This window comes from Lichenostomus cassidix, chromosome 6, assembly GCF_008360975.1.
Source record: "Lichenostomus cassidix isolate B80296 chromosome 6, HeHo_3.0, whole genome shotgun sequence".
Classification (NCBI taxonomy): Eukaryota; Metazoa; Chordata; class Aves; order Passeriformes; family Meliphagidae; genus Lichenostomus; species Lichenostomus cassidix.
Genome location: NC_139487.1, coordinates 16144337 through 16216425, shown reverse-complemented (window position 1 = coordinate 16216425; position 72089 = coordinate 16144337). Strand labels below are relative to the sequence as shown.

General features: G+C 37.3%; 1 protein-coding gene across 3 annotated transcripts; it reads right to left on the bottom strand.

Moving 5' to 3' along the window:
- Nucleotides 1-38254: 38254 nt before the first annotated feature.
- On the bottom strand, nt 38255-71644 carry HTR7 (5-hydroxytryptamine receptor 7). Of its 3 annotated transcripts, none has more exons than XM_085065262.1 (3): nt 70641-71641; nt 48354-49100; nt 38255-42147 (listed from the first exon to the last, which is right to left on the bottom strand). In XM_085065262.1, the coding sequence occupies exons 1-3, from the start codon at nt 71165-71167 to the stop codon at nt 42111-42113; spliced, it is 1311 nt and encodes a 436-aa protein (XP_084921388.1). In that variant the 5' UTR covers nt 71168-71641; the 3' UTR covers nt 38255-42110. The 3 variants fall into 3 exon arrangements, with proteins under 3 accessions (XP_084921388.1, XP_084921387.1, XP_084921389.1); XM_085065261.1 differs by lacking the exon at nt 38255-42147 and adding an exon at nt 42967-47782 and having other exon boundaries at nt 70641-71644; XM_085065263.1 differs by lacking the exon at nt 38255-42147 and adding an exon at nt 42967-45913.
- Between the last annotated feature and the right edge of the window lie 445 nt (nt 71645-72089).

The following is a 72089-nucleotide window of genomic DNA, read 5'->3' as shown; positions in this document are numbered from 1 at the left end:
CTCTTCTTGAAAAAGCAAATGATTTCTTGACTTTCAATGGCTAAATTCTTCCTAAAAAGATCAACTGCTTTGGCAAAAATGGGCCTTAAAATTGGCTCTGATTTTAGTATTCTCCCCATTGATTAAATCCTGAATATGCTGCTGAAAAGGGACTTCCATAGCATAGCTCTTTAGCCACATATATTGGCTGCATCTTGAGGCAAATACAGAATCTTTTTATCTATATAATAATACCGGATGAATATCAAAAAGGATCTTTCTCTGAATCCTCTGCTCACAAATGCTGAACAGGTTTAAACACTCTAACAAGGATTTCATGCTGTCTGTAACAAATTCATGAAATTTAGGTTTAGGATAAGGACAGCCTTTCATAAGTGAACCTGCTTGGCACTACAGCTGTATCCGGAACTGATGGGAAAGAACCGAGCAGCCCAGTCTGCAGAATTTCAGACAGTAAAAGGACAAAATACTGATTAGACTGGAAAGCTGTTAATAATTTTACTTTGTTCCAGGTGAGACTTGATCTGTGAAAATTTGCAACACAGCTGTTTCCTTGGGATTATTGTACTTTTATGAAAGTGTTATTGACCAGCTAAACATACAACATTCACAAGAAAGAATTAACAATGTCCCAAAGAATCTTTCTGTCCTTGCTTAAAACAGGCAGTGAAAGATGGTATGGTCTCTATAGTTTCTATTATCAGTAGTTAATTTTTTTCACTTTCACTACTCATTTCCTGTGATAAATCAGGAGGAAATGCACGTAAGTAACCCCCGATGTCAATAATTGCAATACAAGTGATAAATTTTTATATTGGGAAAAAATTTATGCAAGAAGAAAATGGTAATTACTGCAGACAATCCAGAAATGCCTGTACTTGATGGGCAGTCTGATTTGTGAGATAACTAATTTGCTAACCACATACAATACATCTACAGCAACTTTCTAAAATTGTTTTGTCATTGTAATTATACCTTGTGCCAGCAGTTCTAAGCAAAACTTGCTATTAGCTTAATTGAGGAAAGAAATGAAGTGAAAAATATCTAATCTTGTGGTCCAAAAGCTACAGCAGGTGCACAGCACACCCAGGAAATAGGTCCCTGGAGAACACAGAGGTGAAGTCTTGATCCTGGAGCACTAAAGATAAATACCGGAGAATAATACCTCCAAAGGTGCTTCAGGAATGGATGTACTCAATGTGTTTCCCTACCTTTGAACCAAGTCCTGCAGTGAATTCAGCTATACATTACTGAGGTTTTACCAAGTAGGTGTCCTTGTACTAGCTCAGTTGGGAGCTGAGAAGTGCATTTGTTTTCTTCTCTAGCAGCAGAGAATAACTGAAGCCCTGAGGGGCTGAATGAGAAGCCCATGGAACACAGCAGGACAGGACTGTGAGCTGATCATGTCCCCATAGAGAACACACTGGATAATTTCCCTGATAACCCTTCAAGTTAGAGCTGGAGTTTGCTGGCAGAGAACAGCAGTGCTGATGATAACCAACTCCTTTGCATCCCAAATCCATTCTGGAGAAAAGGCCAATACCTGAATTTGGTGATGTTATACCTGATAGGGTGTAGCTGCTGTCATGCAGAATGTGACTGGATCATGCTAGATTTATTGGGCAAAAGAAAGGGGAAAGTGTGTTTTTTTTTTTTCCAGGTGTAAAAACTGGGCAGTGTGGAGCACCACGTGATTTTACAGCAGTGCCTTCTGCATTAAATACTTCTGTCAGAGACTTTAGCAGCAGCATCTTCTGAAGTACCACTTGTTACCTTGCTGAAGTTACTCTTGTGAACAGCACTGCCTTCTCAACAAGGCTCATTTGTCTTGCTTTATGCAAAACAAATTCCCGTCCTTTATCTAGCAATATTTATAAATTGGGGTGGGGGGGAAAAGATATTTTGCTTTATTTTAACACAACAATCTCTGGGGTTTTTATTTATTTTGCTGCTTATTCTTCAGTGCCTAGGGTAAAGCTGATTTCTCTTGGCTTCCAATCTGCCTGCTTATCTACTCTTACCTCCCATTAATTTTTTTAAAGTATCTTTGAAGTCATCTGAGAGTCAGCAACTCAAATTCAAAATATTTGCTTCATATTGAAAGTCATTAATTTCTCCTAGAATGCTAGAATGATTTTTAGGCTAATGAAAGGTATTCTACCCATTGTCATGGTAAATACTGTTTTGTGTATTGAGGGAAGACAGTAGTGATTTTTCTTCAATTTGCTTTTGCTATTAATTTACATTGTTATTCAACTTTATTAGAAAACTACAGAATAAAAGGTGAATATTCACACAGGATGAGACTCTCACCTCACTGGGCAATGTTCAGATCCATCTGCAGTTCTTGCTTCAGGAATTTATCGTCAATTATCAAAACATGAAGTATGCAAAACTTTATATATTCCTGAGGGAAAGTAATTTAATCATGAACACATGGATTTAAGCTTAACCCTGCTGATATCAGCAAACAGGTTAAAATTAATGATGTAATCTGGCCTCAGGTAATCTACATTTTAAATAGCTTGCTGAAACAAATTTTCAAAGGTCAAAAATGTAATGCCAGCTTCACTCACACAATTTGTCATTACAGTACTACTTGAGTGAGGCTTAAAATGCCTATTTACAGTCATTATTCAGTGTGTTTCATAAGCTAGCCACAGGCATGTTTACCATTTATAGCTGTGTAGGGCAATGCTATTTACAGTTCTGGGGAAGCCATCATTCCCAACAGCTCTCAGAAATTATGTCTCCTATTTTAGTCGGAGGTAATAGCAAGGACCCTTTCTAATATCGTACTTTTCCTTTCCAAAGTTTTATCCATTGTGACTTTAAGGAACTTGAATCCTTAAAGAATTTATTTTTAACTGGGAAAATACCTTCTTACGTTTTATTTTGAAAGCTGATGCTATAAGTAGGATTTTGAGTTAAACCAAAGCCCATTCTTTTTATGAAATTGCAGTGTTTTTATCAAGAGCAACCCTTGGAAAATCAAAGGGAATAATTAACTTAGAAGAGTGTTTCTACCTGATTCTTAAGGATTATAGGATGTAGTTCTTTCTGGGCCAAATTGATAGCCTTGCCTCATACTAATATGTGTCTTTGCTCAAGCAAAAGCAGATGTATGAATAACTGTGAACATGCTGAAGTACTTAGAGTCTTATCCTTTAGTCATTAAAGGTATAAAATAGAAACCTTAATTTGTCTTGCTTTTTTTTTTAAAGAAAAAAAATCTGTGAGTAAATATGCTATTTTAATAAATCTCAGAATACTCTAATGCATATAAATATCTTCAACTACAGCTTAGCAATGAGGGGTTCTGTGTACTCAGAGATGGGGCTGACCAATGTTAAAGGCATATTATTGAATCAATGGATTTTACTTTTTCTTATACTCTTATTAAAACAGACTACATCTACTACATAGTGTACTATATATATTATATATCTATACTGCTGAATGCATGTTTCAGATATTTTATTGACCTGTTTTTATTGTTGACATGCTAGGATGGGAATTCTCTGGTGCCTTGTGACTCAGCAAAATAATTTTGTTTCTTCTGGAGATCAAAACTTAAAATAGCTTAGATTTACAATGATGCAGATTTCCTTCCATCATGAAATTTTTTGGGGTTATAGTGTTGTTTGATTTGGGTTCTTTTATTTTTACTAATTGCTGAAAAGAGTATATGCTTGGGTTTCTTGCCTTCTTTCTAAAAGGTTTCAAACTATTTTTAAGATTAAGTTGAATTAAGTAGCATCTAGTAAAAAGAATATCTATAGCTTTTCAAAGCATCTCTTATCTTTTTAAAGCAGCTGTAGCTGTAAAAGCATCTATAGCTCTTGAAGGTCCTGGGAATCTGTTTTGAAGCAAAACTGTTCTCTGCACAGCCATGAAAGCTCTGAAATTTGAAAAATATTTATAAAAGTCTTATTCAATTTCTGAATGATAAATCTATTTCTAATTGTACTTCTGCTGCTATAAAGACACTGAATTATTTGTTTTATTATGCATATTTATAAGCCCTGTTTAAAAAAGAAATCATAAATCAGGGATAAAGCTCCCTTTAGAACAACAGGATGAGTGGATTAAATCTTCCACAGATGTTCAGGATATTAATATCTTTTCAACATCAGTGTCTCTATAAAATAAAAATATGACCACTAGTGATATTCTTTTCAATTTCACTGTGTATCTGGGTCCTGTGTTATCCAGATTGTATGTTCACATACTGTGAATGTACAGAGCAGTGGCATAAAAGCCAAAGATCAAGAAGTACAAAGTGTACCAGTACAAGTAAACTCATAATGATATATAATCCTATTAAATTGGATTAAATGAGTATTGGTCTAGCATACAGCATCCCAACTGGTAGTGAACTTTTTTTTTATGTTCATTTTAGAAAGCAGTAGTTTCAAAAAGCTCTTTAATGTTCTGCTTAAGAAGAATGACACAATTGCCTCTTGAAAGTGAGGTGGTTAAATAGATGTTAACAAATTGATTAAACTCAACAGATGGGACATGGTATGTTTAATGGGCAGTATTTGGACTTGCAGATATGCAAGTCTTGCCTTAGTTATCTGACAAGGAATGTAGGGTATTCCGTGCATCAGTGTTTTTGGGGTTTTTTTTGGATCACCAATAAGAGATATATATACACGCAATTAATAATTGCATAGGGTACATAAAAGTATGTTTGATTTAACTTTGAATTTTGATGTTTGCTTTAATGAGAGCCACAAAACTAAGATGTAAATCTCAGGCAGATATTAATTAGCATGAATATCTTTTACTCTCTGTAGAGATAAAAGAAGTACTGCCAATGCTAAAGAGGAAAATTTTCTCTGCCATGCCCATGACATTTCTACTGAATGCCTTGACTTAATGAATTAACATCTACTTTATATCTCTTCCTTAGACTTAGTAAATAAAGGTGAAAACTGAATATTCTGTATGTGCAGTTTAATTTAGTTAAACATTTGAAGCTGTGGTATAAGAGAATCAGGGAAACATTTACTAAAATTTTCCCCACTTTTACAATTGTTTTTAGTAGCTGTGTATTCGAGTGTGTTACATTTTTCCTGATATTTTCCCAGTAGCCTTCCATCTGGGTATAATACATTATGCAAAGCCTAGCATTTTGTGTGAATACTTCTGTAATAATAGTTTTCAGCATATTGGTCTAGGTCTTCCTGTTTTGATGCCAGTGGTAAGGGTTCCATTAATTTAAGAAAAGAATATGCCCATTTAGAAAATAATGAGTTGGCTTTTGGAAGGTTTGATGCACAATTAAATTTTTTTTAAAAGTTTAAAATTAATTCCATAACCAATAATACATTGACACAATTCTTGTATTGTTATGGGCATTAGGAATTGAATGGCCAGAATAGCTGGGCCAATTCTTTTCATTTTAGCTAATATCCCATTTTCCCTTTTATCCTGAGGGATGAGTTGGCAGTGGTGGTGTGGGTGTTTGGAAACTGTTTATTAGATCATTATCTGCTATGTTTATGTTGGTCCTGGGTTATACATTTTCATCTGGGCATATTAATGAGTCTTTTTATAAGGATTTTAAAATGGGGACCAAAGTTGCTAGCAGCACTGGCCAGCCGTGTTTACAAACTGAAAAGCAGCTGTGCAATCAGCAGCTCAAATGTTTGCCACTTGGACAAAGCTCTCCAGGTGTGCACCTGCCTGTTGTGGAGCAGAAACTCCCAGTAAAGTGAGGGCCTTGCTGCCCTTGTAAAATCTTTGCTCACTTCTGTTACTTTGGCTAACTAGACAAGCATTCTGGGAATGACTCAACTAAACTAGAGGTGAGAAACAAGTTACATAATTGAGAAACAATTATCAGAACCAATAAGTGCTCACACCTTGGGGCTTGTGGTTGATTACACCTGATGCTGTTCCTATTGTGGTCCATAGTGGTTGGTTAAGCACATTTGATGTGCCTCACAAGTATGTAAACTCAGAACAAACTAGCAGTTTAAGAAATGTGGATTTTTGCAATAGTGTCTTCGCCACACCATCCTAGAGGTTGTGCATTTAGTGCTGCACCTTTTGGCTCAGGAGAAGTGGAATACAACATGCCTTTGCCCCACATCACAGGAGCTGGGTGAAAAAGGAGCTGAACCTTTGAAACTCCACACTGTCTACTAACCCTGAGCAAAGAAATCTCTTTGTTACTGCTCAAAACAGTGCTCAAAACTTGGCCATGTTGGTCATGGGCCATCCCCTCCCAGCCTGGGGACCTGCCAAGAAAAGTTCTGTTTTGCTCCAAGCCTGTGGACAACTGCTAGTGAAAAAGATAGAATATTTACATTTTCCTTTTAAAAATTTAATTTCTGTTTGAGAAAAATATAGGTCTTTATCTGCTAGTGGTAATTGCTGATGTTGTCAGCTTTCAGGAAGAGTATTCTAGAATTAGAACAGATTTGGTAAAACCTTTAAATGGAATATAAATTACATTACATTGGAATATAATTGCTCAGAAGAGGAAAAAAATGGTAAAATCCTTTCCTTCTGATCTGGCTGATTGTCTGTGTAAAAATAGACATAATACTCTGTTGAAGATGCACACACATGCAAATGTATATACGCTATTTATATAAAACCTATACATGCATACATAGTCTTTATGTGTTTGTCTCTTTTTTTTGCCAGTATCCTTACCCCCTCAATGTGCCAATATAATTTTATTTGTATTGATGAACACAGACATGATGATAAGCTTGTATGCAAATTAGCTTTGGCTTTTAAAAATATATTGAATTTATTAAATTTATTCAAGTAGTACTGTGTAAAAAATATTTCCAGTGCTTGATAAGTAATCATTAGTCTTATCTCCCACAACACAGGCATTAGTGGACTTTTGATTGACGAGAACTTAATCTTTATTAAAGTCCCTATCAGAAGCCATACTGAGTGCATGGTAAAATTGTGTATGGGATTAATGTGTGGTTGTGTAATGTATATTATTACATAGCTAAAATTCAAGTGAATCCCCTAGTTGTGAGTTTGATTCAATGAGTCAATGTATGTCTCTGTTATGCATGGCAAATATTTAAAGAGTACTGGCAGGGGAGGAAGCACAAACATCAAATTACACAACTTCATCTTAATGTCACTCCATAAAATCAGATTTCATGTTATGCTGTGGTTGCTGTGAATGTCTCCCAGTGGCCTCCTTCTCTTCCCCTCATTTACTTATCCCCTTTGGCCTCTGCATGTTGTAAAGCTGTCCAAGTACAGGCTTCAGAATTTTCTGGAAGTTGTAAAGTTGATCTATGCAGTGTGCAGATGGAGCTGCAGCAGCTCCCTGCCAGGTCCTGCAGAGAATGGCAGTTCCTGCTGCTCTGGGCAGGGACAGGACCTGGACCACCCTGACCTCACCCCCAACCTGGGAAACTGCCTCAGCTTCATCTGTAGCCTGTCCACTGCAAAATAACAACAGAAATGACAGCTCTGTGTGCTCTGCAGAAACACTTGGCTTTTCAGTGGGGTCATAACTAAGCTTCCTCTAAAAAGGAGGGTTCAGAGCACAGTGAGTCACAAGCACTGTCACTAAGACTAAAGGTTAATTCATTACTCTGGAGAAATTACTTCATAAACGGGAAAAAAGAGACAGAAAAAAACACTAGATTAAGCCTTTGCACACTATTCCTGTTCAACATTAAGGTCACCACTGTCACTTTCCAATGCTTTATTAAAAACCCTGCACCTTTAGAGACTCTAAAGCTTTGTAAGAAATATGGAAACAATATCTGAAAATTCTTGTGCAGTACCAATTGTCTTACAAGGTCATTGTGTTGGACTCTGAAGAGTTACAAATTTGTGAATTCCTCATATATATTTCTGGAGTTACTTTTTATTTTCTGTATTCACTCAATAACCATTTATCATATGTCAGAACTTGAATGTTTCCCTGCTTGGCTTTGTGACTGCATTCAGCATTGCAAATAAGCCACTCTAATTCCATCTGTTTGTATTGCTCCTGCTTTCTGTTTAGATTTCGTCCTTTACAACTCAAGTGACATTACTGCAGTTATCACCTGATCCTAAAACTCCTGTTAATCCATTCAACCTGTGCAGAGCAGGCTTTAACTCTGCTCAGGGCAAGACTTGTCAGAAGAAGAATTTTGCCAAAATACTCCAAGGTGCCCTTCAGAAGCAATCTTTCCAAGGCCTGCCCTTTGGCCACAGAGGTTTGTTCACTATGTCACACCTGTGACTGCTGATTCTGGCTCTGCCATTCTCCCTGCCTGGGATGCAAAATGCCAAATGTGAAGTGCTTCTGGACACATCTTTGCCCTGGTGCCTGCATCCTGCTTGCTGCTCACAAAGCCTCACCTCAGGGCTCTCTTCCCTTTTGATTTTTCTTCCACTGATAAAGCATCTCACTAAAAGTTTTTTCCTGACCTTCAAGAAGGGCACAGAAATCAGAGAGTTTCTGTTAAAGTAGTTCTTTCAATCACTTCTCTTTCCTTATAATTACTATCTTCCTTGTTGTGTCTTATTTTCCATTTTATTAATGTGCATTACTGTTCCTGTTTTGTAAGCAAAATAGATCAAAAGAACTGTGTTAAACAGACACTCAAACTTTTAGAAGTAGTTACAAATAGTTCTGCCTCTACCACAAATTGTAACTTTTTGTTACTTCAGCAGAAAACAATGTTTTTCACTAGAAAAATAACTGAACACCTCAGCACAGATAAGTTATTTTACTCTTGATGATGGACAGTCAGGGTATTACTACCTTAGGTTAAAGATCTACCAATCTTGCTGAAGAACTGAGGCTATAGAGTGTAAGACCCTTTATTTTCTCTTCACAAAGCTGTTTGTCCCTCACTTCAAGCTAAATGAAAACAGCTGCATATCTCAAATTATGCATTCAGGGACAATTTTGACATGATACTCTTCAAAACATAATTAATTTTAATCTTTCTCGTGACGTTTTCTGTCAAAAAAGATTGATGGTGCTTTGTTTCTCTTCTTTTCACTATAATTTTGACAGTGAAATATCAGAGTATATTAAGGAGTCCATTAGACATCTGATTTGAAGGTCTGTAATTCTTATTCAGATTATGACCAGGGAAGATATAGCCCATCTATTTCACATTCAATATTTCATGAAGCAAATCCAAAATACAATGTGGCAGATATATCTAAAAGATAAAAAAGGAACTCCAATATACTGCCGTGATTTTTTTTTTTTCAAGAAGGGTCCTCAGGTATCTGTCCATTATTGCAATGCAGTTCATAAGGCAGTGACAGCTTACTTTAGGCTTTTCTTATTTGGAGCTGTGCTGATGCTCTCTGGAGCAGAGGGAACACTCACCCCCAGAGTGCTGAGTGCCTGCAATGTGTGGTGCAAAGTGTGTGTCTGAGAGCCATTGCTGCAGCAGATCCTGCAGATTTTTTGATAGCATTTGTTGCTATCAAAAAATATATAAATAAATCAAGTGGAAAAATACTTGAACAGCAGTTCCTGTGAATGCATTATTTCCACTTCTCATCTTTCCTAATGCAGTGTTTGGAATTCACCAAGGCCATTTGTTCAAGCTCCTCTGCAGATGGCGTGTGCTCTTCACACTTTACCTGAATATGTGTGTATCAGCAGCAAAATTTTCTGTCTACTGTTGCAACTGTAACAGAGATCTGCAAAGGCTTGTTTCCTAGTCCCTGCTCTGTCACTACTGCAAAACCCCAAGGGTGTTTTTTGCTATGGAGATGACAACAAAATCCTTGACATGGCAAAAGATGTGGGATGCCTATGCTATTGAGCAGTGTAGACCTGTCTCTTAAACTTTGTATCTGCTAATCCAAGTGAACAATGCATGTTTTTGTCAAGATCTGTAAAAACTGTCTAGATTTCAAGAGTCTTCTTGTGCAAACCTGCCAAAAAAGTATGTTGTGAAGAGTTTCCTCAAAATTGCAATTTCATGTCAATACGGGAAAGAGTTTCATCCTGTTAGTATTTCCTTTCAAAAAAAGGCAAATCTTGTTTGCAGTGCTTTTCAGATTAAGGAATATTAATAAGAATTCACTAATTCAGAAACACACAGCAGGTCCTTGTCACAGTAGGGACTGAGAGTGCCCTAAAACCCTTTTATTGCTTTTATATTGGCTGGCACTGGAGCCCCAAGAAAACTCATACCTGGGTGACTCGTGGTGGCTGCAGTCTGTGCCTTCCTGCTGCGAAAATGAGCTGGCAAGGGTGCTTTGAGCAGCTGTTATCAAGTTATCAAGTTACTCAGTTATCAAGTGCAGAAATGAGATAGGAGATGCTTTTCACTCTTTGAAAGATGCACAAAATCCTGCAAGTGTTTCTTAGGCAGAAGAGTTGCAAAGCAGTAGAAAGAGTTGCTCTTAATTCAGTACACATCTTTAAAGCCAGATGTATGCTCCTAAACTATAATCTTATTTCCACTGTTATTAAGTGCAACAAAATTCTAATGATAAAGCAAAAATTCTGCTAAAATCCTACATGAATTTGCAAAATTAAAACCTTGTGGTTACGTTTGCTCTGATTGTGAGATTCAGACATTTTTTCCATGAGTCTTGTAAATTCTATAAAATTAATTTTAATCATTGGAGTTTGCAGCTTTTTTCCAGTAGATTTGCAATCTTAATTTTTTTTCAATATGCTAAGGGAGGGGCTTGCGTTAAAGAGAAGTTTAAATTCTTTAATGTCATCAAGAAAAAATCAATGAAATTGTTATAGCTTAACAGTTGTTAAAAATTTTAGGTTTTTTTGAAACTGTTCAGCATTTCTGAACTAGATATTCTTAATTTAAAAATTATACAGACTTATAAAATATATATTTCCTACATATTATTTGAATTATATTAAATGTTCTCATGGAAAAATTAAATGGAAAAAAAAGAGTAATTTTTGAGGGAAAAGATTATCCAGAGGCACAACTGGTATTTCAAATATTGGGTGTCTGATGTGGTACAGTGAAAAAATGTTGGACAATGTATATTTTGAATAGGATTTATGAAAGACTTGACAAAGAGTTTTGCAAGAGATATATGAAACTCAATAAATGATTCTTCCCTCCAGGCCCAATATATTCTGTGCTGGCATTCTATTATTATTCAAAATTGCTTGCAGTAATACCTCTGGCAAATGGATTTCCTGATGCAGCTGCAGCCTGCCTTATGTGGATAAATGGCATTTTGTTTTGTTTGCAAACCCCCAGGTCATTTAAGACAGTCCCTGAAATTTTAACAGGCAGTTGAGCAGCGGTAATAGAATAATATTTACCATTTCAGCAAGTAAACGTTGTCTCTCATTACATTTGATCTGCTTCTCTGTCCCAGCTCAATATTCACTGACATTGTGACTGGAAAGCAAAGAGCCTGTTGTCCTGGCAGATGGAATGCTGCATGCTCCCCATCCTTGCTTCAAAAGCTGTTTGTTCTACACTCGTAGCATCTGTTGGACAGTAGTGATTATTGTATTTGTTGTTTCTCACCTAACAGGCACAATTCTGTCTTATTCTTTTCAGGAATATAATATTTGTTTTGTTTTGTCTAGCTTGCCAAAAATGGCTGAAATGTTCACCTTACAGAAACTATGTGGAAGAGATTAATTTCAAGAGACTGTAACTGGACATAATTCAAAACTTTTGTTATACCAGATAACATGATATTAGCAATACTGGGGCTCACAGGAAGATTTGTCTGAGCACAAAGAGAAAAGTTTTTTGAAACACCTTCTGCCCATTTCATTGCTTGTTCTGGCTTATGTTTTTCCTTATAGTTCTGCCTCTACTGTCAGGAAAATAATATTTTTGTCTCTTCCAGATACATAATTTTTTTTTCTCTCAGTTTTTACCAAAATTTCCAGTGTGTCTATTTAAAGTAATTCTTAGGAAACTGAGCAACTGTACATTCTGTCTTTGCAGAAAGAGAAACCAGTAGAAAAGAAGTTAGAAGGATTTGTCTCTCTGTGTTTTAAAAGCAAGAACTCTATTTTTTAATATATTCCATAATTTCAACAGAGTTTTCTGTTTACTCCTATTGAATTTAGCACATTTGTAATTTATCTCATTTTGCTGATTACATGCTAATTTTGCCTCAAACATTGGCTGACATTGAAAATCTCTCTGCAGTCTTTAGCACTGAAACAGAGGTTTGTGTTTGGCATGTGTGAGACAACAGCACCCTGTCGGCTCCTTCTGTGTTCCTACCAAATTCTGAATGATGTCATTTTACTCTGTAAAGGTTGATAGCAAGACATAACCACAGATTTATCTGAGATTTCTTATATTCTAGGCAGGATTAAAAACAGGTTGTTAAATGGAAGACTATGGGGTTTTGAGAAAATTTGCAATAGATAAATTTTTATTTCAGCTAGATTGTGCTGCTGTTCTAATGTTCCTCTGTTGTTAAAATGCAGAAAAAATTACCAGAAATTACTTAATGAAAGAACTTTTCCTTCTTGCACTAAGAGCATTTTTAAAGCAATATGTTCAGAATAAAACAGCTTTGTGCATTCTTATGCATGACTTATCTCAAAATGCATATTAGACAGACTGGCATTTGTATCAGTACCTTTATGTAGTACAGGAGTGCAGAAAGAAGCTGTTGAAGGAGAGGTAGTCATAAACCAGGCTGCTGTTCTTGTCACTGAGTCATGAAAATGCAATATAGTAAACAGAAAGTTATATTTAATACATATAGTATTTAAAAAAATACTAACAACTCGTTTTGATAGAAACATTTAGCCTTCCATCCACTTGGGCTGCAATGAAATTCTCTGACACTGCCCTACAGGCTATAGAGTAACATGGAAATACCTAAAGCAAGCTAAATTTCCAGGAGCAGTCTAACTGCAGCAGGGTAGCAATTCAGCACAGGCTGCTTGTCCACCAGAAGAGTTCTTTCAACAGAAATCCAAGCTGTGAGCTATGGGGATTGCCTGCAGAGTAGACTAAATCTCTGTCACACATCTTAGAGTGTTTCCACTCTTTTCTATTTTTACTCTAGAAATAGGAATACTGTACAAGGTGGGTCTCCCTGCAAAGCTAAAAGGAGATGGAGGAATTTTCTGAATAATCCTGTTTGTTCCCTAGGATGTATAACCTTGATATGCCATGTCCCTGAAATGCTCAGTTGCCCTTTTTTGCTGGCAGTTGCTGAGCTGGCCCATGAGTTCTGTGTCAAGTTCCATGTGTAAGAGCAATAGAGAACTCTCCATCATGTACCCACTGTGCAGTTTTCTGTACCACTGCCATTAAACTTATTCAGAAGCTTTCCAAAGGCAACCGGAGACAGATTTTAGTACAAGTTATTAGATCTCTTTCAAATATAAGGCCAGAAAAAGAAGCTGCTGAAGCTGCAGCAGAGAAATTATAGCTTGCTTAGGAAAAAACAGGTTTCAGGGGGAAAAAATTAACATAATTGAACCCTATGAAGAGAAGCCTGGCATAAATGCATGGATTGTTAGTGCAGAAACAATGCAAAGAACAGCTCCTTTCTGGAGTTGAAAAGGAAGGTTTTGTGGATGCTTTGGCCCTGACACCAACCTTTTCTCACCTGAAATCAGCTAGAAAATTCTACAAAGGATGCTGATTCTCCTGTGTTGCAGAGTGTGTGAATCCTATCCCCAGGCTTCTTAGAGCACTCTGCTGTCAAAGGCTGAAATCAGAGGGAAGGTTCTCTAAGGCATTGCCTCATGAGAATAGGATGCTAACAGCTGGGCATCTTCTCTAAACTATGAGGTGCTATATTTTTTGCCCCAAAGTTCAGTTTCTATATGCAAAATAATAAAAAATCCAAAGCATCTAAAGCTGAGAGTTTCTATGTTTTTGGTGGTTTCAGTGGTTATAAATAATGTTTTGGAAAATATTGTTGGGAATATGAGTGAGTAATCCTGAAATTAGTTATTCTACCAACGTGGCATTTCTTTTGGTCTTTTCTGGAGAAATCTGTGTATAAAACTAGAGGGGAAAAAATATGGAAAGGAAAAAGAAGATGAAAATTAATTTGAGATGTGGACGAAGCCAGATGACCCAGTGGAATAAAAAAGTAAGCAGTAAGTAAAATGCTTATGCAAGCTTTTCAGAGCTCATTACTTGCCTGAAGACGCTCAAGCAGCTGAAATTCCCCCTAGTTAGCTGTCGTCATCTTCAGGCAGATAATGATCCTGCAAAGGCAATGCTTTCCCTGTGCATACTTCTAAGAGTAACACCATAGCAGTCAGCACGAGTATAGTGCTTGTGGAAAATTAGAAGTGGGATGTTCTAATTTTTTTCAGAATAAGTTGTGATTGAGAGTGATTGAGTGCAATTCCTAGCAAGTAGCCCTACCATAATAAATTCTACATGAGATCTTATTTAAGGCAACGTTTTAATGATATAGATTTGCTTTAGTGTGGTCAAGGAAGAGTATCAATTCATTCCACTGTGCAGGACTTGAGAATTAAATGCTTATTAAAACCACATTTAGTAAGTATTTAAATAATGTTTGACTATTCTGTAAACCTTTTTGAGAAGTGGTGAGTAAATAAACTGCTACTTGCTGCCCATAAATTCCTGCTGTCATAACTTCATGGTAGCTGCTTTTTAGCATTCTTTCTTTCATTTCAGCAAAACCAAACCATATAAATACCTACAGAGGAACTTCTATTGTTATATAATCCAGGAATATTAATCTACAAATATGCCACAACTGTTTCCAGAAAGAGAATAAACTATGCCAGTTATAGGTGTTATTAATCCCAGTTTGCATTTTTCTGATTTCCAGACAGTTATGGAACAGCAAAAACATTTTTGCTACCTTTGTTTCTGCATATACAAAACATTACTGAACTGAATGTGCTACCACAGAGCAAGTGGGAAGAAGGAATAATTGAAATAAGAAATGCAGCAACAAGCCTAGGTTACTATGAAGAGTTTATGTTTGCAGGAAAACAGCAGTAAATGCCCAGAGCAAAGCTGTCAAATGTTATTAAGCATCTTTTATTTGCTCAGTTTTTCTGTGCTTAGTCTTTTCCGGAGATGCTGGCAAATGATCGATGTCTATGCATTGCTCATTCAGTTCCTAAGATCCAGATACACCAAAACTCCTTGAATTCTCATTCAAAGTTTAAGAAGAAAGCAGAACTCTCCAGAATGAGCTTTTTAAATACCATTTTTTTATTATTATTTCATTAGTTTTTAAAGTTTTTGTATTCCACACTCTGTTATTTATTCCAAAATCTCAACTTGGGACCAGTGGTTAGCTCAGCAAATACCAGTCAGTCATGGCACTTGACATCTCTCAAAATATCTTCTGTTGCAGTGTAGACTCTGAATGTTCCCATTCAGCAAAGCTGCCTTTCTGCTGCCCAAACAATTCTCCTGTTTAGTCTCAATCAGTGATGGAATCCTCAGTGCAGATCTACATATCCACAGTTCAACACAGGATTTCTACAGACACAAACCGTGGCTATGGCAAGAAGGTGTGGCACTCTGAACTCCTGGGGGAAGTGTAGACAGAAATGGAGCACAGAACTATCTGCAATGAGCCAAAGAAATAATTAAGGTTTGCTAGGCAGGATGTTTTAGCCAGAGTAGCAACATTTCTGGTTTGTCTTTACTGGTGTTTTCAAGTTCACTGAGACTACTTTTTGCCCTGATTTTCTGTAGTAAAAATGTAGTGAAATTTGAGCTGGAAGAGATTTTTCAATTGTGCTGATGCAGGCCTTTGTTCATTCAGTTGGATAATGAAATATAACACATCTCATGGATTTTTCATCTTATTTAATATTTTTACTTGTAATTTTAGTTCTTTCTTTTTTCTTCTTTTGGCTTATATTTTTTCCTTCCTATGTGCATAATTATTTTATTCTCCTACCTGTATTTGCTGTTATTTGCTGTTCAACTATGAAAACATAGCTGAAGACTTCAAATAAATTAAATTTTCAGAAATAATTCTTTAATTTGGATTTTTTTTTTAGACTGATGGAGAAATCATAAATTTAAAAGAGTGCATTAATGTGTGCTACCATTAGAGCTATTTACAGAAGATTTCATGGTGTTGATGTCTTACTGAAACTTGCATGAACACCATTCTAGTTTTTTTCCTTCCATGTTACATTTTAAACTGTGAGTTTAATAAGACTTGATCTATCATGTTCTCTCTTCTTTGGTGTGGCTGCTGTCCAGATAACACTCTCTACTCACCATGTTCTAAATCATTTTTTTTTCTGCTTTTATTTCTAGTCTTTATAGGTCGAATTACTTTTTTCAGTGATAACCTCAGTATCAGATTTTATTTACTTGGGTTTTCCTCACTTACCTGTTAAACTAAAACCTCACTAGACCTCTTTCCTGGATATTACAAACACCAGGGTATAAATCATATGTTTTTAACAATGAATTGTTAATTTTTATTTTTGATCTAGTAGTATGAATTTCAAAGCAAAGAAACTTTATTTAAGGTATAAGATTTTATTATATACTAAGAAAAAATATGTATAGCAGCTGGAAGCTCTAAGTATACAATTAGAAAAAGAGAAGCAAATTAGCATGTTAAACCACACTTGTGCTGCCCACACTTTCAGCAGTACTAGGGAATTGCCCTGCCTCTAACTTGAGAAAAATAATAATCAGAAGAGCACTCTCATTCTTCAGGCAAGGGCAACAAACAATATTTTATTAATTCTGTATCTCTATGCCTGGTGGATGCTCTGTGCCATTTCTGCCTCTTTTGCAGTTTTTCATATCATCAGAGTAGTATAAAGGGGAATGGATGCAGTAGGGACTTCTTCCTTCCATATCAAGTGCTTGATTGGAATTTACATGGATTTAATTTATTCACCTCCTGTTTCCCCTACCTTCCCTCATTCTCAAAAAATTAAGAAACTGGGCTGTTGAAGGGATGCACTTTAAAAAAAAACTGAGTTGATGATCATAAAAATATTTCAGTTTATCTGGATATTTCACTTTGTATTTCACTAGAATTTTATTTACTGATACTTTATTCCTGATCCTTTCTGATTTTCTGTGATTTACAAAAAAAAATAAGTGTGAAGTTATGTCTGTTTTTGAAGTCACATATTTTGCTGTATATTTGTTGGTTCCTTAGGTTTTGGAAGAACATTGGTAAGATTTGAACTACTTTATGGTTTCCTAAGTTTTCCTTCATTCATCTAAAACATATTCCTTCTGTGCCATATCCCACAGTTAATTTTGTCCCTTTTAAAAGAAGACACCAAGACAACCAAACACCCCTCTTTCCTTAATACTTATTTCATCAAATCCACACTTCCATTCACATTCTGGCACAAGAGCATGCTTTGCACTCCTGTGAAATAAAACTTCATTCATAGAACCACTGAAAAGGAGCTGGTTCTGACCAAGCCCAGCTGCCCAGCCCTGACAAGGCTGAAGTATTTCTGGACATGCTCAGGAATAAAGTTTTATTTAAGTGCAAATTAAAATGCTGAAAGTTTAAAAGCCTTTCCTTACTTTGATGAAAATAAAATTGGCATTTTCAGGTTTGGCATGTTGAAGTGGCATAATTTGAATACATCTTCTGGACAGTAAAATTTTTTGTGGCTTTATATCGTAGCTTCTACTTGAAAATGTGGAAATTAAGATTTAATCAGCATACACATTCTTCTGCCTGTCATTTTAGGTGACTTTCAATGTACAGCATAGCTCTAGTGTTTAAATTACCTTATTTTCAGAATTTCTCTTCATTTTGTAAAACCATGGCTATTTCCCTTTCTACACACAACAGGATCTTAGGTTTTTGACTGCAGTTTACACACCCCTATGCTGGCTTTTTAATTTCTCATTGAAGCCAGAGAGGGAACTCTTCATCAGGAACTGTAGAGTTAGGACAAGGAGTAAGGGGTACTAATTGAAAGAGGAGAAATTTAGATGCTAGGAAGAAATTCTTCACTGTGAGGGTGGTGAGGCACTGGCACAGGTTGCCCAGGGAGGCTGTGGATGCTCCAGCCCTGCGGTGGATAAAGCCTTGAACAACCTGCTCTAGGGGGAGATGTCCCTGCCTGGGGTGGGGAGTGGGGTAGGGATGGGACTGGGAGATCTTTAAGGTCCATTCCAAATCCTTAACATTGATTCTATGAACTTGGTAGAAATAATCCCGTTAATAGAAATAAACCCATTAAAGTTTAGGGTTTCTCAGCTATTCTCAATAGTTATGCATTACAAAAATGAAAGTTTTCTTAGGTTGTTCTTTTGCTCTTAGCTGAATTCTGACTTTATGAGAAAGCTTTGCTGGTCCCTCTGAGACCACTGTATTTTCTAAGCAGGCTTCTACAGAAACTGCACAGCTCTGCTTCAGGCATGTCTCTGTTTTAAAGGATATAGCTTCAAGCTCCTTAGAGAAAAGAATCAATTGAGCAATGGATTTTGAACAGGGAAAACTATATTACGTGGGAGATTGAACAAGATCAGTGTGAGAGTTCATCTGGCATAACATGGCATAACATGGTTCATACTCTCTGAGCTTTTTAGCACCAATGCTTTGTTGTACTGATGTACAGCAAAAAGGAGCCATTCTCTGCCAGGCAATACCAGGTGAAAATGGCACCTCTGGTCAAGTTTAAACTGTATTTTGGGATATGTAGCATGTGACCTACATCTTCATTTCACTGAGACAATTTACAGTGATAAAATAGGGAAGTAGTTAGTGTAATGACTTTGTCTTAGGGCTTGGGACAGTCATATGAATCTAAATCTCTGTAATATTTAATTTAAGTAGATAATTAAGGGGTAAATGTTATAGAAGCCATTAAAAACCCCCAAATACTAGATCTGAATGTGAACAGGCTTAGTTTTGCCAAGATAGAAATTATTAAGTATTTTAGAAAATTCTTGTAATGGTGCAAGAATTAGTTTCTCGCTGACAAGTTTCAGGCATATAACCAAGTAATTAAGTTCTGATTTTTGTTGCCTTGTTCCCAGCTCTGTTGAGCTCTCACAGTTTTGCTTAAAGTATTGGTGTATTTACTTCATAATCAGGAGAGAGAAAATTATCATAATTGTGTTTTCTGCACCTGGAAATAGTCATTCTTCAGATGAAGAAGGAGCAGTCCTGTAGCAAGTACATTCTTGATACTTTCGATGTCAGATGCTGTCATAAGATGACTTGGGAAAAATGTATGCTAAAATACTTTATGCCAGCTCATGAAGTGTCGTTAGGAGAACAATATGCTCATGTTGCTGCTAGGTTTTCTGGGAATTATATTCTGATTAAGAATACTTTAAAATATATTAAGAGTCACTGAACAGAAGTGTTTGACAATTCAATTAAGTGGAATAGTGATTTCTAATTAGTATTTAATTAGAAACTGGATGCAGATTGGGAAAAGGATGCCTCTGTTTTAATAATTACCAAACAATGTTTGCTGCTTCCAGTTAGCCTGGTAGTTTGTCAGCTCCTTGCACATGAAAAGCATGAAATAAAATTGTGTGTATCCCATGCAACATATGGTTTATCTCATGAGTTATCTACTGTGATGTTTACTTTTGTTCATACAAGTGGTGTCTTGTCTGGCTGAAAATGTATGCCTGTAGTCCTTGAGAGAAAACAGGTAGCATTTGATGTGTAAGCTCTGTTTGCACTTCACTGAGGTGAGCTGAGCTCTTGTCTTTCCTATCTGCAGGATTCCTCCCTGTGCAGATCTGGAGCTGTCTAAGGCTGTAGCATGGCCCTTGCAGCAAGAGTTTTCCTTCAGAAGCTAGTCTGTTCTGGGAGCAAAATCACTGAGTTTGGTACATATATGGATCTGGGGAGTTGGATGTGCTCAGCATGTTAACCTGTAGCTGCTGTACCCAGAAGGAATTCTGGGTGCTTCTGCTCACCCTGCACAGTGCTCAGAGTATGCAGAAGAGAAAGGTGTCTGAGAACTCAAAAATTCACATGCCAGAAACTTTACCATGTGAGATATTAATGTTTCTCAGTATATCATGCAAAAAACAAGGTTTTTAACTTTGTTTATTTAATGTCAGACATGTAACAACCATTTCTAGGGACAGTGGATTACTTGCTGCTGTGGAAATGTGTTAGTGATATAAGTATTGAACACAATTTCTTAAAAGGTTTTCACTAAAACAAAACCAAAAATCACTGAATAATTACTTTTACCGTTTACCTGCTAAATAAAAAACTTCAGGTATAATTTGTAACTATAGAGAGGGAACATAAAACTAAATTTATTCCTCAACTAAATTTGAAGCCCCCCTTTACATTTTTTTCAAAGAAGTCATAGTTTTGACTTATTCAGTATCAAAGGAACACTTGTATTTAATTTGTCCCATGACTTATAGTAGCTAATACCTCTAATCTAAAGGTTATTTTGTTGCCCAGAGTACAGTTAAAATTCAATTTTCAAACTTCTTGTTCCTTTAGAGATATAAACCTGCCCTTCCCTGCTTCCCATTAAAGAAATATCTATGCCTCAAAATGATTTGTGATCAATTCATGTCAGGAAATTGTCATGAGGTATTTGAAGAGACTATTAATCTGTAGTACATTTTAAAATTTTATACTATTCCAAGATTGCTTCTACAGGCAATATGATAAATTCAGAAATTTGATCTCACCTGTAAAACCAGTACTGCTGGAGAGTATACCATTGCTACCAAAACTGAACTGGAGGAGAGGAAATACTTGTTTATTTAAATACTTGTATCATTTTCCAACTAAATGAATACTGGCACTGTTCAATATCTGCTTCATCTAGGGCAGTGTTTCAGTCATCTTTCTAATTGGTAGGGAGAGAAATTTTACCTTCATTTTGGAATCTAGGCACCTTTTCTTAATTTTTTTTATCAACACTTAAATATAATTTTTCAACTAACCAATATTTTAGCCAACTATATTCAGTGGAAATGGGGAACTCGATATAAAGAGGATGATTAGAAAAGGGTGGTGCATTAGCAGATACAACAATATCTGCAACAAGTGGGCAAATGCAATCTCCAATTCAATCCCTATAAAAGATTTGCAGTTTTAATATCACTGCTGAAGGAATCATCTGAGTGAGCTGTTGAGGTATTTTAAATCAATGTGTGCTTCTGAGCTTGAGTGAATTCACTTACCTTGGAGTTCTGCTTAATTATACATTTCTTTAATTTGTGCTCTTGACTTCTGTAAATACCTGCTAGATGCTAGCTACGCTGCTATTTAGCAACTTGCACATGTTTATAAAACCAAGCTTGTTTGCAGTTAGTTTGTTTTTGTAAATTATGATGTGCACTGTTAAAACTTATCACTTTGGAGATAGGAGGGGGTTTGTTTCTTAGGAGAGAAACAAACTGATTAACTGAAATTTTGAGATCAGGTTCTTTGTGGTAATCTTCACCTTGATAAGAGGAAACAGAAAAAAGTGACAATGTATACATAACTTGGTTTTTTTATCATTCTGGGTGCAATTAGGCATAGGGATACCTTGCTTAAGAAAGAGAAACCTCATAATTAGAGGCTTTACAGAACAAGATCAATAAAAATCTCTCAGCAACAAGGAAAGTAGAATTCATGCAACAGTTTCTTACTGTTGCCTGCAATTCTATAATTCTGTGATGAAATTACTGACAGGTCAATAGGAGTAGGCAAAAACCTAGCTCTTCAATAAAAGTAAAGCAGTTTTTGCTTTGCATAAAGACATATATTTTTCTATAAATTACAGTAAAATAAACTATAATTTTCTAGCAACATAACTAAGTTTATTTTTTTCTTCTTACAGCAGACAGTACTGTAGTTCTTTGTTTCTTCAAATGCTGAGCCCTAGGTTTTATGCTCTAACCAGAAGTAATACAGGCATTTGCAATTTCCAGTGAAGAAAAAAATCTCTTCTGTAATAGTTTCTTCTGATGACATTTTGGTGGAAAATGTTCTGGCTTCATCAGATTTGTAATGCATGAAAGACTGGAATTGATGCAGCTCAGACAGCAGAGAAAACTGCAGGAAAGAGCAGTGTATGACACAGTTAATTACAGCCTTGTGTGGAGAGTGTCCCCAAGTGATTGTTTTCCCCTCCCTTTTGGCATCATACAGAACTGTCCTGGTGCTTTGGCTTGCACTTAAGCAGGCCAGCTCACCCAGGTGGATTGGTGGCTGCTCCACTGTGCCCCACTGCCTGGGGATGCTGATTAAAGCAGGGGAATTTCATGAGTGGGTGCAGAAGGTCTGAGGTAATGTGTTTGTTTAGCAGTTAAACTCTGCCCTTCCATGTCCCTGTGCTGTGCAATGCTAAATGGTGTGACTCCTGCTATGCAAAAACAAGAAGAAATGGTCAGTCAGAAATAGTCTCCTTCAGTGTACTTATGTGAGGAAATTAGCAGCTCTACTTGTGAGTGCACTGAACCATTCATTCAGAACAGCTTTTTCTGAAAATCTATTTAAGTCATACCTTAATACCCTTTAATTAATGTATGTAACTAAAGGTGTTGTTAGAAACCATAAAAAAATACACAGCTCAGTTGTTATGTAGAAATTGAGAAATGAACCAGTGTAGGAACCTTATTATGATCCAGAGGTGAGAGGGAGATATATATCTATTATATTTAATATGAACGCTATGGAGGAAGGAAGGAAATGGCTTCTTCTGCCTTTTAAAATACAATAGGCAGTAAAACTGGATGCTGGGAATGATTCAGTGCATGTGTTAGAGTGTGTGGGAAGTCTGAAATTATGAGCAGATTGACAGCTGTATGCACAGTAATTCCCTTCTGACAGATAGCCAGAATGCTAATAGTGGCAGGCATACACAAAGAAATACATGAAGAATGGGCCAAGAAAATGTGTTTTTCCTGGATCTGATCCCTGTAACCAGGCAAGCTCCGTGAGTTACTTCCTATAATTGAAGCATTCACTGAATTCAAAGTTTTTTCCAATGGCTCTGGAATATTTTCATTTCTTTTAAAATTAGTCTTTTTCAACATCAATTTTATGATTATTTTTAAATATATACCCTATAAAATATGTCTGGGTATGAACTTTTAAGGCTCGTGAGTTGCTGGGCCAGAATTGGCAATACTGAAATACTGTTCTTTCAGTTGGCCACAAAATCTTTATATCTTAGTTGTCACCAGTTTAAAGAGATGGTTTAAAAGCAGTCAATTGGCCTTTAAATGCCTTCAGAGATCCCACATAATTACACAGATGCCAAGCTCTACCCACAGGCAATCTGCAAAATTTCCTAGCACCCATAAATTGCCTTCATCTAGACTAAAAAAGGAACTATTATCCTTGTTAATGGATCTGATTTCATAATGACCTGGATCTCTTGATAAATCAGTATTAACTTCCCTTCTTTGTTAATATTTAAAAGAGAAAATTTTTGAAATATTTAAGATCTTATTAGAATTTATCTGTTAAGGTAATTTGTTAGAAATGGACGCCAACATTACGTTATAAATGGCTCTTTATCATTGGAGAAGGAATTCTTGGGCAATGAGGAGGGCAGTAAAGACACATTATGCCAAGTGATTTCATTAGCTTTGTACAGAGCAGATGGCATTTTCTATTACTGGAATATCTGTGGAGAATGTTTTGAAACCTCCTGGAAGAACACTTGCTCTATATTTCCTATTTCTTGTTTTATGTTGATCCCATTCTTCTTGCTTGCTTTTTCGGGTCCATGGGTGAGATGTTGCCAGATTTACTGTTATTTTAGAAATCTCCTTTATCTGCAGGCTGAATGAGTGATGGTTATCACTAATAGTTAGAAGGATGCAAGACTATTGCTGATTGGTGAAGAGTGAAGCTCAGTCCTCACTCCCAAAGCATGGAGTGCTGAAAAATGGAACAGAGAAGGTATTTGGCACAGTGCCTAAATGTGCAGAAAAGTCTTCTGCATTGGTTTATTAATATAGAGACACTTAAACATATGTGCATTTGCAAAACCTAAATATTTTAAATCATGGCTATGGAAGAAAAGACTTCATCTAAGACCCCTGGAGTTAAATTTTCCACATATTAACATATCTGGCTTGCTAAGAAACTCTGTGTTGTACAGAATAAGCACAAGTCATACCACACCTCTTTGATATGTCATTGCTAAACAAAAGCATTAGAGGACTGCATATTGTTAACTGTGCTTTGGGGTTTGAGTTTTCGTTCCCAAATGATGTGTGGATTCTGTGTGGCTGGTTGGGGTTTTTTAACTAAAAAACCAAAACAAAAACCCCACAAAAAGAATCTGAGGGAAGTCAAAAGCAGGGGTAAATATGGTTATGCAGGTGAGCAGGGATGAGAGAAAGCAGAATATTTAGCAACAGAAGAACCTGACTATGAGTCATCATCAGGTAGTATGCACACCAGGTCCCTGAGTAGTCCAATTTATAATTTGGAGAACCAAATTAAAGTTGTGAATATTCACATCCCACATTAAAATAATCGTGTGTAGCAGCTGTTCATCTTAAACCAGGAGCCAGCAGAATCTCAGTTTTCTGGGTTTATAGTGTTACTCTTACCCTGATACAAGCCAGTGTTGACTTAGCTGTGAAATCTGAGGTGTCTTCTCAGCCACACCCAATGTTTCATGTAGTCACCAGTCTGTGAATAAGCAGAAGCTCAATGCTGCTCTGTGCCACTGCTGGAGAGTGCAAATCTCTGGCTATCAGTGTTTCATCAGGACTAGCCAGAGAGCCAAACAGTAACTTTGATAACACATCCTGTTCCATAAGGCTATAAAAGAAAAAAATAGCTAATTTTCAGGTGATCCATTTAGAAGAAACTAAACATACCCATGTTTTTAAAAGCTTTAACAATGCTGTCATCTTAAACTGATAGAAACATGAAGGAAAAATCATAAAGAACAGTAGAAACTTGATGTGGAAATAAGAGGTCTCACAAAGAGGAGCTGGAAAGACAATACCTTTTTTATAATGACTCAGGTCTAGGAACAGGTATAAATATGTTTGATAAGTAAGAGAACAGAAATGGAAAACAGTTGCTATGTTTGTGTAGTTGAGAGTTTGACATTGTTGAAAGGAATGATGACTAGTATATTCTTTCTTCAAGCTAAACCAGGATAAGGTTTTTTCAGCCCTTCAGTAATTTTAAGAAATCCTTTGCTGATAATTTTTGAACATTCCCTGGTATGTATTTCCACACTGTAGGATTTGTTTAGTCATCTAGTTATATGTAAAGTTAAAAGACCTGTAAATTATGCACCCAAGATAGTCAGTAACTCCCAGACTGTGACTTTTTGTAACCTTTCTTCCAAGAGCTGGCTTCCCTGTGGATGTGGGGCTGTCAAACAGGCAGTTCACACTGGTCTACAAGCTCTGGTTGGTTCTCAAGAGCTGTGTTAGGGCTCTGCTGATTCACTGATCTTTAAAGGATTCATGTCTTGAAAAAAGCCAGAGCTGCTCCTAGGGTCTGAGGGGTTTGCATTTGTTTGGCAGGTGTTTTGTGTTAATGAATATGTTCTTGTTCCTTCCTCATAAGCAGATAATGATATCCAACTCAACCACGTGGCACATCCCACTGCAAGACTTTACTCTGCTTGCTCATCTCAAGTTGCTCTATCCTGACCTTGGCATTAAGCTCAAGGAGTTTTCTCTGGTCCAGTCTTTCACATAAGAGCAAGGTTTGAGCTTGATGATTCACTGTGATTTCAGCCATGAATCTCAATGCCCTGTGTTACCAGGCCAAAAAAAGACTTTTCCTTATAGGCTGTCTGCATAATCTTTTGTCTTGGGATTGACATAATTTACAGTTTTGGAAGCCATACAAATAGTTTAATTGCAGCATTTCTGTAATTCATAAGATGTAAAGCTTGGGTATGTAACTTACTTGCCACAGCCACATATCACCAACCTCAGAATAAATAAAGACAGTAAAACATATTGTGTTTTCTGAAACTGAAGGCTACTAATCTCCATTCCCCCAAAAGCATAGGCAGTCAAGGCTTGCAAATAAACTCCAAGTCATTTTCTGAGTTCACGTGGTCTCATGAGTTACTGCTATTAAACAGTGCATATGGAATTCAAGCAGGTTAAATTGTCTGCTTCTGAAGTAGCTCTGTTCATTTCCCTGGGTTGCTCTGGCACAAAGGCATTCCTGTTTTCTGATCTTACGGAGGCTGAAGTGTCCAGGCTACCAGCTCCAGGCACCTTAGGGACACTCACCCATTAACCTGCACTGCCTGGAGGCTCCCTGGCAGCCAAAGCAGCAAACTGCTAAGAGTTGGGGTGAATTAACATGGGAAACAGAGGAAATTGTGTGATTTAGAATTGTTTTGAAGGACTTGGATGCTGATGATGTGTAGTATTGTTACAGATTAGCCTTTCTGCAGTTTTCTCCCACATGGATTGATTGCTTGAGCTTATTCTTGTAAATAGTCCTCTAAGTTCGGCTTAAAATAACCCTTTTGTCATTTCTTACATAAATTTATAGTTTTCTTTGGCTGCTGCCCCCAAGAACATCTGATTACCAGTGTTCACTGCAATCTCTGTGGGAATAAAATCACAACCAGTATTGTGCTGTGACTGAGCTCATTCTCTTGATTACTGTCTTTGACTCCTGATTGCAAATGAGCTTTTAACAATAAAACCATACAAAAGAAATTAGAAAAATATCAGGGCCAGATACACTTGTCCCTCCTGAGGACTGGAGGATTGACAGAAATACTCAGTACAGCTGACGAAATGAGAAAAATAATAGTTCATCTTTGAGCTCAGAGCTATAAACTTTCCACTTACCAGAGTTCACATTTACTGGAGTTGTTTGTTAAAGTATCCCTTATCTGTGATCTGTGTCTCAAATGCAGTTTAATCACATTTATCTACTTAATATTTTAGTAAGGGAAGTTCTGAACCTCAGGGAAAAGAGATATGTTCACTTTTATTTGACAGTTTAGTATATTGCAAAGGACATTACATTTCAAGGAAAGCTGACCTGGGGATGTCAACAAGTGCCTCTGAGTGCTAATTTAATGCTTCAGAGCTTCTCTGTAAGGGAAACCTTTCTAGCACTGTGTTTTTATTCATCAACAGCAATTCCAGGCATGTCTCATCGAACTCCCTCTTCTCAAATCAAATTGCCTTGCAAGTCATTAACATTTTTACTTGATTTTTTAAAATGTGTAGTGTGGTTTTCAGGCTGCAAATCTCTCTATCCATCGTTCTCAGAAAATGCCTTAAAGTCCACTGAGAGAAGTGGGCTTCTCTCAAAACAGTATGGAATATCTTCCCCCTTCTTTCTTCCCTGTCACCAAATCCACTAATATGGCATTAGAGAACCTACATGTAGGAATGAGAAGTTCAACTTTTAAATAAATCCAACAGAACTAAAATCCCCTCTTTCAGCCTCTGAGAATACTGTTCTAACAGACCAGGTCATACAGCAAGTGGGGAAAACCTCCCTTCTGCACTTGCAGTTCTCTTGTGCAGAACATCATTCAATGGACTGGAAGTGCAGTCAAGTCACATCTAAACATTACAGACAAGCAGTGAGGGATTAACCTTGGAGACAAGAGTCAGTGGTTCTTGTTCCTTCTTTGAGTCCTTCAGAAATGAAATGAACCATTCCCAGAACATAAGCCATAAACTAGCACTGTGCTTCTAGAAGAGTGCTCACTCATCATTGAGCTTCAGAGCCATGCTCATGCTTGCCATCACTTTCTATTTCCTCACAGACACATAAAGCATATCTGTGTTTCCATAACTGGAAAACAATTAAATGGTGTTAGATGAACAGGTTAAATTTCTATTTACATAATGCATGTGGTTTTGCATTAAGGCAGTCTAAATTCTTTTCAAGAGTACTTACAATGTTTGAATTCCATGGAGACAGGCTTAAGCTGGAAATACCTTTACAATATTAGAACATTTTTTTTTTAATGACTTCATTTTGCAGACAAATAAGTTGTTTTATTGTGGATCATTGATTTTTTTCTGAAAGAACATATTTTGAAAGTAATTTGTTTTTAATGCCAACTTCTCAGATTCAACAGATCAGGATTTAGATAATAACATCTCTTAATTGTCTTGCAAGGATCTGTGTGTTTTGAGGGCTGGTACTCATTCATAAACACAGCCTTTAATGGCATTGGGAGATGCTGCAATTTTTTGTTAAAGTTTTAGACTTGATAGACTATTTCAACTAGAGAAATATAAGTTTTTTATGTCAATCTGAAGAAATGGTCATACATTTTGAACAGAATACCTGCTATGTGTTTATTATTATTATTATTTTCTTAAATGAAGACATTTTTATCCAAAGAATGTTGCTTGATAAACATTTTTTGCAACCATTTGAAACCAGAACCATTTGGTAGGATGTGTTCCACAGTCTCTTTTTGGAGGCAAAAATATGATGAGCAGATCTGCAAAAGAAGGAGGAAGGTCCCTTAAATAAGGTTTTATATTTTGTCCAGACATTCCTGAAGCTTCTAACTCTCATTTTGTCCATTCATATTTTATCCTGATAATGTGTGTTATTTTGGTTTGCCCTGAAGTTAAAGTGGAATTACTATTGCCTGGGCGAATCTCTCTAGGGATGATTTAGAAATCTTAAAATCAAACTAATTTCAGAATGATAAATTAATTAAGCTCATCAAAATTTATTCTATTGGAATAATTCCCAGATTATAAAATATAGTAAAACAAGTCATTTTGCTAGAATAATTTTCTTTTGCTGAGTGTAAAAATATGAACATAGCTGCTTACTACTAGAGTAATTCTAACATAATAGTGTAGATCACTATAAATAAGATTTGTTTGGAAAGTTCAGTGATTTACAGGCAACATTTGAAGTCAGACTTTCTGCAGAGAGCAGAGGTCTCTAGGATAAGCAGTCTGTTGTCTGTGAAAAATATGTTCAAAGTGCATATGGCTCACTAGAGGTATGTATGGTATCTGCAGGCCATAGAGTGATTCACGATTTATACACAAGTACTAGTCATAATAAAGAAGCACAAAAGGAAAACAAATTATTCTATTTCAGCCTTTTCTTATTAACTGCGGTTGCTACTGTTAACAAATTACTCAGTCTAGCAATATATATGCAAATAGAGGTGGCATTTAGGAATATACATATTGAGAAGGACTGTGTTTGCTTAAGGAATTAGACTTCAGCTGAATTTCCCAAGCATGAAGGAGATGAAGTGCAGTCCAAATGACTCAGCTCCTCTCAAGTTCAAGTTCTTAGTCAAACACACCACGACACAAGAGTGGATGGCATCCTCCCTGAAAGACACCAAAATCTGACTCCTCTGCACTTCCCAAGCAAGAGGGAAAGCAGCTGCACCTCCCTTGCTGCAGACTCCTGCAGGGCAGGCAGGGAACCTCCAGCAAGTGGACAGTCCTTTCCATGAAGTGCTGGACAAACTGTATTTTTCCGGCTATTTTTTCCCCACAGCAAGTGCAGCTTCTTGCTCATGCAAAAGGCTCCTCTGATTCTGCAAGTGAAGTGTGCTGAGGTAATGCCTCGTAGGAGTTGTATTTTATTTTCCTCCTGTCTCAGGGATTTTTGTGGCCCACGTAGCTGACAAATGCTCAGATTGGCATTCCCAGATGTGTCTCACTTCCTTTGCCACGTGCATGGAAACATAATGTGAGTAAGGACAGGCAGGATAAAAGATCAGCTGTATTACTCAGGAGATACCACAGCAATATTTCTGAATTCAAATGTTTGAACAAGCAGGAGTAATCTTAAGGAGAAGAATCTTATGGAGAAGAGCAGAAGGAAGCTCTTGTTCCTTCCTGTCAGGCTTAGCACAAATGTATTCTCCTTACACTTAAATTATGGGAAGGAATTGTGGGCATGCATGCATGGAGCAGAGCTTGCCTGTGCTCCTGTGGCTGACAGGGGATGGGAACACTGCTGCACTGCACCAGCCTGTTCATTTCCCTGAGTTGCTCTGGCATAAAGGCATTCCTATTTTCTGATCTTATGGAGCCTGAAGTGTCCAGGCTGCCAGCTCCAGCTGCCCTGGCCAGAAAGGAGAGAAAGGTTTGCTCTGTTCTTCTGGGCCGAGAGGGGCTTGGGGCATTGAGCGGCTTGGCCTGGGTTTCAGAATAAGCTGCTGGGGAAAGGGTGTAAAAGAGAAATCTTTGCACCTGTAGACCGTGGTAAACTCTGTGATATTTTTTAATTTATATATCTTCTCCACTTTTTCCTCGTGGAATAAGCAATAAGTGCAAAGTTAGTTACTCTTACCTCTGTAACTTTCTGCCATGAGTCATTCTGTCTACTTTTGCCTCTCATTTCCAGGAGTGCAATTATTTTGCAACTGGCTATGCTTTTTTCCAGTTGAGGGTTTTTGCATGATCAATCCTAGCTTTGCAGTGTAGCTCTAATACATTAAACAAATGTATCCTCTAAGCTATGTGCCAATTTGATGTGAGGGCCTGACAAATAACCAATACTTTCTACATCTTGCATGGATCTAAGAATGAAGAACCATCCTGTAATTCCATGTCATAGGCTGTGCCAACAACTCACAATTTTTGCTTCCCAAAGCACAAGTTAGTAAGGTTGGCTAAACAGGGCAGGACAGAACTAGCTCTTTGTATACCTCAAATATCCCAGCATTATAACCTACACCAGAAAAAATTGAGCTGGAAGCGGAAGTTTTCCTCTACTTTCAAAATCAAAGCTATAGCATGTTACATACTTGCAGTCTTAATAGTGCACCTTCTTCAGGTGGAAGACAGCACCTTGTTCTGCACTGAAAAACCATGGTTTATCCACCGTAACCCCACTGCAGCAGGTTCAGATCATGCCTGAAAATGTTTTCCAATCAAAAGAGCCAGGATGATTAAAAAAAAACCAAAACGCTGATATTCTGAAATCTGTCAGCATCAGAATAGCAACAGTTGGGCTCTTTCCATCTGTACTTTTTGTTGCTGGAATAATTTTAGATGTGCTGCATATGGATTATGCACAAAACGTTGCCTCCCTGTTTTTATTGCTGCCACAATTATCTGCACAGTCAGTAACTCTTCTGGGGATTTCATGGCTGCAGCACGTGAGCCTCTCTGCCAGGGCTGATGGCTCTGGGAACAGACACCAATTGGAACCCAAGAAGTAGTTACTAGTGCATTAAAAACAGATATTCTTGGTTCTGAAGCTGCCTGTGGCAGGGAACTGGAGAGGCACAGCCACCTGCACAGATTCCATCAGCTGTGGGCTCTGTCCAGGGCTGGGTGGTCAGTGAAGTGCTGAGCATCCCTTCCTTCACCTGGGCAGCTCTCAAAATTCTCACACTCTGGGAACTCACATTCACTAAGATGCAAATAGCATATCTAGTCTGATTTGTTACATTTTACCCCCCAAACATTTTCTAGTGGCTTCAGGGAAACAGAAACTGATGGTTATATGATAAAAATACATCCTCTGGTGACTGTTATTCAGTTTTTCTACGTAGATTTCCTCCATTTTATAGCTACTGGTTGTTTAAATGGTAATGGGGGGTCTATTGCCATTTGTATTAGTCAGTAATTCCTGAAAATACACCTAGCACCAGGAAACAGGGCTTTTGTTTTCTTTTAATTGAAAAAGTTGAAATCCTGCTTTAGAAAGAAAAGCAACCCGTGGTGATAATATTCACGTAAACTAATGTAAATTAAGCCAAAGAACAAAATGTAGCCTTTTTAAACTTGGAACCTTTTCTAGCACTGCACCATTCTTGTAAAATATGCACCAGAATAAATACCACTGATTTTTTTAAAGCACTTAATTAAACTTCTTAAGTGTAGTCCCTTTGGTTTTTTTTTTTTTAATGGCTTTTTACAGAATAAAACAAAAATTAACAGTTTAAAACGGTTGTTTAATTAGTGGATTAACATTAATATTAAAGTTTCTCTTCTGGACTGTTTTCTATTCAGCATCACATCCACTGCAAGCATTATTTTTCTCCTTAGGCTCATCAGTATCCTGGTGTTGCCAGTGAGTATTGGCATTTCAGCATAGACCAGTATAGCACAGAACAATCACAAGCAAGAATTAAGTTTTAGTACAATGGATAAAATGTTTATTCTGTGCACCTTTTTCTATGTAACTGAATGTTTTATTTCAAATCTAAATTCTAATTAAACATTGTAAATAGGAATGTAAGTCCTTCTTTGCAAGGTAGGTATGAACTGAGCTGAATAACAATGAGAGGAGATAAACATGAAACTAATCTTTCTGTAGTGTTTCCTATTAATGCTAATGTGTCTCTTCAGACACTAGCATTACAGTTGCCTTTATATGTCTTTTTGGGGAAAAGTACACACCAGAGGAATAGTTATATCTCAAATGGAAGGTGGAATAGTAATATATATTTACAATTCTTTTAAAGAAAATTTTTATCTTATGTAAATTGAAAACTAAGGCTTGTGCCCTCATGACAAATCCTCCATTACTGCTTGCACACAGCACAGAATGCAGCTTTTCCTCTTGTGCTGCCTGGACACTTCATTAAGTGCAAGGGCTGTTTGTGTAAGGCTGTTTCAAATTTAGACCCCACAGATTTAGTCCATGCAGGATGATATGAATACAAGAACATGGTACAATCATACAAATATTGGGAATAGGCACATGCCAGGCTCAAACTCCTCATTGCTGATGATTGCAATGTTATATAGGTGTTTGTCATATAATACTGAATGCACCTGCCATAGTACATTGCAAATGCTGTCATTTCATAGGTTGTCTTCATTATAACAAGAATCCCATATATCATAGCTTATTTCCCTACAAATACTGGTTACCATTCATGTAAGAAATACTAGTGTATGCTGGGGAACACCCACAGTTTCCTGGATATGTTAGATTTTATCAATAAGATGAAACTAGAGTGGGTAAAACATTAATGCCCAGAAGAACAGATTGAGAAAGTGTGATGATTATGTAGGAGAGCTTGCCCTCAGCTGTCTTAGTATGCTGAAGTGTCTGGATTATGGAATACAGAACCTTCTATCATGTACAACTGAATGCATTCAAGTAGAAAATCAGAAGTACAAACCGATGAAAAGTGAGCTAATTAACAGCCCTGTTCTTCCTCAGTTATTTTGTTCTGTCACACTTAAATTCTTTTCCCACGTTCTTGCTGGTGCCCTACTCTCCTCCCTAAGATACAGCCTGAGCTGTGATATTTGTGCTCCAGTTTAAAAGCCACCAGCTGCTTTGGGGCAGCATCAGGAGAGTTTCAGCACCTGCTTTTTGACAGCTAAAGGTGCACCAGATCTTTTTCTTCATAAGTGGATATAAAGCCCCTGGGGGAAGGAAAGGAGTTGCAGTTTTCTCCTGTCATTTTCCGTGGCTCTGCTCTAAGCTGCCCCTTTCATTCCCACAGGAGATCAATGCAACAACCCCATCCTGCTACATAGCAAATGACAGGGTTTCATCTCCACAATGTGTGTAGGTGAGCTAAGTATGAGAAATTCAAGAATGTTTTGGAGTGATGTCTTCTCAGGCAGAAAAAAAACCTTTCATGGGAAAAATCAGAACAATTTCTCCTTTGAGAGAAGCTGAGGGGTAAAGTTGGTGGGTGGACAATAAAGACTAAGGATATTGGCATGGTGGTAAAGATGACCATCACAATGGTCAGTTATGACTTGGATGGACTAAATTATACAAGGACTTAATGGGCAATGAGAAAGCTTGAAAGGACAAACTGATACACACAAAAAGATTACAGAGAGAGAAAAAAATTATGAAAAAAAAATAAAGATGAAACAAGCTACAAAACATTGACTAACTTTTTTTTTCTCAAAGTGGCTTCCTAAAGATCCATTGATCTAGGATCAAAGCTCAAAGGGTCATATTACTGAGTTAGTTGAAATATCAAACGATAAATCTGACACCACATTGGTTTTAACTGCCAGACCAGCTTTTAGTAAATATGATCTCTGATAAGATGCCCTGTTTTTAGGGTTCTTGGTTGAATTGACTGTAAAACTAGGAAAGCTTCTTTTCTTCTTTCAATCCATAGATAAAGCATGCAATTTTGTGTTACCAGTCACTTCTGAAACACTGAGGAACAGAAGGAAACTTTTCATTCAGCTCATTCAAATACAGGTCCTCTTACCATAGGTTATTAAAGGTTTTATTATTGAATAAAAGTTTTTGAAGTGTAAAACAGCCATAATTCCTTTTCCTTTGTGTTACACGACAAATCAATTATAAAATGTTGTTTTTCTTCAAATCCATTAAACTCCAGTTTCCATTCTAAAAACTGTTGGATGCATAACACCAGCTAAAACAGATCTGTTACTATTTAATTAGAAATGTCATTCACCCCTTACAACACTTAAATTTTAATATTCTGAGTACCTATGCATTAAACTATATAATTTCTTGAACATCTGCATCATATCCTTTTTGTCAACAAAGGCAAGTATCAAGTTTAAAGTAAAAGCTTACTTAAATTAAATTTATCTGTGAGTCTGTATATGTCAATGACTTCTAATTAATGATAATTGCTCCTTTTCAAAAACAGAAGAAAGTACAAATGTAAAGACTAAAACTGTAAACTCCAGATTTATTGTTTGCTGTCTTAAATCTTGAGCAAAAAGACAGTTTATGAATTTCAGTTTACTAGTATTGCACAAAAGCTAAAATTTATTCTAATTGATTTTTTGAATAATTTTAAAGAGGTAGTGAACTTATGAAAATATAATATTTTTTGTGCTGAATAATCATCATGGAAGACCAAGAAAGTGTGGGAAATGAAACTTTTCTGACCTTTGTGCCTTTTCAGTAAGCATACACTAAAACTTACTAACTGCTGACCTGGTGGACAGGACACAGGGATGCAGAGAGATGCACCCAGACACAGCTGTGCAACCCACAGGATGTTTTATTCATCACAGGCTCATCAATTTGAGCTATTTGTGTGCTGGGCGAAAATCCATAATACAAACAAAAGTATGCACTGGCTTCTCTTCCTATAAGGAAAAAATTAATCCTCCATCTCCTAATAAACAACAACTGGAAAAAAATTACTTCATGGGACCTCATGGATCCAAATTAGGTAGCCAGCAATGATCTGTGTATGGCTCCAGCAAGAGGCAGAGCTGCTTGTTTCCACTCCAATCCACAAAGGGTCAATATCTTCCAGTTCCTTTCAAAGCCTTGGCTAGCCAAGATGCAAAATCTGTACTACAAGTTAAAAAGGTTGAAATATTTATCAAATGTCAGTTGGAGGACAGAAATACCCATATGAGTTTGTACCCCAAGTAATCTCAGGGCCATTTTCTCCAATAAAGGCTTAATCTTTCTCTATGTTTTATCAGAACTCCTCAGTCTTTTCTACTACTTTGTTCACTAAATCACACTTTAGGCTCTACAGACTGTAACATGAAGATAAGAGTTTGAAGTCTAAATGGAAAAAGATTTATCTGTGTGAAAGGCAGTTTAGGGAGCTACAGCAGATAAAGAGAAATATATTTTTGGAGTTCATTCAGGTTATTTTTCTTTTGCAATCTGCTGTGCTGCTTAACCAGTTAATTAGATAGGCAAATTCTTGGAAATGGAGAAAATTATAATCTATTTACTACTTCTTCTAGGTGATAATTTAACAAACAACATTTTTATGCCTTGTCAATTATCTGAGATAGTTATAAAGGGAGCATTATAAAGACTAGAGTGCTCCTTTGTGGCAACAGAATAATTTTGAATAACATTTTAAAACTTGCTTTGATATAAAAGCTTTTATGCTCAACAGTCTGAAGATCTTTCACTCATAAAAGTCATATTGGAGCAGAAGAATAAGAAGCCATACATTATAAAAGTAACATTACATTCTCAGATTTTCAATGTAGCTTTTTGGTTTTGGTTTTGGGGTTTTTTTTTGAGTGTTGCATAGGCTTCCCCTGACAAATCCAAGCTTATAGTACGTAAAATATTAGTTTATTATATGCAACAGATACTTTTAAAGCTTCAGTTCTGCTCTGTGAAAGTATTTCTGCCATCTAAACTTTTGTGGAAGTACTAGGCTATGGAGTCTTATATTCCTTTGGTTCCATTTTGGTCCAATTGATATTGAATTGTTTTCTGCAAAGGCTCTGCCCCAGAGGGGCCAGACAGTGCTTCTGCCCCTTGGAATAGCCTGCTGATTAATACACCCACTCTTGGAGCAAGGGGAGTGTGGATTTGAACTCAGCCTTCTTCACAGGTTTTCATGTAAGTGAAAGTAAAGCTGAGTAAGTGATCTGAGGACCTTAAAAGAAACACAGATCCTGCCACAGTCACCTCTGAAGGGAGTGATTGGTGACATGCAGAGCTCTGGCTCAGGTGGATGCCTAGTCCTTGTTCCCAGCCTGTGTTGGGTTGGCAGCCTGGACAGAGGAGCATTGCTCATATGGGCTGCCTCTGCCTCTTCCTCTGCCTCTGCCTCTTCCTCTGCCTCTGCCTCTGCAAACCTCTGTGCCTCCCAGACAAGTGGAGAAGTGGAGGTTCAGAGGTGCCATGCTGTGATGGCAGCTAGGTAGGGATCACAATTCCAGAAATATTTCATTCAACCCTACAAAACTTTCCCCTCAAGGTTGTTTTTTATTAGATATACCATATTTCTGCCCACAAAATTGCTATTTCTTGGTCATATATGCATTAAAACAAGTTTTGTTTGACTTTATCACATTCAAATTTGAAAATAAGCTATTCTGGGGGTTATTAGTGATTCGAAATGGGCAGCAGCTTTTCTGCTGTTTCTCTCTTTGCTTGCTTCTTGCTCTTGCTGTCCTTTTCAAGAAAATGATCTCTCACCATATCTTTAGCTTCATAATGTTTTAGATGAGAGATAAGCTTTTTGTTGGGGATTTCTCTCTAACGATTCATCTATAAAGAATGATAATTAATAAAATAATTATATTTAGTTAATTGCCATCCACTCGTAAGTTGTTATTATAGTTTGGTTTCCTACCAGTAATTACTCCACAGAAAACATATTTAATTCACTCTGCAAATCTCTTGCACTGTTCATAGTGCTATTATACCTGTGACATTGTAATAGCAACAGTGAAAATCAACTCATCTTTCTGCTGACAGAATAAGAGCAGTAAATGTCAAACTAATGAATATAGAGTGGGCATATGTAAATGACCTAGGAGAGAAGAGAGGTTCATAACATTTCTCATTTTGAGCACAAATCAACCTGAGTTTCACCACGTGAAAAGCTCTTGCATGGTTCCTCTGCACTGGCTGGAACTTGATCAGAAATCATTTTAAAAAGGGTTTCATATTCCTGCTAAAAATTAAGTAATGGTTATTAGATATCCAGCTTGAGAAAAATAAAACTTACTGAGCTCTTATTCCTCATCATTTTTTGTCTTTTATCTTTCCTGAATCTGGTAATTGGAATTACAAGAGATGAGGTTTGCTGAGAACAACACAAATGGTTATGTGAAAAACTGATTTTTTGAGAGCAGTTTCAAAATACTCTGTCTTCCAAAAATCTCTTTTATGATATGTTGGAAAAAAGAATCAAACTACCATCTGTGGCTTTCTTATAAATTAATGAGCATTATTGGCTTATTTTGATTCAGCTGGAAATAATTTCTGTTTATTTGGCTAAATACCCAACTTAGGTAACTGGTACTTTTAACAAAATAATTCCAACAGGTAGTCAACTATAGGAAAATATTCTGGCTAAAGAAATAAGCATTGATTCAACAGATTTAAAAATAAGAAAGCACTTGCATGAATGAAATATGTTCTAAAACATCTGAATGTCCTTTTTCTGAGGATGTCCCAAGGTGGATGTCCTCTGCATTGAAAAGATCATGACAGACAAGAGGTTAGATGATATAATTCAAGAGATTGGATAAAATATGCTTTCTCATCTGAGCAATCTTCCCTAGACTGAAATGCCAATAAAATTCTGAGCATTCACCCTTCCATAAAAAAGGTTTGAATAGATGAAATCAGCTTTTGTTCAGGGGCAATCAGTCTCGACCTGCTCTGTATGGCCCCTGCCAGGGCTCTTTGTAGCTACACTTGGGCTGAGCAAACCAAACTACACTTTCTTCAGAAGAGTCATTAAAAATCCCTCATTCATTCAGTTCAGTGCTATCCAACAAGTCTAGGTACTTTCTTTAACATTGATTTTAATACGGTAAGGATTTTAAATTAGTTGATCTGCAAAAACCCAGACATTTTTGTAGATGAGAATGTCTTCCATGAATCTAAATTAAAATCACTTAAATAAATGGATTCTCTATTTAATGTAGTATTAGTTCAAAGAAAGCACATGACACAGGGATTAGTATTCAGTAGACTTCTTATTTTATTGTATAAAAGTAATTACCTTTTAAATACTATCCAAATTAACATTTTAATATTCCTCTGGGCTTATACATTTTAAAAGCATAATATAACTCAGTACCTAACACAGAAGAACCCTATTTCATTTTCTGCTAAATTAGTCTGCTGTATAAATTTGAATAATTTGCAATGCAAGTGGCAGAAGTTCTTTCTATTACAAATAAGACTCATATTACAACAAAAGATACTCAGTATTTTCAGCCCAGACCACTTAGAACTTGAAGAGCTTATTTCATTGTGTTTGTATTTTTTGGTAAGCTATTTGTGGAAAAGAGTCCCTTCTGTTAACCATCTTTATGTTTTACCAGACCTCATCATGGCAAAATGTATGACCTAAAATAGAGTTCCATCTCAATCATCTGGTGAATTTTTCATATTAGAAGTCCCAGCTGACTAAAATAATAAAAAAAAATCACTTTTATTTCTTTAAGTTGAGACCATCTAACTGGTTTTGTATTATATGTAGATATATTTTTCACGCTTTCACATAACTTTTTTATTAGTGTATATTGTGATAATAAGAAAAACTTTCTTCTTTTATCAATGTATTTTTTGCTCAGGTCTGAAGCAAATTAATCCCTTTGTCTTATTGATAAAGCTACACAATTTAGCAAGAACTTTACAATAGAATCAAGGGGATAGCTAGGAAAAGGCTTTAGGTTTGTGAAGAATAGTTTGTCCTGGAAAGAAAAACGGATTGTAAGGGAAATGCAGGAGAGATATAATAAAGGTGTAGCAGGCTGGTCCACCAAATATCTCAGTGGTCTGTTAGCCACAAGAATATATGGAGAAAAAGACAGGCTCAGGTGGATAGTGAAAGATCAAGGGGTATACAATTTTTCTAAAAGTAATTTAATTTATCAAATGACAACAGCAACTGATAAATGCAATGGTACCCAACGAAAGGTAGTCCTGTGAAAATGCACACTGCTCACTGTCACATCCCAGAGCAGGTTTAGTGACAGAGATAGAGAAGCATCCTCTGCAGATCCCACACAGGGATCCTGAGCCTTGTTTCTGGCATCATCCATTCTACTGTTCTTATATCCACAGCCTGGGGACTTGGATTATCCCAGTCTGAGGCAGCTCTGTGAGCTACAGGAGCTATTGGAAGTTCAACTCCTTATCCCAATAGGCCATCTCATCTCCTGGCTTCTTTTGATCAACCCCATTATTACTCTAATCCTCTAAAACATTGTGTGCAATATTTGCTGGTATTGAGTATGTTCTTAGCCTTGGGTGACTCTCCTAGTTACTGTGGGTTTGTGCATTTCTTTGAGAGGTGACAGACCTGACAGTAGCAGCAGGGAAAAAATTAGCTTCATTTTGTATGGAAAAGTATCAGTATTGTGTAGTTCCCAGTGTTGTCTGTGTTGTCTATGTGTCTAAAAATTCTTGGGTGAAAATCTCTTTATGGAAAAAACAGGTAGAACTGCAGCCGTATGATGCCACAACCTGTCCTGAAATAGCCTCGTAATTTCTGCAAGGTTCTGGGAATGCAATAGGTAGTAAAATAAACAAATGTTTATCAGGAAATAATAGATCCATTACCTTCTTTTCGTGAGGCAGTACCATCCTAAAACATAAGGGCTCTGTGTTTGTGTTATATATATTTATAGATATGTCTGCCTAGAATTGTAGCTCCCCAGCTAAAAAAAAGCTAAAAACTCTTTCTGACTCTTCTGCCCTCTCGTAAGTTTCTCCTAAAACATGCATTTTCCCATAAGCTTAAAATAATTATATTAAAAACCCCATAAATTTTCACAGAACAGTCTCACTGGTAGCTTTTTTTTTTCATTTCAGTATTTTTTTAAATCCTTTAAAATATTCATATGATATATAATTTTTCCATTTCACTTCAAGTTAAGGTTTTTACACAGTATTATGAACAAGGAAAACGACAGCCTAATTCATCAAAGTAAAATTGTTTCATTGCTTTTGTGAAATGGACATGCAGCTGGGACCATAAAGCTTGAAAACGAGTTTCAGAGTATGGCCACTGCCCTACATTTTAATGCATGGGGTTTTTTTAAAAAGTAAACACCCTCCTTTTTTTTCTTTTTTTATTATTACATTTATGAAGCTATAATCTCCCCTTCTCACTATGTCCAGTTACAATATTATCTGCCAATCTAGTTTTCGTTTCAGCTGAGTTTCTCTGAATGTATTCTCATATAATGCAACCAGAACTGGTCCAGTGGCCACTGGCAATAAATGTCCCATTTCCTGTTAAATGCTTCATGCTAACCGAATAAAAAGCATTTCTGTGTCATTCCCATTGGAAATTACAGCAAACTGTAAGACTAGTTTTCTTTCAAATGCAGAGCTCACAGTGAGTAGTTTTATCTGTGAAATACTGAAAAGAGCTGTGCTGACCTAGTAAAATGAAAATGTGCCACTCTGGTGCTCTTGTGTAACCACAGGAGTTATCTCAGGGTGTCAGGATAGTGTGCAGAAGATGGGTTAGGCTCTTTGTTCTAGGTTTTACATAAGTTTAACACGTATTTGATTTGCTTCCCATAATGATCTCTTGCCAATAAGAAATTAATTGGCCTGTTCTGGTACGCCTGGCTTTTTATTTAGGCAGCTATGGTGAACTTTTATACTAATTTAAACAAAGGAAATTGAAGCCCCAGTGGCCACTGTATGATTTACCAGCAGCATTTTGGTTAAACTGCAAGAGACTAAATTATCACAAATCCCACAGCTGTGGAAATAAGGCAAGTGCTCATGGAGGTGCATCTTTAAAGAAAACAGCCTTGAGGAATGGTATGTGCCTCTGCATTGTGTAATCATGCATAGTTTCGAAATTCTGAAGGGAAATTAATATAAGATCAAAAAAAGAATTTGCAAAGGTATATTTAAGGAACAATCCCTTGAATCAATTTTCCCAGGGACAAATGGTCATTAATACTTGACTATTTAATTTTTGTCAAGCCAAAGGGATCTGTTTTAATTATAACAAACCATTGGCAGAAATAACACTTCTAAAACACCTTATAAAAATAATAATTAGTTCTCTCTCTAGCTAGCCAGTAAGACAAAAAGAAAAATGCTATGGAAATTTTCCAGCCTTTTATACTTATTTGAGTTGAAATTACTGAAATTTATAAATTGGCCGGTCATGAAAATTACATTAAATCAAAGCAATCATATTGGTAAATTAGCTGTGGTGTAATACTTGTGCATTCTAATTCTCTTCCTCAACTTTTTTCATAGTGTAAGTGAAAGCAGCTTTTTACAAAATTTTGTGAGAACCAACGACATGTATGTTAACAAGAGACAGACATTTACTTAATACAAAAGAAAGCTTTAACAAAAATTGGTCTTTTTATTTTTATCATTCTCAATCCCGTTGCAGGTATATAGCATCTCTTTAACACAAGCTCTGAAAGTATCCACAGAGACAGCATTTGCCTGAAAACCTCTTTTTTTAGTACAGCAAAATACATTCAGTATCACTGACAATCCCTGAATATGAATACCAACGTTAGGATCCACAAGCATGGTAAAGATGTTAATGTTCCTCATAGTTTAATGTGGTGGAAATCTGCAATGCATTATATTTGAATTTTAGTGGCATTTTTCCCCCTACCCTTTGCGTCAAACTTATTGCTGAAATTATTTGGCTTTCTCAGGCAGAAAACTATTTTCATTTGTATATAGCAGCACTTTCCTCCGTAACAAACAAGATGTGACGATTTCCAATAGAAATTTATTTAATGTAATGTATTGAGCTCATGGAGTATTTTTAGCACATTCCCATCAAAAGGAGATGAAGCACATTTCATAAATCCATCCAGTTCTTCGGAAGCCAACTCTTCATTTTTCTTCTTTCTGTTTAGGTTTGACTTTTCCTGGCTGCTTTGAAGCACATTTGGTCATGACTCTTTTTCCCTGGAGAAATCAGAACTTCTCCTGTTTTTAAAAAAATGGATGAATTAGATGAGAAATATCCTGGAGCAACTAAAAGTTCTGACCAAATATACCACTGAAGTAAATGGAAACATTTCTCAAGAGGCAATTAGATCATGACTATTGAGATAATTCTCTGAAATCTTATACAAAGGAGGAAGCTGAGGGAAAGTGGTGCCTTCTGGGGACTTTCAGTCCTTTGTACTCATCATATTTCAGGTTGCTGTGAGAACTGAGGAAGTTCTCGGTCTATTTTACACAATTCAGTGGCAAAAGACCTAAATTCCTTCATCAAATAGGGGTGAGTTTATGGAGAGCCGTGGATTTGGCCCAGCCTCCCAGCCTCTGGTGGCAGCACAAACCTCCACATGCCACTGCTTGTGGGGACATCATGCCTGTGAGAGGAAGGAGCCTGAGCAATAATGAAGACTTCTTCCTCACTTTCAGAAAATTGTCTGTAGACAAAGAATTAGTGCAAAATCTTTACATGGAATATACAAATTCCTGCCTCTCTTCTCAGGCTGGGTGAAGGGGAGATCCTGCCTTGTACAGCAACCAGGCTGAGATGTTGCAACAGAAACATCTGTGAGATTACAAGACAGGGTTTCAGGGCATCCCTCTCCAGTCTTGCAGCAAGGTACTCTTTTGTCTTGTGTGGCCTCCCTGTTGAAACCATGGAATTATTCATATCTTTAAATGTATCAGGAGCAGGCACTTTTACAGACAACCCTGCATTATCACTTATTTCAAAAATGTTATTACATGAAAACACATCCTGGCAAAAAAAATGATCCAAATTAAAGGAAGACAGGTAGTTATATCCAAGTTCAAAAATAGATGTAAGGGAAAGGCAAAGATTTTTTTAAATGCTATGTTTTAGCTAATTTTAGATGGTTTTAAAAGCCAGAATAAAATTCTGGACTTTATTTCATTTGCTAGGGAATGTTGTTTTTCTGGGCTGACAGGAGATTATTTCAGAAAGAGAATATTAGTCTTAAAAAAAATTGTCATTTTGTAGCATTAATGCATAATTGAACTTCTGGGGTTTTTTTCTTATAGTGACAAGTGAAACGTGTTTAGTGTGATTTTCACATGCCGCACTTACTGCTTTCTTCGAAGACAGAAATAAAACTTATGGATTTGTCAGTTTTTGCAACTATTATTGGGAAGTAAATGTTCATTTATTATGCCTAATTTATATATTTTCCTTGCAACCATCTTCGGGATTTGACTAAGGAATAGATTTGACTAAGGAATCCCTGTTGTTTTAACACAGACCTGTTTAATTTAGCCAAGAATGCAAAGTTTTCTGAGTCAATAGTGAGTTTATCCAGATGCATTCCTCTATATTTTTCCATGCTTTAATAAACAGATTTTTCAAAAGGGCCGAACTAAGTGTACATCAGTGGTTTGCTTTCTCTTATCTGGCGAAAGGTAAAAACAAGTATACAGTAAACACAATTTTCTGGAACTAGCAAGACCACACAACTACTGAATTAATGAAATATTGTTGCTTTTGATGGAGTAGATAGAAAACTAAAACCAAAATATTTATTCAGTCTGGTATGTTGGTTTATAAAACTGTATGATCTCTTCTGGAAACTTTGATGCATTTGTGTGCATTTTTTTCTGAAGTAACTTGACTAGCTGTATGCAAAAGATCACATATGACAGAAATTATATTTTCAATCAGTGAGGTCACAAAGTTACACAAATCATCAAAATATTATCTTCTACAATCACCATATATTCATATCTTCTAGAAATAGCTCAGTGGGGTTTTTTTTTGCTTGCAGCAGTGAGAAATGGGTCTGGGAATCATAAGCATCTTTTCAATTTTCAGCAAATAAAAGCCATTCTGTCATTTTGGAAATATCACTATGTGAGAAGGGATTCGGCAAAACAGCAAAGCAGCTGAATAGTGAATGGGGGGAATGACAGACCCAATTGGCAAAATGTTTAGACAGTGGATAAAGAAAATATAATTCACTTCCGACTCATGCTGAACCCATTCTTTAGTGGCAATAACTGCTTAAGAGATTTAAAACAGTGACGAGGGACCTAAGTTTGTATTACTAGTGAATTGTAAATATTGCTCTTCTGATCCAGGGTTTCTGAGGCTATTTTTAAATTTATTTGCTTGAGCCCTTCTCTTAAAAAAAAAAAAAAAAACTAGTGCTAACAATCCCTGCCTCCTCACCATTTGAAATAAGAGGTGTCTTCTATTCCAGGTTATTCATAATTTTGCACATTAAAACCATAACCCAAGTCTCATAATTTTCTCCCTTCCCTCTCTGTGTCTTCCTGAGAAACTTTTTAAAAGACAAGAACTAGTTCTTAAGCAAACTATGAAGAGGATTTGAGACATTATCCTTGCACATTTTCTGAGAATATTATAATTTAAATATTTTTTTTACTGAAAGATAAGAAAAATAATATGAAAAGTTAACAGCTAGGGGAAAGCAAGAAAACCAATGGCATTGCTTCCAACACCCTCCTGTTCTGTAACTACGGCATCTTGGTCAGTAATCCAAAAATTTAACTCAGTAATGTTTTTCTAGTAATGTGGTGTCTGGAGCAGTGACTGCCTGGAAATCTGTTTTCTTGTCATGAAGGAGGGGAGAGGGAGTGAGTGGATTTTGTCTGGATTATTTATAGTATTAATTTGATAAATAATTCCCTTATTTATGTCTCAATGCAATAGATTTATTTCCCACTGTTTGATACTTCCTTCTGCTAGGTGGTGCTAGCTCTGAACAGAGCATGAAAGCCATTGTTTTTCTTTATATGAAACTGAAATGTGTAGCAATAGGTACATAATAATAAAACATTATCTTCAAGTCACATGTTTTACTACTCTGCTGTTTCTTTTACTACCCAGTAAGATTCTTACTAAACAGAGGAGTTTGTCAAGTGCCAATAATGTGCTCCAGTATTAGATGTACAGGCTGGTAGGTGGTGGGAGCTGGAGAAAGTGTTAAGAATGAGGTTTCTTCCACAGACAGTCTCCCTCTAAAAAGCAATGCTAAGCAAGTAGGGGGAGTAAAATTTTCACTTCCTCTCTCTTCACTTAGGCAGTATTACGATGGCCTGCCTGTGCTCTGGCTGGTTCCTGGAGTCTTTTATTACCATTTTTTTCACCCCATCTATGTGATTCACCCTTCTGGCTTCCCTCCAGAAACACGTGTAGGAACACACAGAGCAAGAATGCAGTCTCTTCTTAGTTTGACAAAAGCACATGTTGACATACACTTCTCATTCACCCATTCTTATGTTACTCCCTTGTCAGATGTGTAGTGAATTAACTAAGTTAAAAAAAAAAAAAAAGTTAATGCCGCAGTTAGATATTGGGATGCAGTTCTGTTTATTTATTTATCTTTTTAAAAAGTGAAATGTTCTGTTCAAAAACCCAAACAATTATTTCCTTATTCTTCTTATCTAGGACTCTTTCCATTACAATTCTGTCTGAAAACTTTCTCTTCTCTTGACGTTCTTTCTCTGTGTACTTGGGCAATGGGACATTCTTCTAATCTTCTCAACTTCTTTACTATTCCCCTCAAATAAAGCTCCATCTAACAACACCTTCCATTTGTCTGTATTTTGGTTTGGGTGTATGAAGAAACTTTGTAGTAGTTTAGTTCTGACTTTTTTCTTTTGTTTTTCTTTTCTTTTCAAACACATCCAGAGATGAAATATGAATGTTTATCTCCAAAACCTTCAAGGATTGGTACACCAAAACAACTCTTATTCCTTCCTGGGCTCTCATTACCTGAAACAGATGGTAGAGCAAAGCTGGAGTTCTGCAGGATGTTTTCCCAAAGGAACTCAATTGCCTTTAATGACAGCTGGGCAAATGTCAATTTCTGACTCACAAGACACATATTTCATTTTAAAAAATAGGACAAATCTTATTTGGAGGAAACACAGCTTCTCAGACTTTCCTGAAGAATATTTTATTTCCTGAAGAATAAAAATGTTGAAACTTCTGTCCAGAATTCTAAAATCACCTTCAGAGATTTATAGTCCCACTTGTAGTCTTCACAGTTACATCTATTTTTATATTCCCATGTATATCCTTACATAGAAAAAAAACTTACAGAAGGCCTTGAAAACTTCTCACTTATGCTGAAGACAAACAAAAAAAAAAAGCTACTCTGATAGGTAACAAAGAAACAACAATAATTTCATGTTGAATATGGAAAATATGCTTGAGTTAACATGAGCTCTATTTTGTACTCCTGAGCTTGTGGATATTCTGGACGCAAATATCTTCTTATCCTTGTGTATAATATTGGATATTTAAATGATTAAAAGAAATAGGACTGCTCCGAATCAATTTGAAACTTCTTCATAAAACTGCTTTGAGTCTGGGATACAACCTCTTACTTTTACAAAACTGTGATCCTTTTCTGAAAATGAGGCCCAAATGTACTTCCTTCTGCAGTGTATGAATTCATCTGAAATGACTTAAGCATGTCTCACTACACACAGCTCAGCACATCAACCCAGCTCTTGCCCATCTGCCTCTCAGAGGCTCGAGTGTTTGCAATTGTGTCTGTGTGCTTGGAACAAGGGAGCTGGCACAGACCTCTCACCACTTAGCCCAAATTAACATCACTGAACTCATTGAAGTCATTTTGGCTTCATACTTGAGAAAGCGAGGACAGAAGTTAGCCTAAAGTGTGATTTGCTGCTGAGGCAATGTGATAATGAACATGGCTCCTCACTGATGGCCCCATATCTGAAAAAGCAGACCAAGCTCTGAAGCAGTCTTTGTCCACTAATGTACCCTAGCCCTCTGCTTCAGCTGGAACGTGGTGTGCACTGCAACCTGGGGCCAAAGAGCTCATCTTGATCTTATGAGTTGTTTTATTATTATTTTAAGTTATTATAATAGTATCTTGCACAATCAGTGCATGTTATATTAATACATTACTTGTAATATATTAATATAACATATATATTTATAGTTAGTTTTTAAAACAAAAATAGTGTTATAATATTTGGCCCTGCTCCACTGAGGGAAGAGATTTGTTGCTAAAGTCAGGAGAAGTAGGATCACATACTTGGACAAACTGCAGCAGTGGTAGAAAAAGCTAGAACCAGAAAAAGTAAATTATTTTTATTCTTACACAGGGCAAAGCTTTAAATCACTTTAAGCACAAGTGATGATTAAAATCAGTTTGTAAGAATAAAGTCCAGATGTCTCTGAAGTCATAAGGTCTTATGTTTATTTTTTTCCATACTGACTTCAGAGGAGAAAGAAATCCCAAAAAGTAGAAGAGCTTTCAAATAGACAGTAAATTAACTACTGAAGTAGAACAAGGGCTAGCCATACATCAACAGAAATGACTTGAGCACAGACAGTCTTCATCCAGATTAGAGAAGGACTCAGCTGAGAAAGCCAAGAGAATTAAAGAATGAAGACATGAACAAAGACCAGACAGATCCTGAAATAAACTGTAACTAGACACATTTGTTATGTTAGAAATGCAGTACAAGATTACCTGGTGTGGTTAGCACAGCAGCACTGCAGCTGACTGTGCTGCATGCAGCAGGAGATGCTGGTCCATCTGACTTTACTCAGACTCTTATAATCACATTGGAAGTGTAACATATTCTTTCAGTGCCAGAGTTGCTGTGCAAAGGCAATATTAAATTTCACAACATAGCTCATTTCCAGGCAATCCAGTAAATTAATGTTTAAGGAACATATGGGGTTTTATAATAAAGAATATTTATAAGCAATAGAAGTTCTTTGATCCAGCTTCTTCTTAAATGGTTTATTTTTGTAATAAAAAAGTGGAAAGAAATTAACTTTTCACCATTTTCAGGTCTTTATTAGAGCAAAGAATCTCTAGGACACAAAATGCATCCAACATTCAGACCTAAAAAACATTTTTGGGACAAACAAATGGGCTAGGCCAACTTTGCCTTTTCCTCACTAACAACTCAAAGATCCTGCACCACATTTCACTGTCCTCATTTCTTATACTTCTCTTACACCCAAATCTTTTAGATGGTGGTCTTGTTTTTCCAGGTTGATTAGGACTGGTGGGCTCTAACTTGCTCCATTCCAGTTTCTTGATGACTGCATTAACAGTCCTCAAGAAGCCTGGTTCTTCCTATAGCTCATCTTTTGAATCTGTGGGGTAAAAGCTAACATGATAAAACAACAAATTATCACAGTAGAGGATGAGTGCCCTTACAGAACAAATTCTGGCTTTTCTGCAAGCTTCAGAGCCTCGTGCATCCCCGCGGCTGAGAGTTTGCGGTTGATATTCCTGTATCTGCACTGCAGCAGGTTGCGATAGGTTGTCCTCAGGTCCCGATTGAAGAAGGCATAGATAAAAGGGTTAATGAGAGAGTTTGCATAGCCCAACCACAGAAATGTTCTCTCCACCCAGAGTGGGATACAGCTGCACGCTGTACCACAGATGAAGGGCCTGGCAGTGGAGAGGAGGAAAAAGGGCAGCCAGCAGACAGTGAAAGCCCCGACAATAATCCCTAGGGTGGTGGCAGCTTTCTGTTCTCTTTTAAAGATGGAAATATTTTTCTTGTCGTGCTTTAGGAGTCGTGAAAAGTTAGCACATTCTTCAGCTTCCTTGTGCAGTTTTACGACTCCATTCACAGAAATCCCATCCATTTCTTCCAGACGGGGAAAACCAGTAAACTTGTGTTTAGCAGCACTCCTCCTGGCAGCTTTGTATATCTGATAGTACATGAAAAGCATCACTGACATTGGAATGTAAAATGCAACTGCTGTGGAGTAAATGGTGTAGCCAAAGTCTTGACTGATGAGACAAACCTTTTCGTCATTCACGTTCTGAGCCCAGCCAAAGAGAGGGGGTATGGTGATGGAGGCAGATAAAAGCCACACACACAGGATCATTTTGGCCATACACTTCCCATTCTGCCTTACAGGGTACGTGAGAGGTCTTGTTATTCCCAGGTACCTGGAAGGATAATGTAGAGTTACTACAGAGGGGAGGGGTTAGCTGTTAAAAGTTATTTCACGTAATCCGCCCTAAACTAAAATCTTTGGCTAAGTTTTCTGTTTGATCTTTTTCAATCCTCTCTTTGCCTGTATTTCTAACTTGTAAATTCATGTGTATTTCATGTTAAAATTTATAGTGTTAGTATTCTGTATAAAAGGTCTTTTATTCCAAAAGGAAATCTCCCATTGGCCATAACTGGCTGTGATTTTTATGAATTTGTTCAATCTTCAGGCACATAAAACCTATTTCAGCTTTTAAGGAAAATCTGAAACATTAATTTTTTTTTGCTAACTTATAAAATCTTGGCGTATAGAAGAATGCTCATTCTACAAAGCCTATTAATGATTGTTAAAACAAGCAAGCATTTATCTTGACTCTTCTTATGTATTCAACAGTTACAAATCCCTGCCACTCAGCTGAGATGTGAGTTGTCTTTCTTACCTTCATGTTTCAGACAGGAATAACAAACAGCAAACTTATACCAAGAGTAGATTATTTTAGTACTAAAATCATTCTTTTTATCACCACTTAATTAGAAACAAACTGTGTTTTTTAAGTGTCAAACTTGTACCAAACAAATAAAAATCTATCATAGTTCAAGAGGACCTGGGGAAGAAAACACAGTTTTACAGACAAGAAAAATGTTTATAATGGGTCCATTTTTTCTAGAAAAAAGAAATTAAATCTGTTGACAACTTTTATATTTCCTAACGTGTGGTACTTTTAAATATGTATCTTTTTCTAATTACAATAGTATTACTATGGCTCTATTTGGCTGGATAACAATATCCTAAGTTTGAATTTGCTCTCAACTTTAGTAGATTTGTGTATTTCCTCTCTAACCATGGGAATTTTCTCTTGGATGGAATCAGATGCCTTCATTTAGACCCAATATTCTTTGTTTCAATTTTAGTTTCTGCTCAATTGGAACTTACCTATGAGGTACTGTTAACTTCCCAAATTGTTCCTTTTCACTTCCTCCAAAAGAATTTTGAGAAAATCAGTGTGACTTGCTTTGTTACTTGTAAAAGAAATTTTTTCAAATCTAGTTTCAGAATAATGTTTTGGTTTCAAGAGCTACCAGGGTTTATTTATACAGTGAAGGTTCTGGAGGGTTACAAACAAGAATTATAGTAATGTGACTAAAGATATTTTTGGGGGGCATGTTTTCTCAGCCAATTCACTTAGCACATTAAATATGAGATTTGCATGGCTCTGTGGAATGCTGCATTGTTGATTTTACTGCCGTGCAGTAAATTATGGCCAGGGCTCATGCTTTATACAAGCACCCAGGTATGCTGCAGCTATGGAAGTAAAAGAAACATCATGTAATGATCTGTTCTGATGAGTACCAACAATCCTCCTCAACTGTGTCATTGGTTTTATATTGATGTTATGACAAGTGTTACACAAAGGACAGACTGCCCTATTGTGCCCTATTCTGGACAAGTAAATTACAGCAGGTCAGTATTTTGCCAGTGAATCTGTGCCAGGAGGGGCCATGAGCTAAGAACTGTTGTTGGGATTGTCTAGGATCAGAGCAGTGAGATCCATGGTCCATGCTGTTAAAGAGGGCTGCTCCTTGCTCCCCTCACCACCAGCATTAGAAAAGAGTCACTGGCCCAGCTCCAGCAGCCATGGGCATCCTGCAGAAACCACAGAGATTTCTGTTTACAGCACCATGGCCAAAACCATTTTCACTCCCAAGGACCCAAGGTGCTCCAAGATACAGACGAGCAGAGTTAATGCAGTGAAATTTCAGTTTAACTACCTAAAGGATACATCACACTGCTTTAAGCAATGCAACTGCAGGAAGGGTGAGTTATCAGCTGCAGTATTTCTGGGACAAGTGTGGCCCAGCCTTAAAATTTGTCTAATAGCACAATTTAGGTACAAAACAGTTAAACATATCCTTTGTGCACAAAGATTTCTTGTCACTTATGATGTGTTGTTTAAAAAAAAAATCCTTAAAAAGTTGGCCTACCTTCCTGAAGTGTGCACTTTTCTAGCTATTACCCAATTGGTCACTAAAAATAATACACTTTTGAGGTGAACTTTATTATGTAGCTAAAAAAGTTAAGCTGGATTTCTGTAAAAATCAGATCTATGGGCTGCGTGCTCTGAGTGCCTACTGATGCATTCTCATGCACCAGAATGTAACAAAAAGAATTCGTGAAAGCATAAGTATACTGAAAAGGATTAAAATTCATTAGTTTTACCCTGGCACCACTTTTTTTGGAGTGTATCTTTTTTCCAGAAATGCTATTTGAAATTAAAATGCATTAATTAACATAAAAATACACCAGCATCCTTTCTGCCTGATTCATTTTGCTAAATGTAGTATGCTGGGGGAAAGAAGTCAGCAGGCACAAATGAAGGAATGTTATCTTTTAAAGTCTATGCATGAAATCCATTACCCTTGAAAACTCATTTGCAGAGTCAAAATAATGTAAATCGCTACTGTTGTCTTAATATACTAGAGAGTGTTCAGGGCTTAATTGATTCATTAACTTAAAAGATATTGTGTCAAATTCAGTGCAAAAATGCTTTGTAATTCTTAATCTTTAATAAAAGATACTAAAGGTAAATCAGCTGAACTTAACATATCCAAGAATAAGTAACACCCTGAGGTCTTATTACTGGGAAAGAATGAAGTCAGAGTCCCTAAAAAGCCTATTTAATGTAATTCAGCTATCCCCCACATGAAAGAAGTGTCTCAGACTTGTTATTCTGAGATTTCACATGCCACAGATGTTCATTTTGATCTCGGTGGAGGAGAAACTGTGCCTCAGTTCTCACTTGTAAAAGAAGGGCAATGCTATTTTGTATCCTTCGTGCTCTGAATTTCTTGACTCCATGGTTCTGCTAGACAGGGCATCTCTCCATGTCACACCCAGCACAGTGAGGTCTGCATCTGGGTTATTCCCCAAAGGCAGAGTACTGCAGATGAACAGTTTGTTTCTTCTAAAGTGGTCATGGCATTTTCCATTCAGCACTGCCTGATGCTGTATGCTGTATGCTGTATGCTGTATGCACTGAAGTGCAGGATGCTGTACCTGGTGGGTAACCCTGCAAGGGGCACAACACACAGCAGTCACATCCTGCTGCCATTCCAAGGATGCTGGGTGTGTGGAGAACAGTGACAAGGAAGAATCTAGCACTAGTGTCTAATGGATACAACAAAAAAGGATGATGGAAACCTTTTTTCTACTGCATCACATAGGTGGAAAGCAGACCCTTGCTTGAAGAGCTCAAAGTAAAAACCAGAGATAAAAAAAGTAGTAAATAGTGAAGGGCAGAGTAAACTTTTGAATGAATGTGTATAAACACATGAGCACATCGCTATTCTGGGTTGGTTTGTTACAATTTCTTCAGTGTCTTTTCGTCCACGCTGGGGATTCAGAAACTGGTTTCTTTGCTGCAGTCCCATTCAGATGTGAGGCACACATAGTGTGCCCAGCTCTGGGGAGGAAAAATTACCCCATCCTCTTTCTGGAGCTCTGCTCAAACCAAGGAGGGGAGAGGGTGAAGAACTCCCTCCTTTCATCAGCCATTGTACACAATTGCCATTCGCCACACTCACACAATGAGCACCAACAATGGACAAGGTAAATGAGTAAATCCTTTCCTCTTGCTTAATAAAAATCTGATTCTCTGTGACATAGAATTCTTTCCCAGTATCTCTAAATGGTTAGCATGTAATGACAAGAAATTATCACAGGCAATTTAATGTAAGACAATTATAACTGTATAAGTCTGCTCCTGAGATTATTCAGTTTGTGGGATTTTTCATTCTGGCTTTTCTGGTACTGATGCATTACAATGGCCACACAGAAAAATTTTTATCCTACAGGGTTACAAAAGTCTCTGTTGTCACTTGAACTGTAGATCACACAGGCAGATGAGTCTGGTTCTCACACCTTTTGAAATATCCAGAAAACAACCTGAGACTTAACAGCTACATTGATTTCAACAATAGAAAGAAAATAGTAACAGAATGGTCCAGTTTGTGATCACGTGTCCTAAATCTTTCTTTATAACTTCCATTATATGGCTAGAAGATAAAAAGTGAAAGGACTTGTCTGTTGCTGTGAGCAAAGTCATGGAGCAATAGAAAATCTTACAGCTAAAAGAATTAAAATAATCTTGAAGCTTCCTGCCCAATTCAATAATAAATTAAATGCACCATGACATCAGCTTCACTTATGCAACTTTTGTACCACACACGTAATTCCCTTGTCTCTGGTCTCCATGTATTTTACAGGCAGATAAAATTCCATTCTATTTAGTCCACATTTGTCTCTCAGAATTCCCTGACTTTATCTAACAGATTCCAGAATTAGATCTTTCACTGTCTGACTATGCTTTTATGAAGCAGATTGGATTACTATGGAATAAAACTAGAAACATTATACTGGAAATTATACAGATGTGCATTACAGCTACTTCTGACAGGAATCACAATATATTGTTTTGTTATCAGTTACCATTTGATTAGGAGTTTTACTTAATATGAGGTTCTTTCAGTTCTTCTGCTTTTGCATTTTAAGAGCCATAAAACTGCATTATTCCAAAAACACAACAATGCTTACTCTTTTGCTTCTCTCTTTCTCTAGCACAGAATCCTTCAGTCTTCAATACATATCTCCATGCACAGATTTCTTTGCAAACCCAGTTATAGAATCACATCCTGTAGTTCACCTGCAATAATAACTTATTCTGAAGAATGATGCTGATCTGCTGATTTTTCTTCATTGGCTATGATTCTCTCATCATCTTTCATAATTTTTTTCTGTTTGGTTCAGCTCAACTTTAAGAGACATTTCAAAATAATAGGAGCAAAATGCCATTCTTAAAAGCTATGCAGCATTCAAAAATATTGTCCCTAGTATAGTGATCAACCTAGATATTATTTTCCCTTTCCTTCAAATGTAAATGTAACACTGTGAAAGAAATACCAAATCTATTCTTTCTGTTATGGCTACGTCAAAACACCTAGCAGAAACTGTTCTCTTTTCAAAGATGATGTGTTTACACAATGCAAGAGATGCTCTGTCCCTCAGACTTCCTTTAAAATAGAAAAAGGTATACAAACATAAAAAATTATCAGGGAAAGAGTGTTCCCATCACATACTTAAGTAATTGAGACAGAATTAAAAGAACAGAAACATAGAAAGACCTAAGGGGTGAGACATGAGCATTGCAGTGCACAGCTATGGTGTTATAACGTGACAATTACCTTGTTAATTATTGTACAACAGAACTTTGCCTTTCTGAAATACAGGCTGGCCTCGTAATCACATCATGATCACAAGCAGTTTATTGCCTGGGAAAAGGAGGATACTTCAGAGGCAGTAAAATACTTTTCTCCTTAGCAGAAATTATCAAAAGTTACTAATTTAATGCTTATAGGAAACCTTTCATAACTTTTTAATTGAGTCCCTTTAAAACCTAAACATAAAATATCATTCAATGGTAGAGTGAGAGGCCAGAAGTAACAAAATCAAACCACTGCTCAGTGGAGAGGAAAAGACTGTTTGACTAGTTCTGTGCTCTCTCTAGTAAAATGTTGCATCTTTCCTATGCTGTGAATTAGTACACAGCTCATAAAAAGTCTTAGCACAGTGGTCAGCTTCCACATATTAAATGCTAGAAATCCTAGAAAGCTCTGCTTGATCCTTCTCAGTTGATGGTGAATATACAAATACGGAAGATCTTAAATGTATGTTTTGATATCTATTTTTCTAATTGTTTATGCTTCACATTTCATAAAATTTCAACACTATTCTTATCATTGAAACAGTGATATGTTAATTTTGGTATTTGGAAGAATGAGAATGAAATACTTGTTTTGCTTTCAGTAAGGTTAACAATTTACATTATTCCCCTTTTTGTTCTCAATTAAATGTATTTCTTAATTCTCTTTATAATAGGATGACATTTATTCCCACTGTTATAGTGGGTACATATTGAATTTGTTCTACATAGTAAATGTTCTGACTTGATTTTTCTTTTTCTCAAAAATCATTGTAAGGGTTTATTTTTGATGAACTTGAAGAAGTGTAGGCTTTCCTGGCAGTGGGGGAGGATTAAGTCAATCAAAATTAAATATCTATTCATGCTAAAGGAATGTAATTTGCATAGTGGAAGGTTGCTTTCTCCTCGCTTACATTTCTTTTAATTTCTCTGTGCTTCCATGGACTTTCTTCCTCTCATGTTGTATAACTCTACAGCTTCATATTTTTCGTATTTATTTCAGCTTATTTTTCATTCTTTTGTTTCACTCATTTTCATTTCACCTTCTTGCTATCTTATTTCACTTTCTCTATTAGCTCTCTGCTTTTCCTTCTTCATCTTTGTCTACTAATCTGAGCTCCCATCCCATAGACAGGGAGATGCATTGTGTTCTCATTCTAAGAAATACATAACAACCCTTCTGCTAGAATACGTGCAACATTTTCCATTCAACTTCTATTATCTTACTAGTAATTCTGAAACTATATTCCTCTTTACTTTCAGACCTTGAAAAATTTCTTTCAACTGCCCTCACCCTTTGCCTTTCATTTTCACCCTGCATGACTGTCAAAGCATTTATCACCTGTCACATCTTGTTCTCAGCTTCTTGACAAACCAGTTCAGTAACCTTTCATTTTCCACTGCAAATCATACATTTTTGGAAAGAAGGGTTCCAACATGTAGTTGCTGATGTTTACCTTTCAACACTTCCTGAATGTTAGATAATACATATTTCCTACCCAATATTTTGCAATTACCCTTATAAATATTCTGAATTATAGACTCAATGTTCTTATTAACTCTCTTTGAAGAAAACAGTCCATGTATATTTTCCTTTTTCCACCATCACCAGAGACATTAAGGTAAGAGATATAAGGGAGATGAATTTCTGCTCATTTAATCCTTCACCAGATAGAAACCAGAGGCATTTGAAAACTGAAAAGATTTTGGACACAAATTATTTAGAATTAAGTTGCATTCTGTAATGAAGGACTTACTATTTTTTTTTTTTCAAAACATCTGAATTCCAACTTTGTGGGTTTCATCATTAGTTTCCTGTATACAAGTGTGGTTTGCTTACTGAGTGCAATAGGATTAATTATCTACAGAGCTCAAAAGTGCTTCTCACCCCACTTCTTGATAGATAATCTGTAACACTTCAAAAGCTCTCCAAATCTGGGCAAGTCACACATAGGGAAAACATTTTTCTTTTCACTGTTCAACAGTGTGGAAGGTTGAGGGAAAATTAAAAAAAAATTCATGCTTTTCTAAAAGAAAATGTACAACTGTGTCAGGGACATACTACGCAGTTCTGCCTTTTCACACACACACACACACACACCCTCTCAGATTTGTAAGCTCCTTTATTTAGCACAGATCTGGAGGGGGATTTGGGTGGTTTTTTGGTTTTTTGTTTGTTTGTTTGCTTGCTTGTTTGTTTTGTTTTGGTTGGGTGTTTTGGGTTTTTTTTGTAGAAGAAGTATGAGTCAAAATGCTTTCCCTATATTTTTCTCTTTTTTTTAAATTAAAAATTAAATTAAAATACAGAATAAAGCATAATTTTCAATACATATTGCTACAATTTTAGGAATATTCCCTAGAGAAAGACTTCTCAGTTTTTTTTAAGAAATATCCACTTTACTAAAAAATTCTTCATGGAATTCATTGTAGTATACACTCAAACTGCTTCACAAGTGCAGAAGCTTGTGAATACAGCTTCATACCCTGTGATGTAATCCACAGTAGTTGTTAAGTCATTTTATCAATCAAGGAGAAAAAGGAAAACCAAAACATCTTCCAAGACGGTAATTTGTTGCTATATCAAATAAGGGGATTTATATCAGAAAACTATTAAACTTCACATTTCAACTTATTCCACGTTAAAACCCTTTTTATTATCCCAAAACATTGTAGACCCATAGAGATAAATGCAGTGCATTTGCATCATGTCAACTGTTAACAGAGTATCTAATTACATGTAGGTTGATGTCTGTCTTACGTATTTTTTCATCTTTATGTGTATGCTGGAGCATTTCTTTTTATTAAGTTATTAAAACATGCCTTGCCTCTTTTTGAGAGGCTAGAGAAGATATTTTACCTTCTGATACTATCTGGGTGACTAAGATAGGAAAAACTCTATTTTAGAAAAATAATTAAAGGAGAATCACATCCTTGTTTATTTCTGTCTGATTATGATGCAATGTTCATTTGTGATTGAACATGCAGAAAAATAGTTCAGGTTGGAAAAAAGCTGGGAAAGAGGTTTTATCTCATATAGCCTTTTGTATGTTAGAGGAGAGCTGGATAATTCTGAAAAGGGCAAATGAATCTGAGTAAATGACGTGGCATGACTGGAGGGAGGTGGTGCTGTCAGTGATCTCAAGAAGCAGCAGAGACCTGGAGCATGAATGCACACAGTCCAAAAGCCACTGTGGAAGGATGAGGCTTGACTTGAAATATTGTTTAATAGTGTTACATGGGACTTATTCTCCCCTCTAAACAAAGATGTGCTTTCTTGAAGCACCAGCTCAGATGAAATCCCTAGCCTTTTAAACAGAGGCAGTTTCTGAACAAACAAAAACAGAAAAATGGAAGAGAATATGCTTTGCAGAGTGGAACTAGAAAATCCTCATTTTCCTTTTGTGTTCTCATCTCAACCCTCTTGTCCCTCACACACAGGGCTATTGTCAAAGAATGTGTGTAGGCTCAATTTCAGAGCTGTGAAATACTGTCTTTTATTTTTTAAAAAAGAAAACTCTCATCAGACTGCCATAAAGCAGAAATGGCTAAGGTGATTTTCTCCAACTTCACTACATGAGTCATACTTGGATTGGCACTAAACATCAGCTTAAAAGGAATTATTTTGAAGGTTATAATAGTGTTTCGAAATGAAAGCCTCCCACAACTTTAACTAGAAAATCATGACTGATGTCTTTAGTACAATTAAATTAAACATTTCAGAAATTTCCATAGTATAAGTGATGAATGAAATGAAAAATCACAGCCCACTGAACTGATAATACCACTGTACTAAAACAAAGTACCCTCAGGGAATAGCTATTTAAATGTTCTGATATTTATGTCCCTTCTCTTCCTTCCTTGAATACAAACAGTTTAAACATAATATGTCCAGACAAAGCACTTAAGGAACAATCCCCTCCAGAATACTTCTTCTCTCCTCCCCCTTCTTTCTTTTCCTCTCTCTGAAGAGACAGGAAAAATGCTGGAAAGACCTGGTCCAAAGTCTCCTCTTTGCTTCTTCATGCCAGTAATTTTTTCAAGATCCCTAAGGAATGCCTTTACAGTCATTATGGATGAATCTCAGTACAGACCTAACCTACCTGGACATTTTTGCCTTTGTCCGTAGTTGTATTGACCTGAAGGCAGATCTGAATTTTTTTTTAAATAACACAAAAGTTTTGCTGTGTTCCACTTGGACAGGTATGCGAAAATTACAGGTGTTGACCTCAAGCTTTATTTGTCTGCCCAAGCTTGGCCAGACAAAAAACGAAGTATATCAATAAACTGTGTTAGATACACAGGAAAATCCAATTCTAAAGCAGGTTTAATTAAGAATCTTCTTTCAAAAACTTTGGGATGTGCAAAGCATCTTGTATAGTGTTTAGCTAGTTGTTTTTTAAAGAAACGCACTGGAGTTGCTTCTCCTTCAGTAGTAAAATCATTTCTCCCTTCCTGGTATGAATAAGTCTTAACACAGGAAAAAATCATAACCAGTTTTGGAAGCAAGGCCTGTGGGCTGGAGAGAGCACAGCATGAGGGGAAGCTATCAAGGAAGGAAGGCAGGAGATTAGATCAAATTGTGAGTCTATAATTCAAGAACCTTTTAGAAAACTGCTGTTCACAGTCCTTTCCAGCAGAAACTTTTGGTTCAGGAACTTATCATTAGATAATAAGGTGATTCCTTTCCTGTAACCTATATAAAAAGCTATTTTTTGTCATTTCTTGGTATTTTAGTAGTACATTTTCTGCTCAGTATGTGGTTCAGAATAAGGTTATCGTGTCTCATCATCTTCCATGTCAATGAATGCAAGGTTTACTGTAGTTCCCACATTTCTCAACCATATGTCATTTATTTCCTTAGCACTCATTTTAAATAACATATTCATTTACAGCACACTTAAACACCCATTCTCAAGTTCTCCCATCACATGTAATTCTCCTGCCTGCTGTCATTTTCCTCCCAAAATGTCTCATTCAGTGATATTTTGGAATTCAATATCAATAAATAAATTGATCAGGTTGAGCTCTCCTCTATAAACTCAAAATAGAACATTTTCAGGAATTTAATATTACTTTATAAATATTTCTTCCCTTTTCAGCCACTCAGAATCCCTAAATACAGAGCTCCAGATGCCCTTTAACTAAAGGAGAAGGGTGAAGGACAGAAAGATCTAGTGATGAGAAGTAACTGCAGCAAAACCCAAATTGCAGTGGGTAAAACTATGTTCAGCCTTTCCCAACCTCAGTATTTAATAGTTCATTTGTCATTATATTTATTCATTTTGCCAGCAGCCTTGGGAGTGAAGAAAGTAATGGCCAAATGCACACTCTTTCTTTCTAGCTAACAAATCCTCCACCCTAATGGACTTCGAACCTCCTGGGACTTTGGCCAGACCTGCCAGGCTGTGGTTCCACATTGGTGGCTTTTCTCAGCTTGCTGCTCCAGTAACATTTAATCCAAATCCAGAAATCCATACTCCCCATTTAAGATGTCACCAGGTTTGCTTTTGTAAAGGTAACTGGAAGTAAGCTGAGAGATCACAAGACAAGAAACCTGGAAAAAATTAGCTAGGACAGTGTGTCCTCATTATCTAGTTGAAAATAGGCCTGCCCGCAACAAATTTCCACTACAGTGTATTCTTTTTTTTCAGCAACATCCTTCATATTTTTCCTTCTTTTTAAAATCATGCAAAATCTGTAACACTAAATATTTTTAAAATATAGAACACTTTTCAACACAAACTGCTACCACCAACTTCCCAGGCATGAAAACATAGTACATCCAATCTACAAAATGAACCTCTTGCTTTTTCTTGTCAAGAAAGGAGTTTCTGGTTCTCTCTCCCTGGGCTTTCTGTATAGCCTGACAAAATTTGAGGACAGATTCAGCTGTTGATCATTCACAAATAATCATTTGTCCAGCTCAGTGTGTGATTGTGTGGTCACAATACCTTCATAACACCTTTTTGTATTTCCCAGAATTTAGAACTTTTATCTTTTAGAACTATATCTTTTATCTCTTATGCTAAAACAGAAATACAGTTGATGATCGATCACCTCCTCCTCCAAAGCCTTTAAAGATAGCAGGATGTGAAGATTATCAGGGATCCCAGAACTCTCTTCTATATTCACTTTACAGATGCTGCACCACAGAAGAAAGCAGTGGAATGAAGGGGATCAGCAGAAAGAAGCCCTTCTTCCCACCTCTCAGTGAGTTTATCTTTCTTTCTTTTGCTTTTCTTCCTCAGCAGCAAGTTGGCAACTCTAAGGTTCTTCTGAGATATGGTGGCATCAGCTCTGTGCAGATAGACTGAAACACCTCAGGTTTATTGCTGTGACTACAGTTTTCATTGATAACAGCTCTCATTGCTGGGCTGAAAACTTCAATCATTTATTTGAATTTAGGAGCAGAACTTCGGCATGAGCATGGGATGAATCTCCACAGCTGGTCTATGGACATCTCAGGTGGCTCACTGCAAGCTGCAGGTGTTTGAGATATTTGACAAGATACTCCCTTTATTTTGATAGTTCAGCAAGAGTGCAGAAGCTTTGTGTTAAATAACAGGCTTCGGTAATATTTAGCTCCTTCTTGTGTTGTTTAATTCATAGCAAAGTGGTCCACTATGCTATTTTAATTTCAGTTATTTTTTTAAAAAACTAATATTGTGTTCTGTTAATGACCATACTCTTTTTGCAAAAATAGTTTTTTAATGTGGGACAATACACTCTTGAGACATTACAATCAGTATTGTTGTTAAAACTGCTTGTGATAAGAAGCGTGTCTTCAAACGCAGATACTTTGGGTAAAAGGGAAACTGCAGTACATAACAATATTAAATCTTTTGAGCCAAAGCTCAAAAGCTGTGCCATTTTTAGCATCAAAACATCTTATTAAACTATTAAAGAAAAGCTTTGCATCTTGTTAGGGACTGTTTTGGGTCATGGGTAGAAATATTTATAAGTAATTTGTGGCCAGACAACACACACTTTGTTCAGGGATTTAATATTTCAACTATTTGCTAAATGTCAACTTCTACAGCAAATAAACAAAATTTAACAACCCATATGGATAACTGCTAATAGAAAGTTGTTCTGGCAAATGGCACTGTATATCTGAAATATTCCATGACAATCAAAACATGTTTTCATGGCTTATATTCATGATGACTGTTACATTGTAAATTCTACCAGAAGTTTAGATAATAGCATAACTTCACTTATCTGTACTTATGCCTTCCATTTCTGTCTTCTAATATTCATGCCTATTGACAATTTCTGAACAACTGTTATCAGAGTAAATTTTCTAGAGCAGTATTCTTTACTTTGACAAAAAGAATCCTGTATTTTCTCACATGGGAACATTCCTGTAGTTAACAGATGTAACTGCCACAGACTTGAAATTTTTGCCATTGCCTTTTGTGTCCCTCTCTAGAGATCTGCAAACCATATGTTGAAATACATTGTCCCCAGTCTCCAACACATCTCATGAAAAGCAAACAGTTTATAAGTAAGGTACTTAAAGACAGCTATTTATTGGTGGCTCAATTTCACTTGCAGCAGCAATAGGCCATATTTCAGATTGATTACAGTTACTTGTATGGGTGATGAGAAATTATGATTCCAATGCCACCAAGGGTAGTGATCAGTATTCTTCAGTGGCAGTGAAGGTGGCACAGCTCCATGCCAGGTTATTGGGAAGAGACCTCATGATGTGTTTGTCTGGATCACCAATTACAATCTCTGCCCAAAAGCCTGGATACAGCCAAAAAATAAAAAATAGGACGTTTGTACATAATTCTGCCACAAAAATAGTGCTCTTGCAGGCAAGCCTTTGCTGCCAGTTCTGATTTTACCCAGATTGGTGAATGTCTGAGATACAACTAGCTCTGTCTGGTCTCCCTTGGTACCTGTCCAGTTTTCCCACCACTGTTAATACACAGAAAGCTGCTGCTTGGCCCTCAGCCTGCTAAACCCTGCAGGACAAATAGTTTCCAGTGTGAGAAAAGCGTTACCTTCCATACGGCTCTGCCTCCACTTCCCACAATCTCCGTAAAGAAACATAAGAACTGTACACAAAAATGGATTAGCAACTTTCCTTGTGGTGATATCTTACACTTCCACAAGCTAAAAAACTTGGTTTAAAGTGTTTAAGAGTACCAAAACCCCACCCATTTCCTTGCTATAGCTCAGGAAAAAATTTGCTGCCAGCCTTTTCATCAAGACACAATGTACCTCTAAGAATAGACTTCACCCCGGTTTTCCTTAATTTAAAAAGCTATTTTTGTAATATCCCTCTTGGCTTTGTGTTTTGGGCTGTTTTTTAAGCAATCATGACTATTTAGCAGTGAAATAGCTATCAGTGATGAAGTTAACTGCCTTCAGTGGTGTCTTGTGCTAGCTCAAATTTGACAGCAAAGGCCACAGTAGACAGAAAGAATATACTCAGTGCTGATCTGATTCCCACTCACATCTTTGTTCTGCACTACGAGAGAGTTCATTCTTGTCTGTACATTAGCCAAAAAACATGTTTATTCTTAGAAGTGAATCACAACAAGATTTGCATACATGCTAATATGTACAGAACCACCCATATGTATCAGATAATCTAGATTTCTATACAAAGCCTTGAATAAACATTAAGGTACAAAAAGAAAATCAATGATGCTCAATCTTTAATTTTCCAATGTTAGTTCAAATAGAATAAAAACAAATTTTCACTATGACATATTTAATTACTGGACTCTTTTGAGAATGAAAATTTGCAGCAGGAGTTTGTTCAAAAAATTTCAGCTAGGTTTTGCCTCTTTTCAGTATTCATAGGAAGAATTATACTATGATTCAATCCTTTAGGAATAGTTGGCTATCCAGTACAACAAGAAAAACTAAAACTTGTAAGCTTTCCAGGTAAAAGAACTTATCCTCACCTCACAGACAGTAGTGACCATTAGAACAAAATGCAGTGAATATTGCTTTAGGACATGCTTTGGACATTGTGCTTTGGACATGCAGATATCAGAATTTGTGATTTTGCTCCCCTGTTTTCTTCTATGACAGCTGCACTTCAGCAGACTCAACTATTTCTCAAGCTCTTTATTTTCGTACAAGACCTACAATGGCCAGCTTTCTTCAGACCTTCTAGTCCACAGAGGAAGGACCAGATCTATGTGTTATATATTGAGAGAGAAAAAAAAAAAAAAAAGAGGTGTTTGTAGGTGTCAGACAGTGCCATATGTATATATCAACTGCAGATGAAGACACTTGCAAAATATTGCCACAAATATTTTCAATTGAATATTTCAAACTCAACAACAATATCAAAAATATTACTGTGTTTCTTTAGAAGGAATGAGATACTTTACATAATTTTCAGGGAGTTTTAGAAATAATTTTCAAAGAAAATTATTCCAGGAAAGTGAAAACATTCCCTGATTAATTTCTGTTCTTCTAGACTCTTGTGTGAGCATGCTGCTACTGATATAGTGATCTTGTTCCAGTGCACAAAACTACAAAAGCTTTGATGTTTCATTCTATGATACTCATCCAGTTCAAGAAAAACACTAGGAAAATATATTTTGATACCAGTGTACTCAGGTTACACTACATATCATGTCAGTTTGATATGCATTTGCATTTTTGTGACTTATAATAGGATGTATTTTTGAAAGCTCCCTTCAAAAACTAAAAGGAGTGTTTCTAGAATCGTATTTTGGCTGTGAATCCTGAAGCAAATCCAAGCTTATTTACAGAAACTATTTTTGTGACCTTGATAGGAAAGAAATCACATTTTAAATGTCTTCAGAATGCCCTGCTTGACAAAAATGTGAATTAATGTTCCCTTACCTCTGACTTGTCAGGTTCCTTTGAAATGTCTGGATGAACCCCCAAGAATTAGAGACCCCAAAATCATTTCTGAAAACTCATCCAGTGTTAAACCCTGGTAGGAGCAAACAGAAGATCGTTTCAAATGTGGGGGGGAACTGCAACATCCAGTTTCAAGAAAAGGCATTCAGGTAAATGTGCTTTAATCTCAAATCTCCTGCTCGTCATTGAACTACAACTCCTCATTCACGCACCTTGAATAGCTACCAACTGCAGTCACCTTTGCACTGCCATCTCTAGGTTATCTTGCATCTCCACACTTAGAGACTCCTTTTCAGTAACACTGCTTAAATGCTTCCAGTATAGAACAGCAACAGAATAATCTATCTACAGATTTTTTCTATAGCATCTTCTAACTTCCCAAACTTTGTCAGCCTCTACTGTGCAGATACAAGACACAGCCACCAAACTTCAGATCTCACACCCTTTTCTTCTGCAAAAGGGCAAAACTTCCACTCACTTTGGTGTTAAAACTCCAGATTTTTTTCCTGAGTTAGGTTTTCACAAAATAGTCCATCTGTTTTATAAAATCACTTTTCTTTGTTACTTCCTACCTACTTATAATGCATCTGGCAGTGTGGTCATGAAGCATAATGTCTCTGCAAAGACATCATAAAACAATACTTGTGGTTAAGACCTGGTTACGCTGTAAGTAACTCCATCTCTTTCAGGATGCATATGTGACATAGGAAAAGATACTCAAGGATGTCACAGAAAGGTATCTAAAGAAATAGGATCATGTTAATGCAACAAAAACTCCTAGACTAATTTACTCTTTTGGAGTGGGTTCTCAATGACAGATACACGTTGCACTTCTTTATGTTACTTAATGAATCCAACTTCCAATTCAATTTCTTCATCTCTGAATTTTGGACCAGAAATTTATATTGTACCTTTTTTCAACATAAATAATGAAACAGAGATTGCATAAGTGTTCAGCAATAAATTTTCTGCAAAAAAAGAAACTACATCAACTTAAGGAACATTCTTTAAATAGACTACATTAGAAAAACTACATGGAAGGGAGTAAGACCAAATCTGTTCTTTTTCACTTTAGTTTAGTTTCTCAAAGCTGTTTGTGCCTTTCATAAGCTAGACGAGTTATTTACAGACTCAGAAAGAGTACTGTTGTTTATCAAGCTAAACAATGAAAAAATAGCTCTTGTGAAGGTGGTTGTTGTTAGAAATTAGCTGCCATATTGAACTCAAAGCTTTCTTCTGCAATATAGACCTTAGCTGCAATAACTCCATCACACACTTTTCCTATATTTCCTTTTAGCTTTTTCCTCATTTCTCGGTTATTTCTGTGTAATATTGAACAAAATCTCACAAGTGGCACTACTGGTGGCTGCCTATGTTTATTCTAGATTCAAAATATATTACATAGAGGATTTTTTCATAGCTACTTCTGCATATATATTCTACATGGATTTTGTGAATGATCTGAGCAGGGTTTTCCTCCTGCAGCCTTTTCCTCCCATGGCATTGAGGCAGAAAAGTTTTCATACCTAATAGGAAGTCACACAGAACTACCAGGTACCATTAGGTTTAGCAAATTGCTGACAGATTTTTCAGGTCATATACTCAGTTTGGGATGTAGGTAGAACTTAGACACCTGGATTATATTGAAAGTGCTTAAGTCTTTATTTCAATTTAGTTCCACATTCTTCCTTTAAGGGAATTTGAGGTCAGCTCAATTCCCAGGCATGGAACAAGGACTCAAGAAGTGAATGAACTTTAAGGGACTGACACGTTGTAAGGAGAAGCATAAGTAGTCATAGTTGGAATGTGGAAAACAGGGAGGGAGAGAGAGCTGATCCTTGTGTATAAAAAACTCAGGATCAACAAAAAGGCCCACTTATCTGCATACACATTCTAAATCCTCATCAATTTAATGCAAGCCTGGAATACTCGTGAATTGTTGGCCAAGATACAGACTGGAAAAGTTCCCAAAAAAGTGTTTCATTACTTGTGTGGGTGTGGGGAAAGTGTTATAATTCGTCAACTGTATCTGAGTAGTTATGTTACTTTATCACTTTCTAAGCCAAAGAACTATTTTTAAATTGAATTAAAAATTGCTACTTATGCAGTTATCCTGTGGATATTCTCCAAAACAGCATTTCTTAGCTATCTTGGGTGAGAACAACATGATGAATCAGCATGCAAACACCACCAGTTCAAATACAATTAATTCCCTTTATTTGTTCATTCCCCACTAAGTTGTGGTTTGTATCCATCCCTCATAATTAACTCCTAATATTTTCTCATTCTTAAATGTAAAGAATGCAAAGGAATTTAAATGTGATATGATTTATTTCATCCAAAACCAGAAAACTGGAGCCTTTAGAGCAAAAGAAAAATATCCAAACACACTAATAAGAAATGCTTAAAGAAAACCACTATTCATTGAGGCCCAATTATCCTGCAAAAGTCTCTGTAGCTCCTGCCTTTCCACAGACCTACTCCTCCTATCATGGATGGAAAGAATAGCAAAGGTAATATTGACTGAGAATCACGCTGTCTTGCCTGTTTTAATCCTTATGAAACTTGAAAAGGCAGAAACACTCTTGTCTGTCCATCATATCTCTTTTAGTTCTGACAGACCTGCCTGCAAGCCAAGAGCCTTCTTCCAAAGTGGGGGCTTAAATAAGAAAGAGATGCCTAAAAAATAATATGTTCATTGCAGGTCACCCTGATAAAGATTTTTGAAGGTTTTTATGTTGTGAAACAAAAGGGAAGATATGATCTGAAGAAAAGCATAATTGTCCAATTCACGGTAACTTCAAGGACATTTTCTCATGATCTCCTCAAATTTAGATCTTTGTGAATAATCAAATTACCTTTCCAACCTAGCTTCTTCCTTGTGCACCCTGTGCAAAGTTAGATGGCCCCATGATAGCACAGTAATATCTACTCTGCACCCTTGTCATTTACACCACTTAGAACAGAAGCAACTTAAAAAGTACTAGAAGTGTTTGATGTGTCTAACTAGGAAAAAAACCACAAAGCTTTACAACTGAATGAAACCAGCCCATTTGTATGCCCCATGCTAATATGCATCTTTCAGAGCTTTCCAACTGATAAACTCAGCTAAAAAACACATCCGCCACTAAGGGCTGTGCAGCAAAATCTCTTGCGAGCAATAGGCTTGCCAGCTGCTGGCATTTCAGGGCTCTCAGTGGCATAAGCTGAGTAGGATCTATCTGTGCAAGGGAAACAAATCAAAACGCTTTGTCAATTTACTCCTTTAGTCTGCTTGGTAGCTCCTCAAAGCCTCTCTTTTACTAATGTAATTGTTTTTTTAATAAAAGGTATTATTTCTCCTTACAAACCCTGCCTAACAGTTTATGACAAACCTTTTTTTAAACTTAATTCAATAGTAATACTCGTTCAACTATTTACCTGATTCTTACATCTGCTTCAGGAAGAACACAGAGCTTTAACAATTAAATTTTAAAATAGTCAATTCATTTGCTGTCTCTGCGCTGCCTGCAACAGTCTCATCTTTTACTTCGGGAGAGATGTTACTGGATCACAACAAAGGTTTCCTAAAGTGTCCTAAAGAACCAGATGAGACTGCAATTCCTAATTATATTTCAAGCGTATTTATTTGTCTTAACCCTTCTTCCTAAACAAATGTCTCCCGTATGAGCCCAGGATCTACAAGATTTAAGTACATCTAAATGCCTCTGAGGATAGTGGCCAACTAGAAGGATGGTGAATTTCATGCACTGTCCCTGCTTCAGGAATTCTTCAACTGAAATTTCCTGGTCCTGTATTTGTGTTAGCATTAATTGCCCTGAGATAGTAAGGCTAGTAAGGAAGGTATCAGTGGTAATTTTCTCCTCCTACATAACAGAAGACATGGAAGAGTTTCCACCAAAGCTTTGGAAAAATGGACCTTGTGAAAATGGTCTGACCCTCTAATACACTATATGCATTGTGATTTGCAGCTCCTGTACCACAAACAATATTTAATCTGCAGGTATGTGTTTTTTCAGAGATAAGTTTTCCTCACTGATCATTCAAGGATTTCCTAACTACATACATGTGAGAACAACTGCCGATAAGACAGCACAATTACAATCAGTGCTACACTGGCAACGTTTCATCATTCACATTTGATTCTTATAATGTCTCCCTGGTTTGCATATTTTGTACATATGCACTATTCAAAGATTATTTAACATCCCAGATTAATCTTTGGCCTCGCTTAGCCGTGTTACAACAGTATAAGATTGATTATTTTTTAAATAGAATTATAAATCACGGAGATTTTTAAATTCTTAATTGCCAAGTAGTAGAGACATTTTGTTAATGAATTGCTGGCTTGTCTCCTTTTATCTATGATACCTACTGTCTTAACAATATAATGGATTTCGGTGACAGAGGTTAAAGCATCATAAGTCACCGAATTTTAATTTCAAGTAGGGAGTAGACAACAGTATAATGAATTATTAGGAGATGGTTAAAGTGATGGATAAACATTCAGTGATAGAAGTGAGAATGCAAAGACGAGAGAATAATTCTCGTTTAAATCAGCACTAGCTGGTGAAAATCAGTCATTTACAAGAAGTTATATTCTTTCTCAATACAGAGATATATCTCTTGTTAGTACTTTAGGGGGAGAGGGGAGTGAAGGGAGAACTGAAAGAAGATAAGAGATGCAGTCATCAGTGTGACCAGTTCAGTCAAAGCCCCTGCTCAGCATACAGCAGCGACCTCAAATATTACACTAAGAAATGGAAAAGAGCAAAACTCCAGTGCTACCATGTGAACCACCACACATCCTGAGGAAAGCTTAATTATGTTTGCCTGTTTTCAAAAGGTTAGTAGAAATGGAGGTAGAGAGCTCAGAGATGGACATAAGAACAATCAAAGAATAGAAATACTTTATGGGGAGAGAGTGGAAAAATTAAATCACCTGTCTTACAAATAGTATAGAAAAGCAGAGAAGAGAAGGTAGATAAGCCTATTCATATTTACTTACAATACAGAGCTTAAGTTTAAAATTTAACTTAGTTAAGTTAAAATTAAGCAAATTTCAATGTAACAACAATTTTTTTTTAATCCACCAAAACCACCAAAGTTTTGCAGCATTCAGATAATTGCTGGCCAAAATAGAAGTCACAAAATAAAGAGCATTGGAGAAGAGGATGCTTGTACAGAAGTTAAAGTTCTGAAATTAATACAAACTGTGATGCTCCTTGGTATGAAACAACCTCCATTTACTGTACAACACTTTTCAAGGACTATTTCTTTGCAGAAAATTCAAAGACTATTTCTTTGCAGAAAACTAATGCAGACGTTTTTCTATAAACTTTCTGAAATAAACAGTCATCAAGGCTGCTGTTGAATATCACACTTGGTAAACTATTTCTACAATATAGTTGTGAAGTTCTTAAATTTCTGTCAATTGTGTGGAGTTATAACAAAAAGTTACCCTGTAGCTGCTAAAATTCTTGGCATAGAATTTAGGCTGTGGAAAAGAGAAGCTACAGACTGTAACTTACTTTAGAATAGCACCTGCATGGAATAAAGGAATCTGTTAACCTTCCTTAACACAGGCAAATGTGGGTTTTTAGGTATGTTTTTTACATCAGAACTGTACACACCTCTTCGTTGCCCCAGTGACTGTATCGTTTGGAAGAAGCTAAATGTCAATGAGCATAACTTGGTTTTTAAGACAGCAGGTGAAAATTTTTGAAAAGCAAACATTTGAAAGCAATTTTTCCTTCAAACAAAACATTATTTGTCAAAAATTAAATTGAGCTATTCTGGGATTGTCCTAGAATGAAGATAAAAACTTAATAAGCTATAATTTCTCCACCTTCTCTGGTCTGGTAAAACTCCACTGAGCCCAGTGAGGCTACACTGTCACCAGCTTTGTAAGAACGAGCTCAAATCTATCTGTGGTATAAAGCAGGTTAAAGACATACGTTCCAAATTTTAAAGCAGCTGGAAATGCTCTCTAACTTGTATAAAGCCAAGGCAAACATTGACAGTTAAGTCCAGTTTTGCTTTGACACCTTGGCTCTCGAGTGACAGCAAGGAAGTTACCCAGAGGGATAACCAGGCACCTGGGCTGGCATACGGGCGGCAGCTCACCCTGCTCCGGCGGGCTCCTTCGAACAGAGAGGCTGAGGGCTGGCACTCGCCTCGCTCCCTGCTCTGAGCACGGCTCATTTCCAAGGGACCCGGAGGAGGAGGCAGGAGACCGCTGGTGGGACCGCTCACGGCGGGTCCCCCGCACCGGGGCCGGTGGCTGTCCTGGGTGCCCGGGGCTGCGGGCAGCGGCGCGGGCCTGGTCCCCCCGAGCGGGCGGGACGCCAGGGCAAGCCTCGGGGCGCTGGGCTCTCTCACCTGTCGATACTTATCACGCAGAGGGTCATGATGGAGGCCGTGCAGCACATGACATCCATGGCGATGAAGACGTTGCAGAAGAGGCGCCCGAAGATCCACTCGCCGCCGATAAGGTCAGTGACGCTGACGAAGGGCATGACGGCCAGGGCGACCGAGAGATCGGCCAGGGCCAGCGAGACGATGAGATAGTTGGAGGGCTGCCGCAGCTTCTTCACGAAGCAGACGGAGATCACCACCAGGCAGTTGCCGGCGATGGTCAGCAGGGTGATGAGGCAGAGCACGGCCCCGATGAGAACTTTCTCCGCGTTGCCGTAGCTGAGGATCTGCTCCCCGCACTGGGAGTCGTTGGCGGGGAGGGGGCTCGCCGTGGGCAGCGCCGACGCGGGGGGCGACGGGCCGAGCTTTGCCAGGCTGCGCGGGGGCCAGGAGCCGGCGATCATCCTGCCGCCGCTCAGCGCCCGCGGCTCCTCCAGCACCAGGAGCCGGAGGTTACCGTAGAGGTGGCTGCCGTTGAGGGCGAGCACCATGCTGGCGTGAGCAGCCCATGAAGCCCCGCCGCCCGTTCTCCGGCTGCCCCTGGCGCCGGGATGCTCGGGCTCCTCCTCGGGCGCCCGGCGCCGCCCGCCCCCTCTCAGCCGGCCGAGCGGCCCGCGGGGGCCCAGCCTTCAACTTCCCCCGGGGCAGCTGAGCTCGCCCACGGCGCATCCCGGGTGGCCGTGGCTTGGCTCCATCGCCCCCAGCCCGCGGGCAGAGCGGCGGGCGGGGGTGGCGGCAGCTCCCCTCCCACCCCCGCCCATCGCCCGTTTCCACCAGCGACTGCTTTCCGAAGGCGACAGGCGACGGGATGGGAACCGCTCCGCCTCCCTCTCCCTCCTGCCCTCTGAGCTGCAGGTGGGGTGCGCCCCTTCCCTGCAGTCCGGGGCGCCGGTTCCTCCTCCGACTTCTCCTTCGCGGCCGCCCCAAGCGAGGGGCGCTCTGGGAACCCCCTGAATATACGTATATATGAATATATGTACATATATACACAGATCGCGCACGGGAAGCTGCGCGCCGGTGGCCACAGCTGGAGCAGAGGCGCCCGCAGGCTGAGCTGCCCCTGCCGGAGCGGGGTACGAGCCTCTCGGTTTGCCGGCTCTGACACAGCCCCGCCGCCGCATCGGCTGCTTCGGAAGCCCGGCGGCACGTCCGTGCAGAAAGACTCGGGCCGGCAGGAGCCTGGCTGCTGCTTGGAGAGTTGATACTGGCTGCTCTTTTAAGATCTATGCTCAACAACACGGTCAGCACTGAAGCACTTCTCCCTGTCTCCAAGCTTGCAGATTCTCCTTCACGTTAAGTTGATGTGAATCCCGTCACCTATATTTTCTCTTTTATTAATATTTATATACCCTTATTTTGAATTTACTCAGTGTTCCATGTGTAATTCTTCAGTAAGGCTAAAACCAACAAACT

What these genes read in the sequence shown, in the direction of transcription:
- HTR7 (XM_085065261.1), bottom strand. Translation starts at nt 71,167, where the DNA reads ATGGTGCTCGCCCTCAACGGCAGCCACCTCTACGGTAACCTCCGGCTC. An exon ending in TGCGTGATAAGTATCGACAG is followed by an intron (nt 49,101 to 70,640) that starts GTGAGAGAGCCC and finishes TTATCCTTCCAG; the next exon opens with GTACCTGGGAATAACAAGAC. An exon ending in GAAAAGCCAGAATTTGTTCT is followed by an intron (nt 47,783 to 48,353) that starts GTAAGGGCACTC and finishes GCCTTTGCACAG; the next exon opens with CAACTCTGGCACTGAAAGAA.